Source organism: Lissotriton vulgaris, chromosome 1_1, assembly GCF_964263255.1.
Source record: "Lissotriton vulgaris chromosome 1_1, aLisVul1.2, whole genome shotgun sequence".
Taxonomy (NCBI): domain Eukaryota; kingdom Metazoa; phylum Chordata; class Amphibia; order Caudata; family Salamandridae; genus Lissotriton; species Lissotriton vulgaris.
This window is the reverse complement of record NC_141685.1, coordinates 635,290,737-635,362,825: the sequence shown is the minus strand read 5'-3', so window position 1 is coordinate 635,362,825 and position 72,089 is coordinate 635,290,737.

The following is a 72,089-nucleotide window of genomic DNA, read 5'->3' as shown; positions in this document are numbered from 1 at the left end:
CAGTAAGTTTCCAAATTACATAAAAACTAAATATACCTCTCCTCAATGCATTCATAGACCACGACAAAAAATTGGCACAGGATGTTGCTTTCATGGAGGGCATACATTCTGATGTGGGTGGGCTGCACTGGACTGTCCAGTCTTTGTTCTCCACAGTGATGGCAGCCCTTCAACTGGCACATACTCCGATCCCAGTTCCGGTCCCTTTGTCCGCCCCCCTGGCAGTGGCCACATCTGACGATAGTGACCACGCTCCACAGACCTCAAAGTCACGATACAGCACACAAAGCACACAGCAGCAGCAACCCAAGCGTTCCCAGGCACAGACACCATCCCCACAGCAGACTAAAGCCACCTCAGAGTGCAAAGACAAAATCCCGCAAGGCGACACCTGGAGCCAAAAATCAAAGAAGCAGACCTCAGGCTCACAGGCTTCAGAGGCATCCCCAGCCAAGGACTCTCCTATCCCTGAAGCATATGGCAAAGAGAAGTATACAGTTCCTGTCACCAGTGAGAAGGTGCTGCATGCCAAGGGTACACCTAAGAAGGGCTCCAAGAGAGATTCATCCACCACCTCAACTCCCATTCCAAGCCCAGTGAAGCAGGGGAAGGAGGGCACTAAAGGGGTAACACCTGGTAAACAGGGGATGAAGGGGCAACAGCGAGGCCAGGCAAAGCGTTCCACTGGATACAGCTCGTCCCCAGAAGGAGTGCCAGTGTCTGCACCTGATGCAGAGTTGGTGCTGAATGTGCCTGTTGTGTCCACACCACTTCACATTGATCCCAAAGTCAGGGAGGCCAGTTAGAATCCCCAAGAAGTGGAAAGGCACCACTCCGCAATCTCCCACCCACACTGTGTCTCACGTCAGCATGACCACCTCCACGTGCCACTACACCACCTGGTCCAAGCAGCCTTTCTGCTTGCCAAGCCACTGATAGCTCTACTTCAGCTGGGCCGTTCCCTCCCAGGTCAAGTGCTTCAACTTGTTCCGACACGCAGCCAGCTCCCAATCCGCCTGACAGCCCAGTCTGAGTGGTAGTTACCCTCACACACCTGTCTATTACACATGGGGGCCTGTACTGCCCATTGTTACCCCCATGACTGCGTTGCTGACCATGGAAGGGTACAGTTACACACATTCCCTGTGCATCTTCTCATGGACATACTCTGCACTTTGTCCTGCCCACTGGCCCTGTCATTCACTGCTTTGTGCCCCTTGCCTGTGCAGCTTCTTATGGACATACTCGCACTTTGCCCTGCCCACTAGCCTTGTCATTCACTGCTGTGTGCCCCATGCCTGTGCAGCTTCTCATGGACATACTCTGAACTTTGTTTTGGCCACTGGACTTATTGTTCTTTACTGTGTTCAACTATTCCCTGTGCAGCTTCTCATGTACTCACTCTTCACTTTGCCATGCCCACTGGCCGTGTCATTCACTGCTATGTTCCCCTTGCCTGTGCAGCTTCTCATGGACATACTCTGCACTTTGTCCTGCCCACTGGCCTTTAATTCACTGCTGTGCTCCCCTTGCCTGTGCATCTTCTCATGGAAATACTCTGCACTTTGTCCTACCCACTGGCCTTGTCATTCACTGCTGTGTGCCCCTTGCCTGTGCAGCTTCTCATGGACATATTCTGCACTTTGTCATTCCCACTGGCCTTGTCATTCACTGCTGTGTGCCCCTTGCCTGTGCAGCTTCTCATGAACATACTCTGCACTTTGTCCTGCCCACTGGCCTCATCATTCACTGTTGTGTGCCCCTTGCCCGTGCAGCTTCTCATGGACATACTCTGCACCTTGAACTGGCCACTGGTCTTGCGGTTTTGCCCTTGCCTATGCAGCTTCTCATGTACATACTCTGCACTTCGGTTTGCCTACTGGCCTTGTTGCTCTTTGCTGGTGCTCAATTATTCTCTGTGCAGCTTCTCATGTACACGCCCTGCACCTTGAACTGGCCACTGGCCTTGCTGTTTACCCATTCCCTGTGCAGGATCTCATGGACATACTCTGCACCTTGAGCTGACCACAGGCAATGCTGATTACCCATTCCCTGTGCAGGATCTCATGGACATACTCTGCACCTTGAACTGGCCACTGTCCTTGATGTTTTCTCTTTGCCTGTGAAGCTTCTCATGGAGAGACTCTCCACTTCGTTTTGGCCACTGGCCTTGTTGCTTTTTGCTGTGTTCAACTATTCCCTGTGCAGCTTCTCATGTACATACTCTGCACCTTGGACTGGCCACTGCCTTGCTGTTTTCCCCTTGCCTGTGCAGATTCTCATGGACATACTCTGCACGTTGTGCCTTGGTCTTTCTACTCTTGGTGCCCATCTGTTCAATATGTGAATAAAGACAGTTGCTCCTGTTGTCTGTTTTGTCAGTGTCCTTACTGAATAAAGTTATTTTGCTCTTTGTATATGGTTTACTGTGCCACATGCTCTGTGTGCCGCTTCAACATTGCCAATGTCTTGGCTCACTTACTTACTTGTCAATTTTAAATGGAATGTCGTTGTTATTTTCAAAAATTGTCCATGTTGGCTATATTGTACACATGTCACGGGGGGCACTGCCAGCACAGAGTGGGATTCTATCTACAGAATTGCAGGCGGGCTGGCCAGGTTCATCATGTATGTGTGTTCTTACTTTATGTGTGCCCAGTAGTGTATGTGTGAGTTCATCTCGTGATGGCCAGTCATCCTAGTCCCATGGCTTACTTTCATTATGTGCTCTTGGGTGGTCAAGAAATGTGCAGTGTGAAAGGGGTGACTTTGTCGGGAGTGTTGATGTGTGTGTGCCCCTGCATTGTCAACTACACACATGTTTCACCCAGAAGTTGAGTGCCTGTTGTTTGGATTGTTCAGGCTTGTCGATGTGGTTGTATACACATGTGTGAGTTGTATGTTGTGCACTGTGCAGTGTGTTGGTGTGTCCATGCAGTTCTGGCAGACTCATACTTGTTGTTTTTGTCATTTGTGAGTATGCAGAGTGTGTGACTGGCAAGTCAGTGTTGTGTTTTGTAGATCATCCATGTGTCTTGATACTGTTTGTGGAGATTGTGCAGACCTGCTCATCCACATTGCCACTGTGTTTGTGTTTTCTCATGCATTGCTGTTGCATGGTGCATTTATGCCTCCAGTATGGCATGTTGTGTTTGGTGTCATACCATCCCCTATCTGTGCTTCAGATGCCTACCCATTGTGAGTCTGCACTCCCTCTATTTGTGTATGGTACACTCCTGCCATGTCCACTACTAACGTGCAAAACACTTCACTTAGATGTTAGCTGTCTCCTTGGTTTACACGTTTGTGTGCCTTTCCACCACTTCCTTTGTGACACTGTGCTTTGTGGTGCAGTTCTTTGGCCAAGAGCAATGTGCCACTCAGGACATTTACCCAATTGGTTATATGTGATGTTCTTGTGCTGTTTGGCAGTCATGGTTGCTCATATGCACTTCATCTGTGTGTGCTGCCCAGTCCTCTGGTCAAGTTGTTTCCACCTTTTTGTCCCAGACATGTGCATCTGTTGGTGTTGTGTTGAATGCATGTGTGTTTGTTGTGGTACTGCTTCACTTCCTGGGCGTAATGTTGTCTTTGTGCTGTGCTGATTAGTGTTGTGTGGGTTCATGTTGTGTCACTCATATCTGTGTGGGGCTGGTTTTCTTGGTGTGCATACACTGCTTGTTGTGTATGCCCTGCTGTGGGTGTATGTTGCCTTGTCATTACCTGGTGTGCATCCACTGATGTCCTGCTGTGTTTGGTATGTGAATATTTTTCCTGTGCATCTTTTGTTTGTTTAATGTGGATGTGTTTATCTAGTTTGGTACACTTCTTATCTGTGTTGTGGTATGTTGACTCTGCATTGTTCCTGACTGACGAGGTTGTGCACTCCTGTTGTGTCTGTGCCCCCAAAGCCTTTCCACAGTTTTGCAGCACAGGACATATCTGTGCTTATTGTTGCTCTGTGGGTGTTTCTGTTTGGTTATGTGTTTGTCTAATGTTTTTTTGCAGACAATTGTTCATGCATCCCTGTGTGTGTGGGATGTTTGTGGCTACCCCCAGGGTGTGCGATCGTTTGTCTGTATATTGACTGGATATTAGTGACATCCTTTAGTGTGTTTGACACTGGTGTTATGTGCTGCAGGTGTGAGGGGGTGTTAGACTGGGGGTCTCTAGTTGGCAGAGGTAGATACCACTGTCCAAATAGGGACCCTTGCTTCTAGTCAGGGTAATGAGGAACCACTCTTTAGATAACCCCTGCTCACCCCCTTGGTAGCTTGGCACGAGCAGACAGGCTTATCAAAGGCAATGTGCTAAGTATTTGTACCAACACTCACTGTAACACAGTGAAGACACCACAAATGGACTCCACAGCAGTTTAGAACAATAGACGTATTTAATCTAAATTACACAAAACCAAAACGACAAAAATCCAACATACACAGTTCAAGATATGGTTTTTAAAGAGTTCTTAAGGGTTGCGTCAAAATAATCCACAGTTGCGTCACGTATAGCCAACAGTACCTTTAGATGCAACAAAGTTCCAAAACAGAAGCTGGTGTGGTGGAAAACAAGTGATGGGTCACTCCTAAGACCCTGGGGAGGCAAGCAGTGCGGCGATCTCACCCAACGACGACAGGCTCTGCGACGATACTCGCAGCATTGGTACTTTTCCCGCACCGGAGCGATGCGTTCCGCAAGCGAAGGATGCGTCAGTTCTTTTTTTTTTGTCCTCATACGCCAGAAGATATTCTCAGAGTATCAGGTCCATGCCACCCACCTTAAACTCTGAAGATCTTAATGGATGCGCTTTCTGCAGATACCCACAAGGTACCCAAAGGTACTAAGAGAGAGGTAGTCAATTCAGTTTGTCTATCTTTCCAGGCCCTAGAACTGATCTTGGGGTAATTCACTCTGCAAAAAGGCATAATCATTGGACAAGAACGTTTACATCCTATCCAGCCAATTAATACAAGGAATCCAGAAATGCTTCCTTCTCTTCCATACTGCCTTGTCTAAGTTCAATGTGTGTTTAATTGCATTAATCCAATCTAGGTATGAAGGTGAAATATCTTTAACCCAGAGTTTGCATATTTCTCTGCGTGCCAAAATAATTAAATATAAGGAAAATTTGTTTATATCTTGAGGAAATTCCTCATAGTTGCGAAAAATACCAAAAAATACAAGTGATATACTAACCTGTATATCAAAGTTAAACACATTTTTCATACCTTCTTCTACAGTGGCCCAAAAATTACTTAGAACTGGACAAGTTAAAAACATGTGAAGGTCCCAGATAGGAGCCATAGCTGAATAATATGGAATACTCAACGATCTCCTAACTCTGGCCTAAACATAGGCCATGTCTCTCAACATCTTTAGACGAACCTTCTTAAAAAAAACGCAGATCTCCGAACTTCAGCGTCAGTTCTTGCAGCGGCCACAGGCGCTGCGACGATCTCGATCTTCGCGGCAGCGGGAATTTCCTCGCACTGACGGGGATGCGCTCCGCAAGCGAGCGGTGCATGAAAATTTGCAGATCGTTTTAGTTTCTTGTTATCCAGCTTCCCAAACAGCAGGCCACAACTTCCAGATGCCCATCAGTCGGATTCAGCACTCAGGAAGGGCTGAACTCTCAGCAGAGTTCAGAGAAAGCTGGGGGGTGAAGTCCTTTTGTTCCTGGGACTTCTTAACAGGAGGCCAGCTCACAACAGGCCCTTAGAGAGGGTAGAAAGCAACAACAACATCCTTCTCCTCTCCTTGGCAGCAAAGCAACTGCTGGTCAGTCCAGCAAACCAACAGCAGGACAGTCTTCCAGCTTTCTCCTTGGCAGAGGTTCCTTCTTGAATCCAAGATGATCTAATTTTCTGCAGTCAGGGGTCCTGTACTTATACCCCTAAAAGTCTTTGTTCCCTTTGTGCAGGAGGGCTCTGAGCCCAGTCTGAACCATTTCTGGGTGTTTCTTGAGCACTTTGTTTTCCTGGCTTCTTCTTTCCTTTCAAAGTGAGGGGCAGGGTCGTCAGCCGCCCAGCAGGAGGTGTAGCCAGCATTGTGGGAGGCAGGCACAGCCCTATTCAGGCCCAGGTGCTATCCCCTACCACCACTCTAGATGCATATGGAGCTATTCAGCCCAGGGATGGCCCACTCAGCCTTTGGGAGCCACCCAGCCCCTGTCACTCACAAACTAGACAGTCAATTCACAAACAGGCCAAGGCACACAGAAAGGTCAGACAAGAGAACAGCCACTTTCTAAAAGTGCTGTTCTCAAACACAGGATTTAAAACAACCTTTCCAAAAAGATGTGTTATTAAATTCTGAGTTCAGGGATACCAGACTTTTATGTCCTATCTTGCTCCTATGGGAAGATATGCTGGTAGCCACTGTAGCCAGCATTCCCCATGATAGCCTATGGGGCAAGGTATCCTTACAATAGTAAAAAACGAAAATGGCTGCAATTCACTACAAGAGCATGTCACCTGCACTAGTACATGCTCTACCTTTCACATACACTGCACCCTGCCCAAGGGGGCACCTTGGGCCTTCCATAGGGGTGACCAATGTGCACAGAAAGGGAAGGGTTAGGCCTGGTCAGTGGGCACACTGACCAGGAGGACATGGCAGTTCACAGTATGTACACAGGCACTGGGGTGGCAGGCCTGAGACACCATTTTAGGGCTACTCATGTGGGTGGTACATTCAGTGCTGCAGGCCCACTAGTAGCATTTGAATCACCAGCCCTGGCATTCTCAGTGCACTTTACTAGGGACTTCTTGGTAATACAAATATGCCAATCATGGATAACCAATCGCAATAACAATTTATACAGGGGGCACTTGCACTTTGACACTGATCAGCAGTGGCAAAGTGCCCAAAGCATCTAAACCAGCAAAAACAAAATCCAGCACAGCATCAAAAATACAGGAGGTAGAGGCAAAAAGAAAGGGGAACCACACTAAGGATGCCAGGTCTAACAGGGGGTATGTGTGAAGATTCCTACTTGTGTTTGACAGTCATGGAGTGCCTCCATGTGCCCTGTGTGTTGTGCTGCTGGTGTACCCCTGTGAAGTAGTTGTATACATGTTGGTGACTGTTCACAGTTTGACTTCTGGGCCTTCTTTTCATCCTTGTGCCTGTACATGGGTTGCCTTGCTGTCTCCCTGGGTTGTTGCACTGAGCTGTCTATTATTTTGACTTCACTCACTGTGCCAGCCATGTGTGCTTTGATGGGCTGAGGGTGTTTTCTATGTTCCTTGTCTTGCATGTGATGTACACATGCTTGGTGGTTGTCTCCTTGGCCTTCCATTTGGGTGCACCTCACTTTGGCTTTCCTATTTGTTGTGCTCCATTGCTGGTGGCATGTGGGCTGTGTATGTGTCTGTGTGTCAGTGTGGGGTATGTCTGTGTGACTTGGCAGGCTGTATGTCCAGTAGGATGTTTGTTCCTTGTATGTGTGTTTGTTCATTTAGTGCTTGTACTCATTTTTCTTGCCATGGGTGTGATGTTGTTGTGGGGTGTGTGTTGCCCTGTCCCTGTGCTTCTGTGCTGTGTGTTCCTCTGCAGCCACTCCTGCTATGGCTGTATCCCTGGTTGTTTGGTGTGTGGAGCAGGGTGTGGATTCACCTGGATTTATTTGTGCATGGGTGTGCACAAGATGGGCACATGGCATGTCCCTTCATGGGGGCTAGTGTGTGGAGGGTGGAGGTGTGGCCCTGTGGTCTTTGTGCCCTGCCTATGCCTCACGCTGGATATGCCTTCTGCATTGTGGACATGTATTCCCTTGTCTTCACCACTGCGGTGACGTGACTGGGACATTGCTGCAAGAATGCGGAAAATGTGTGTCCAGGAGGAGGAGGGGTGACTTGCTGGCAGGTAGGTCATGTGTGGGTGCACTTGTGGATGCGTTCTTGTCCCCATCAGGGTGTCTGATATGGATAGAAACCCTTATCAGCCCATGAGTTGTGTGTTGTGGTTGTGTTATTGCATACCTGTGGCGGTGTCCGCGACGGTCCATGAGTTGCTGGTGATGTATCAGATACAGCACCCGAAAGACATGTAGGGCTGGGTCCATAGCGTTCTTGACCGGGTGGTGTGGACCGGGACTCTGGTTTTGCGCTCTGCTGTCGAGCTTCCGTCGTCTCTGATTGGGTGGTTTTTCCGCTGAGGTGTGACTGATTGTTTGGGACATCCTAATTGGTGGAGCGGAGCGGACGTCATTCTGCATGGCAGTGGGTCTCCATTGGCTCACACTGCCGCGGTTGCGGGAGCACTTTGATGGCGGTTCCCGTCGCAACACTGCGGATGGGAAACGGGCCATGTTCAGCCATTCTAATATGGCCGGCATGAGGTCTGCTACTCGCAGGCGGAAAAATGCATTTGTTCGCACCGCCGCAGTGGTGCTACTGCCTGCCATACTAATAGGTCCTTTAGTGTTTAACTGTTGATTCTTTTTAAACAATTCTTAACTCTTTTAACCTTTGGGTACCTTTGCACAGGTTTTTTTTTCCTATTGTTCTTAAAAGCTACCATTTGCTAGTGCTTGTGTTTTTACCTCTCTGGTCTTCTGTGGCTTGTTGTTTAAGCGGAGGAAAGCAGAACTCATCTGCCACTCGGAGTGCATTTCCGCCTTGGTTAGCAGCATAGTGCACTATCTATAAATTACAACAATGAGCTGGATGTGCAGCAGACATGCCCAGCGGGCGTGCCGCTGGTGCCCAGAAGGCGTGCCAATGGCAAGCCCATCTGCACCCATCCCCAAAGTAGCAGAGAAAACAGTCAACAGAGAACTGACACGATTCATCTTAGAGCACGCCATCCTCGATCTGTCCCAACCCGGATTCCCAACCAACCACAGCACCAAGACTGCCCTACTCGCCGCCAGAGACAACATCTGCACCCTTCTAGAACAAGGCCACTCCACAGCCCTCATCCTCTTTGACCTCTCTGCAGCCTTTGACACCGTCTCTCACTGCACACTGGTCACCAGACTACACTACGCCGGCATACAAGGAACTGCCTTTCACTGGATCCGCTAATTCCTAACCGGAAAAAGCCAGAGGATCAGACTAGCCCCTTTTCTCTCTGCCCCTATGGAAATAACCTGTAGAGTCCCACAGGGGTCATGTCTGACCTCGACCCTCTTCAATATCTACATATACATCAATATATACATATCTCCCTCGCAGACATTGTCCGACAACACAGCCTTAACATCGTATCCTATGCCGATGACACCCAGCTCATCCTCTCCCTCACCAAAGACCCCACCACCGCAAAACTCAAGTTCCAGAGCGGAATGCAAGAAGTCGCAATCTGGAAACCCCAACGCAGAGAAGACAGAAGTCCTCATCCTTTGAACCACCCCTTCAGCATGGGACAACACCTGGTGGCCCACCACCCTCGGAAGTCCCCCAACTGCCACAGACTACGCCAAAAACCTTGCCATCCTACTCAACTCATCCCTCGGCATGAATCGACAGGTCAACACCGCCACCTCCAGCTGCTTCAACACCCTCCGCATCTTCCGCAAGACTTTCAAATGGATCCCTCCCCAGTCAAGGAAAACAGTCACGCATGCGCTCATCACCAGCAGACTGGACTAGGGCAACTCACTCTATGCCGGCATCAACAAGTCCCAACTCTGCAAACTCCAAACAATACAGAACACCGCGGCCAGGGTATACACCCGTTACAACGCATCTTTTACTCCGCACTACCATTACAACGCGACTTTTACTCCGCATACCATTTCAACGCATTGCGCTGGGGGGCGCTCTAGGATAGGGAATAAGTATAATTTACTATCCAACACCTTCCCTAGGGTCCACGGGGACTGGAGTTAGAATAGTAAATTATACTTACCACTATCCAGCACCTCAAAGCGCTATGCGTTGTAATGGGATGCGTTGTAAAAGTCGCGTTGTAACGGTATGCAGAATAAAAGTATGCGGAGTAACGTCATACATCCCCGCGGCCAGACTCGTCCTCAGCATCCCCCGGCACGAACACTTCAGCCAACACCTGTGGTGACTCCACTGGCTCTCCGTGGAGAAGAGAGTCACCTTAAAAATCCTTGTGCACGCATACAAATGCCTACACAACAACTGACCCAAATACCTCAATGACAGAATAAACTTCCACGCACCCAAAAGAAACCTGCGATGTCCAACCTCACACTGGTAGAACCCCTGCGCATCCACAGAGCCAGAGCAGGCGGAAGATTGTTCTCTCACATCACAGCAAAGACATGGAAGGAGCTACCAGCAGACATCATACTCGTCCCATCCCTGAACCCCTTCAGGAAAACTCTCAAGAAACTGGGTCTTCGGCTGAATGGAGTGGCGCACCACCCCCCCCCCCCCCTACCCCCAGCACCTTGAGACTCTCACAGGTGAGTAGCACGCTCATAATGCCCTGATTGATTGATTTATTGACCGTGCCCATTGCCAGAGACCCTGGCTCTCACCTCCAAAAATATCTACAGTCCTGCATTTACACTAAAGAACATTTTCTTGCCCTGCGAGGGACTGAAAAAAAAAATAATGCACACTCCCCATGAATTTTAAATCACTCACCAAGGAAGGTAGGTTCACTTGCACTGGCTGCTACCATCAATTTACATATATTAAATCAGATTGTACTCAAGTTTTGACCCCCACCCTCTCTCAAAGCCAATGTGGGACTACCCACATAGGGTTCCTGGTTAATGCCAGATCTCCTATTAAAAATAAATCAAATTCTCCAAATTCATCTCCGAGCGAAAGCCTGATTGGGTATTTATCACAGAAACCTGGGCCAAGGAATAATCAGGACCTAAGTTGGTTGAAGGCAGTCCCACAGAATTTCAATCTTTTGAGATTAGATAGATTAGGGAAAAGTGGAGGCGGGCTAGCAATTATTTATAAGGATGCTTTTTCCTGTCATTTAAAACCCATGTCAACAGTCTCAGACATCTGTGAAGCATTATCCTTCACTATTACGATGTCCTCAACAGATTCTTTTGCAGGAATTTTGACTTATCGGCCACCTGGACTTTTGACGTATCATGGAATTCACTAACCTTATAGAACCTTATGTGGGTAAACATAAGTTTACCCTATTGGGAGATTTTAATTATCATAATGATAATGCCTCCTGCAAAGTTTTACAAACATTCAAAGAAACCATGTTAAGTTGTTGTTATTTGCAATTAGTAAACACTGCCACCCATTCTGCTAGACATATTTTGGACTGCATTTTTACCAATGATCCGCTTATAAAGAAAGGGAAATAACTCCCTCTGTTATGGTCAGACCATCTTGCAATACCTTTTCTTTGATACTTTCGATAACTAAAAAAGTTGACGCAAATGAAAACAATAAAATGCTTAAAAGAAACTTTAAAAAAACTTAATAATGAAACCTTCTCTCAGGCCCTAAATAAACAATGAACAGAATGTAGTGACTGCAAACTGGCGGCCATATATTATTCTAACTGGGTGGGTGCAGCAGTTGACTCTCTGGACCCTCTTTAAGAAAGTTATGAAGGTAGAAAAAAAACACTTCCCCCTGGCTCTCAGAAAAACTCAAACTACTCAAGCAATCCTGTCATCGCCAAGAACGCATCTGGCGTAAACTATATGATCTATAAAAAAAATAAGTATACAGTTAAGCTGGCAGAATATACATTAGTCATTGGAGCAGACTTTTATATTCAGGTGACATCGCTCAAGTCTTCTAGAGATCTCTTCAGACTGATTGATAATTTATCAATCCCCTCCACCTCGGGGTATCATGTGATTGTATGGCTAACTATTTTCACTCTAAAATTGTTAAAATGTGCTCTTCTCTCTAATGCCATGGCCCCCATGAGGACCAAAAGACTAATCCTTCAGCTATTAGCCTCCCCAGTCTTTGGTTAGGGACCACCTCTTTACAACCTTTCTTCTCCTCTCAACTGAACAGACCAACCATCTTCTAGAAGGGATTAAATCTGGCTCCCCTCTAGAGGCATGTTCCCCAAAGTTGATGAGATTAGGCAGGGAGATTGTTGTTCCCCATCTGACAGAGATTCTTAACTTAGCCATTAATTTGGGATGTTAGCCACATATTTGGAAAACAGTGGTCATTAAGCCTCTATTAATAAAAGACATCCTTGATCCTACAGACTTTAAAAATTATCGACCAATTTCTTTACTCCTGGTACCGGCTAAGATTATGGAGAAACAACCTAACTCACAACTGAGTGCATCTTGAGCAACATTATCTACTGGATCCTTCTCAGTATGGATTCAGAATCTGCCATGGGGTCGGAACTGCTTTAATAACTGCAGTAAACAATATACACATTCTGGTGGATGCTGGCAAACCATGTTGTTGATCTATTGGATTTGTCTGCAGCATTTTATACCGTCTCCCCCAATAAGCTGATCAACCGGCTGTAAGAAATAGGGGTCTCAGGATGTGCACTGAAGCTGCTTGCTTCCCTTTTAACTGGCAGATCACAAAAAGTAAAAATGGACCAATTCTATTCAGACCAAATTCTAAATTGTTATTGAGTCCGTCAGGGGTCCTCCTTGAGCCCCACATTGTTTAATATATATGTTTCTCCACTGGCAAGATTGGTCAGATCTTTTGGGCTGGAGGAAACATCCTAACATTAAATCTCAGCAAATATGATCTTTCAAGCTCTCCCCCCCACCAGTTAGCGATTTACCACTTTAGCGCCGTGATGCCTTAGGGTATATGTTCACTCTATATAAATTGTTCATTCATTCATTCATTTCATCGAAACATTGCAAAACAAAATGGTTGAAAGGTGATTCATACACAAGATTAGGGATGAAGGTTATCAGGAGTGGACAACTGAGATAGACAACAATGCCATCCACTTATGAGAAACAACCGACCCGATGCACACTCTTAGGTATATGCATTGCAAAGAATAGACCTGCCAACAAACTGATAAAGCTGTATGTGGCTTAGACTTACAAAGAAAATATAAGTTGCCTGCCTCAGAAAAAGTATTTACCTTATTCATACTAGATTAATGATTTAAAATTAATATGTCATTGTTTAATGCGCACTTTCTTTAGGTCTTTCTGTTTGGTATTGCTTCTATACAGTACTTTTCCTCTAAAGTAGATGTAACCTTTACTCAGCAGCTGATAATTTTTTCAAATGACATCTATATAAACCTGCACTCTCTTCTGCAGGATATTTTTTTTCTCTGCCCATCTCCTTTAAATCGCCTTTCTAAATAAGTCCCAACTGAAACATTTATCTTTTTAGCAGATTGTCAGTAGCCGTTTCCATTTTAATAGCATTATATTACATTTTCTACTTTATGTTGTTTTAAATGGGATTATAATGTATTCCGATATAATTCTGCCATGAAATATGCTCTGGATTGCTATGTAATGTATAATTTATGCACTAAATAATTAACAAACGAAACAAGATTTATAACTGGGTTTAAAGCTTGTACTAAAGGCAGGTTGGTTTTCCTGAAAAAAGAAAACTTCATTACACACAATTATTTCCGCATCCTATAATTTACATATATTAGATAAAGAATGTTCATTAAATGTTCTTTGAAAAATAAAGATTAATTGCCCCGTAGTTCATTAGCCAGCCCATAGGTAGTGCCAAATAATTACGAGACTGTTTCCCTTGAAACAGTTGTTTTGTTGAAATCACACTTTTTGCCAAGCACTTTCCCTCTAGAACAAGTTAGACTGCTGCTGCTGATCCTGTATTTACCCATATGAAATTAATGTTCTACATGGAATACTTCCATTTCTGCTTTCATTGGAATGCATTCCCCATCAACACAGAATAGAATTACCGATGGTAATTAGTAGCAGGCAACGTCCTAATTACTAATCCAGTGCATTGATGCAGTTGGCTTCGCTTCTGGTAATATACAAGACTACTTACTTACTCATTCAATGCAAATTAAAAAATTGGATGAAATGTCCTGTGCTTTCCCACAGTCATTAGATTACATTTTTCAAAGTATTGCTTCATGTTTGATGTTTTTTTAACTCTAGCAAAATGTGTTTGCAAGCGTTAAATACACGGTAAATAAAGTATATGTATCTAAATCGAAACATGAATATCTCATGTTCCCTCTCCAAGAGAATGTTCACAAGCATCTCTAAGCCAAATAGTTCATAAATTAAAATTAAGTAAGATGTCTCTACAATGGCTGCAACAAATTAGAAACAATAGTAAGAAATGTAAGTGTTTGTTGTAGAAACAATATGGAGTTGGTACGTGTGTTCACATCTAAGATGCTCAAGTCCCATGTGAATTAAGTCATGTGTCATTCCGCCCCCAGAGCAGAGACATGTGCCCTTCTGCCCCAGGGCAGAGACCCACAGGGAACGGGGGCCCCGTCAGGGGCCCTCAAAGTTTCTTTTCCGCTGCCTGTTCATGGCTGTGTGACAACCATGAAGAGGCAGTTGGAAAGTGTTATCCTAATCCCTATGGCAGTGACTGCACAGTTATTGCCCCATTGTAGGGATTGGGAATTGACCCTCGTCCTAACATGCACTTTGAGCCTGTCTGGGGCGGCAGTCTTTCCCCGCCTAACTTGCTCTGACCGCTCTCTTTTTTACACAACCCCCACCCACTCACAAGCTTAACATAACAAAAGTGTACACAAAAACAACTACATTAAAACCCAATGCCTTACATGCCTATAATGGCAGGGGCACTTCTCGAATCTTTACTCAGGGGAAGATTAGCCAGAGTCCCTATCCATTGAAACCGCTCCAGTCACTCGAGAAGACTATAAAATATTGGACAGGTTTGATCTCCACAAGGTGGAGCAAGCAATACATAGCATTGCCCCTGGAAAGGCAGCAGGCCAGGATGGACTTCCGGGGACCTGCTCCTGTATAATCCCATACTATGGGCCCAACTCGTCCTCCTCGTTATGACTTTGATAGCAAGAGGATTTGCTGTCCCGGACTCCTGGAAAGGAGCCGAGGTGGTTTCAATATTTAAAAAGGGGAATACAGAGGACCCTGCCAACTACCGGCCAATCAGTCTAATTGACGTGATACAGAAGGTGGTTGGCAGGGTTTTTCTCCTGAGGATTAGAACCTGGATAGAAGATGGAAATATCCTGTCACATTTCCAAGCAGGTTTCAGGTAGAAGGTGGGAACAATGGACCAGATCCTTAGATTCTTCATGATCTATTGGAAGTCAGTCCTTTTGGGGAAAGGGAGTTGTACCTGGCTTTCATAGATCTGAAGACCGCTTTTGACCTGGTCCCTCGGGACAAGCTTTGGAAGGTGGTTCAGCACTTGGGGATGCCATCCTATATTCTTGACTTTCTAAAAAGATTGCATACTGGTAATTATGCAAGAATTAGATGGGGAACCCAAGTGGAGGTGACAGAGAGGATTGTGGTGTACAGAGGGGTCCGCCAAGGATGCGTGCTGGCCCCCACCCTATTTTCACTATTCATTAATGGGGTGGTGGGCTACCTCAATGAGGAACCAACAGACGCTCCAGTGTTGGCAGGGAAGAAGACACCTACCCTCGTGTTTGCCGACGATACACTCTTAATTTCCAAGTCACCGGGTGGTCTACAGAAACTGTTGAATAGATTTGACTCATTTTGCAAGTAGCAGGGGTTAACTATTAACACCAGTAAAACCAAGTTGATGACCATCAACCCCTCCAAACGCTTTACGAATAACATCACCCTAAACGACGTCCCACTGGATGTGGTTGAGTCCTTTGATTATCTGGGGATTAGAATCTCGAAAAGCAAGAAGTGGACCCCCCATCTAGACAAGATGCTTTTAATCCATAAACGGGTGTCCGGGGCAATTGTTAGAGAGCAGCATCTTTCTGTGAGCATGCCAGTCACCCCGGCGCTTGCTATCTATGATGGGAAAGCATTACCCTCGGCCCTCTACGGGGCAGAACTTTGGGATATGGAGAATATTGGAGATTTATCCAGGTCTGAACATACATTTTTAAGAGACCTTACCTCGATCCCTACCTCCACCCCCCTGAAGCCTTTGTTCTACGATACAGGAAGGAGGCATATTCAGTATATTGCTAGGCTTCGCCCCTTGCTCTTCTGGGCCCACCTTAAGAGGTCTACTGAGCTGTCCAATTATGCTGCGGATTTCGATGAGTTGTTGTCAGTTGACACAGGGTGCAGGATAAAATGGTTGGCTGACCTTAGGTATCTTACTGGCCTTATTCGATTAAGTGAGGCTTGGGCTAGCCAGATTCCACCATCTAAGCAGGACTTAAAACGTGCCTATTGGGACTGGGGTCGAAACGTGACCTAGCCACCCAACAGACAGGGAAACTCACTGAGGGGTTCTTCGAACACAAAAACATCTGTAGACTGGAACCCTATCTCAACTTCATCCAGGTCCCTAGGGACAGGACCCTATATATGAAGATGAGATTTGGAACCCTGCAAGTTAACACTGTAACATCATTATGGAAGGGGTCAAACTAAGTTCCTGCACCTTGCCCAAGCTGTGCAAATCCTGACGCGTCTATTGCTCACTTTTTTCTAGCATGCCCGGCCTATAAAAATGCTAGAGAAAAGCGGCTTAAGCCAGTATGTAAAGCATTGGGCTTCAGGAGCCATGTCGATGCCTTACGCATCCTGAAAACTGACACCTCCTCTCTGACACTGTTTTGTGGAGTAGCCAAATATCTGGGGTGCGCTTGGTTAATACGAATAAAAGCCTTAGGCAAGAACGTAGTGGGTTTATCAACAAAAAAGTCCTAGTTCTTGTGGCAATATTTGATTATGAGTCTGTAAACAGTAACGGTGGACATTCGTCGCCCGAAGGTATCCTTTCAATGTAAGGATAATCCAAATGTTTCAGTCTATTGCCTCTTTAAAACAACAACCTCTCTGATCTATACATATAAGACAGCACAGACAAAAAATGTGAGAAAAGCGAGATGGCACCTCACGGGCGAACCACCAATGGGACCCCTGGCTGGTACTCACCAGGTTGGCCCTGTTCTCATCATTGGTGCCATCAAGCTATAACGTAAACGTGTCTCAGACCCCAAAAAAAAATAAAAAGACAGTGGATGGTGCAGTGAACACAACTTATATGTAACAAAACTAACAACATTAAACATTTAACATATAAGGCACTGCGCAACTAGGACTATCAACTTTACTTTTGTTCCTATCTTTGTTGCAAACAGTGAACACACAAACAGTAAAAAAGGGAAGGTGTGGATACTCCCTATCGATTCACACCCTACTTACAGCCGACATGTTTCATTGCCTTGGTGTCTATCAGGCAATTTCTTCAGGGCAACTCACTTTTAATGCCACTGCAAGAGACACTGATTCTCGAATGCTGTAATGTAAACAAACATATATGAGGTCACCTGGTGTTCCCCCCCATTTTATGCACATAAGGCTCTATGTATTGTCAAACAACCACGCTGTGTGGGTAGATGTCATAATTACTCTTCAAACAGTTTTGCCTCTCATACCAGAACGGAGGACTTTTAAAATCCGGAATCCAGCCCCCATAGGTGAGCGTGGTCCTATCTCCCCATAGAGAAGTTACTAAAAAGGAAGGACCAGAGAGAAATTAGAATCCTTCAGTCCCAGGTCGCCTCTTACCTTATGCAAGTATACTGACATGGAGCAAAGAGGATGAAATATTACCGGTGGGAGAGTAAGGGCCGGCGTCCTCTCAGCACTCGAACGCCGACCGAGTGCAGCCCTTTTCTTTTACCGGCAAGAGTGCCGATTTTTGGATGCTGTGATTGGTCCGCGGGGTCAGCTGACTCCCGCGGAGCCCGGCCGCTGATTGGATAGCGGGGTCAGGTGACTCCCGTGTGACTAGATGCCGGTTCCGAAGTAAAGGGAACTACAGCGGCCATTAGTGAACGGACCCCCAGCCAAATAAAAGATGCGTGTAGTCTAGCGATATTTGTACAATCCTGACGGATAACCCAGTAAAACAGCATGCCCATGTAAGAGCGGATTATCGAACAGCAAGTCCGGCAATCACACCAATTTATGGCTCTTACAACATTGGTAATCGCCTGGGCATTTTAATCCTTAACAATCTTAATATACATAGTGTCACCAATTCTGTAAACGGCTAAAGCTAATTTATTAACAGCGTGGTACTGGAGGTGTTAATAAAGTGACGACCAATTTTTAACAATGTATGGTCCTTACTCAAATACAGCGGCAGCCATGTTTGTAAAGTATGAGGCTGAAGTAGCACTCTCTTGCTCAAAATTCCAGTCCTAGACTTTAATCATCTGTGATGTTTGTAAAATGTCAGGATGATGTAGCACTGTATTACTACTAATCAAAGTCATAGACTTTTAGTCATCTGGGTTAAGGTATATGGTCCATGGGACATAGGGCTGACTTCTGCTGGGTTATTCTAGAGGTACAAAAGTCCTCACGCTCAATCTACAGAGAGTAGATGTAATTACAATCTCAATCATGTATTTAAATTTGTTACAAGTATGTCAGTTTCATAATATTGTGTGTACCTTCAATAACTTAGCAATCAGAAGAGGTACCAAGTATAAAGGGGACAGTAGTCTACTGCGCTCAGAAACAGCCACTGAAATCAATTATCGCAGCTTATTCCACTCAAGGAGTTCGTTCAGCCCTTTCTGTTCACTTTGCTCTTGATATATCCAATGTGCCTCCTTAGTGATCAAGCGTCTTTCCACAGACTGTACGTCGCCCGTCACCTTCTCTAACACTACCCACGTGAAAGTGTGTTTGTTACGGTGGCAATGTTGCACTAATTTGGTAGTCACTTTTCCAATCCTTATTGTGCTGACGTGCTCTTGGATGCGGAGTTTGATTTTCCGTGTGGTGAGTCCGATGTACTCTAAACCACATTCACATTTTAGTCTATACACCACGTTGGTGGTGTTACAATTACTGAAATGGTTCAGTGACCAAGTTTTTCCAGATCGAAGAGTCACGGATGTGGTTTTGTTTGTCAAGGGACATACTGAGCAACTCCCACATGGGAACTGTCCTTTTGGGATGGTAGTATTCTCTGCTTCTGGTCGACCGATACTTCTGGTATGAACCAGTTTATCTTTCAAGTTACTTGCTCTTCGGAAGGCAAAACGAGGGGGGAGCATCTTGAAATCAGCTGTTGAAAGTAGGGTCCAATGCTTCCTGATAGACTGGCGGATCTTTGTAGCCATTGGATCATAAGTCATGACTACAGGTAGACAGTCTGACTTCTCCTTGGTTCGTGTCTCTAACAAGACAGCTCTAGGTGTATTAAGGGCTCTCTTTTGAGCTTGTTTGACAACTGTCCGAGGGTAATCACGGGCTTCCAGTTTCGAACTCAGAACTTTTGCTTGTTCCTTGTATAGTTCAGTGGATGAGCAGTTTCGCCTGTATCTAAGAAATTGTCCCACAGGGAGATTGTCTCTTAATGCTCTTGGATGGTATGACCGATACGATAGCAGTGAATTTCTATCGGTGGGCTTTTGATGCACACTAGTTCGAAAACCCCCTCCAACTTCCTCGATGTCTAGATCAAGATAAACTGCGCTTGTGTGATGATATTTCCAAGTAAAGCGGAGGCTCATATCTTGGGTGTTTAACCAATTTAAGAATTGGACCAGGGCTGCTTCATCTCCTGTCCACAGGAGGAGCACATCATCAATATATCGCCTCCAGAGGAGCATGTGGCCTCTGAAGGGATTGTTGTCAGACTCGATGATGTGCTCCTCAAATTGGCCTACATAGATACATGCAAGGCTAGGCGCCATCGTCGCCCTCATTGATGTGCCTGTCACCTGTAAGAACAGGTCATCTTTATAGCAAAAAAAGTTTCGTGTGAGGGCAATTTCCACACATTGTAACACAAAACTTTGGGGGGCATCGTAAAACCACTCTTGTGTGGCCAATGCTCTTGATGCAGCCACCAATGCGGCATCCTGAGGAATACAGGAGTACAAGGACTCGATGTCGATAGTCACAATGTATTCCTTCACGGGGTCAAATGTCATTTGCTCAATGACATTTAAAATGTCCATAGTGTCCTTGACGTACGATCTCTGGGTAACTACCGATTTGCGAAGAAAATAGTCGGCGAACTGAGATAGAGGCTCCAAAATGGACTGAATTCCAGCGGAGGCCGGGCCGGCTTATGTATCTTCGGCAGGATGTAGAAGGCGAGGGTCCTCGGATTGGTGTTAATAAGGAACTCCGCCTCCTTCGCACTTATCCACTTCTTCTCCTTAGCGCTCCCCACAAGATCAGTTATTATCTTCATCAGTTCCGGAGTGGGGTCTTTCTTGAGGGGTTGGTAATTGGCTCTCACATTGAGTAGACGTCGTACCTCAGTCTCGTAATCACTGGTGTTTAATATGACGACGGCTCCGCCTTTATCAGCGCTTTTTATGGTTATGTTATCATTCTTCTGAAGGGAATTCACTGCCTCCCAGTCACTTCTCGTCATATTTCTGAATCCACTCGATTTGTTGTTAGTTTCTATTTTCCCAATTTCCTCTAGAACTTTGGCCTCAAATACTGCCACTTCAGGGCCAATTGCTCCCATCGGCGGACAGAGGGTAGAGGGTTTTTTTAAATTGGTATTGAAGCCTTTAATTTCCTCAGATGATGGTTGTTTCGCGAAGAATTTCTTCAATTTAATTTTTCGCATAGTCTCATGGAACTCGGTGCGACACTTGAAAGCATCATGGGTAGGGGTGGGAACAAATCCCAGCCCTTTATTGAGTACTCGTTCTTCCTCTGTTGTTAAATGGTGGTCAGATAAGTTGACCACAATACTCTTCATACTGGCTTCTTTCCCCTGCTCCGTGTCTGCCGTGGGGAGAATGTTTGCCATTGTTGCGGGAGCCGATTGCCGCGTCCTTTTCCTCTCCCTTGTTGTCCCGGGCCCTTGTTGGATGCTTGTCCCTGTTCTAAAAAATTGTGCAATAAAGCACTCAGATCGTTGTTGGAAGTTTCAGATTGGTTAAATCTTACTCTGCTGGTACTAGGTCCTGGCTCAGGCTCGTCTTCGCTGGACGTGTTATCAAATGTCCAGTTTGCAGGTGTTCGCCTTTGTTGCTGAAATCTGGCCCCTCTGCCTCTTCGCCCTCCTCCAAATTGTTGTGGCTGTTGTTGTTCTTGTGCGGGTTGATAATGTGCATTGTTGATGTAGGGGAAGGCCCACTCGTGTGTGTAGCGTTGTAAGTTACGCTGTAGGCCCCTTATTTTCGGAGTTATCATATATTGTTTGTATTCATCCAGGTCTTCTTTAATTTTCTGTAGATGTTCTTTTGCGTCAGTAAAGCTACTGTCCCTATTAATGGCCTCCTCTAGCTCTACGATTTCTTTAAGCACCTCTTCACTTAATCTCTGAGCTGTACTGATTATCAAAATTAACCAATCTCTGGTACATTTATTAGCGATAAAGCTCCAATCACGTCGGAACTGTTTATCGTCAAGGAAGATCCGCGGTTCGATCCTCACTATTAGACTTGCAGGTGAGGCTCCAGACTGGTAATATTCAGACATTAAGGCCCCATGCAGGGCAATTCTTATATGTTTCTTTTTTAAGTTACTCAGTTTCTCCCATTCTTCCCTGACTTTATTATTACCGGAAAGGGGATTGTCTTCGAACAAGGACGGGCCGGCTAAAGGGCAGCAATCAGTTCGTCCGTAAAAGCCAGACAATTTTTATCCATTCTCAGACTACAGACTTACTGGTAGTTTGACTGTGCAAAGGGTGGTGGAATAACCAGGGGTTGCTAACCTCACATATGACAATTAAAAGATCAGAGTTTAGACGTGCGGTTGTATAAAAGTACTCTCACGGCTGAGCCGCCGTGCACAAGGCACTACAACTATACAAGGACCAAGCAAAAGTTCTGAGTTCGAAACTGGAAGCCCATGATTACCCTCGGACAGTTGTCAAACAAGCTCAAAAGAGAGCCCTTAATACACCTAGAGCTGTCTTGTTTGAGACACGAACCAAGTCAGACTGTCTACCTGTAGTCATGACTTATGATCCAATGGCTACAAAGATCCGCCAGTCTATCAGGAAGCATTGGACCCTACTTTCAACAGCTGATTTCAAGATGCCCCCCCCTCGTTTTGCCTTCCGAAGAGCAAGTAACTTGAAAGATAAACTGGTTCATACCAGAAGTATCGGTCGACCAGAAGCAGAGAATACTACCATCCCAAAAGGACATTTCCCATGTGGGAGTTGCTCAGTGTGTCCTTTGACAAACAAAACCACATCCGTGACTCTTCGATCTGGAAAAACTTGGTCACTGAACCATTTCAGTAATTGTAACACCACCAACGTGGTGTATAGACTAAAATGTGAATATGGTTTAGAGTACATCGGACTCACCACACGGAAAATCAAACTCCGCATCCAAGAGCACATCAGCACAATAAGGATTGGAAAACTGACTACCAAATTAGTGCAACATTGCCACCGTAACAAACACACTTTCACGTGGGTAGTGTTAGAGAAGGTGACGGGCGACGTACAGTCTGTGGAAAGACGCTTGATCACTAAGGAGGCACGTTGGATATATCAAGAGCAAAGTGAACAGAAAGGGCTGAACGAACTCCTTGAGTGGAATAAGCTGCGATAATTGATTTCAGTGGCTGTTTCTGAGCGCAGTAGACTACTGTCCCCTTTATACTTGGTACCTCTTCTGATTGCTAAGTTATTGAAGGTACACACAATATTATGAAACTGACATACTTGTAACAAATCTAAATACATGATTGAGATTGTAATTACATCTACTCTCTGTAGATTGAGCGTGAGGACTGTTGTACCTCTAGAATAACCCAGCAGAAGTCAGCCCTATGTCCCATGGACCATATACCTTAACCCACATGACTAAAAGTCTATGACTTTGATTAGTAGTACTACAGTGCTACATCATCCTGACATTTTACAAACATCACAGATGATTAAAGTCTAGGACTGGAATTTTGAGCAAGAGAGTGCTACTTCAGCCTCATACTTTACAAACATGGCTGCCGCTGTATTTGAGTAAGGACCATACATTGTTAAAAATTGGTCGTCACTTTATTAACACCTCCAGTACCATGCTGTTAATAAATTAGCTTTAGCCGTTTACAGAATTGGTGACACTATGTATATTAAGATTGTTAAGGATTAAAATGCCCAGGCGATTACCAATGTTGTAAGAGCCGTAAATTGGTGTGATTGCCGGACTTGCTGTTCGATAATCCGCTCTTACATGGGCATGCTGTTTCACTGGCTTATCCGTCAGGATTGTACAAATATCGCTAGACTACACGCATCTTTTATTTGGCTGGGGGTCCGTTCACTAATGGCCGCTGTAGTTCCCTTTACTTCGGAACCGGCATCTAGTCACACGGGAGTCACCTGACCCCGCTATCCAATCAGCGGCCGGGCTCCGCGGGAGTCAGCTGACCCCGCGGAACAATCACAGCATCCAAAAATCGGCACTCTTGCCGGTAAAAGAAAAGGGCTGCACTCGGTCGGCGTTCGAGTGCTGAGAGGACGCCGACCCTTACTCTCCCACCGGTAATATTTCATCCTCTTTGCTCCATGTCAGTATACTTGCATAAGGTAAGAGGCGACCTGGGACTGAAGGATTCTAATTTCTCTCTGGTCCTTCCTTTTTAGTAACTTCTCTATGGGGAGATAGGACCACGCTCACCTATGGGGGCTGGATTCCGGATTATAAAAGTCCTCCGTTCTGGTATGAGAGGCAAAACTGTTTGAAGGGTAATTATGACATCTACCCACACAGCGTGGTTGTTTGACAATACATAGAGCCTTATGTGCATAAAATGGGGGGGAACACCAGGTGACCTCATATATGTTTGTTTACATTACAGCATTCGAGAATCAGTGTCTCTTGCAGTGGCATTAAAAGTGAGTTGCCCTGAAGAAATTGCCTGATAGACACCAAGGCAATGAAACATGTCGGCTGTAAGTAGGGTGTGAATCGATAGGGAGTATCCACACCTTCCCTTTTTTACTGTTTGTGTGTTCACTGTTTGCAACAAAGATAGGAACAAAAGTAAAGTTGATAGTCCTAGTTGCGCAGTGCCTTATATGTTAAATGTTTAATGTTGTTAGTTTTGTTACATATAAGTTGTGTTCACTGCACCATCCACTGTCTTTTTATTTTTTTGGGGGTCTGAGACACGTTTACGTTATAGCTTGATGGCACCAATGATGAGAACAGGGCCAACCTGGTGAGTACCAGCCAGGGGTCCCATTGGTGGTTCGCCCGTGAGGTGCCATCTCGCTTTTCTCACATTTTTTGTCTGTGCTGTCTTATATGTATAGATCAGAGAGGTTGTTGTTTTAAAGAGGCAATAGACTGAAACATTTGGATTATCCTTACATTGAAAGGATACCTTCGGGCGACGATTGTCCACCGTTACTGTTTACAGACTCATAATCAAATATTGCCACAAGAACTAGGACTTTTTTGTTGATAAGCTTACTGAGTGGAGGGCGTCCTAGTCTCTTTTGTCTTTCCCTCTTGACTCCCATTTTTTTGTAAGAACGTAGTGGGCCCTTAAATTTGAAAGATATGGGGCGATTGACCTGTTGTAAAACCTTAATGTTGGGAAAATATTCGGCTCCTGTTCCCTTCCTTTTATGCATTTGTGGTAATGGATTTATGAATTTAATCTTCATTTTTAAATAGTATATAGTGTGGTTTTTTAATGGTTTTAATCTATATGGTTACTATGGCATCTGTGTTCTTTTCTAAATGTGGCCATTTTACTCTGTGTTTTTATACATGTAATGCTTTCATGATAAATCTTTTATCGAATAAAGCTTATCTACTACTACTATTACCACATTAAAACTACTTACTTATCGAAAAGTACTCCTAGACCTACACTACGCCTATAACTATGTCCTTGTCCAAGTTGGGGTGGGATGTGCCTGGCTGCTGCCTTCCACAAAGAGGGTAGCTGTTGCGGAAGTAGTTGTTGGTACCTGTGAGGAGGGGGTAGCTTCCAAATACCAGCATACTTTGCCTTGTAAGAAGTATGACCCATGTTGTGGGAGGCATGTGCAGTTTTCCTCAGGTGGGAATAGTATGCCTGTCTCATGGCAAAGCTTTGTTCCACTTCAAGTGTTATTTTAGCTAGGGAGGAAACCGTACCTCGTATTAGGGCAAGTATAACATGTCAATATCATATTACAAAATATAACTGACATTGTTGTGCAATCATAAGTGCCTGACCACATCTACACCTATACTTGGAATATAGAAATGGCTAATATACCTTCATTACAATGACGATTCCAAGTACAATATGTTAAAGTTATCCAGGTAAGGTCAGTGTAGACGTAGAAAACATCTACTTAGGCACAATGTAGAACCAAGCATTTCACTCATACAATTGATCTTCACTTATGCTGATGTGTCAATGGGAAATAATACCCATGGGTCGAATATGTAAACTTTTGCAGTTTGTCTTGCATCAAGCAAGGGGGGGCAAGTTCAAGGCAAATACTAAGTGAGATGTGTAAAGGGATGCAATGTCAGCTTGTGTGGCTCTGCATGTGTTAAGTAATCTTGAGTTGTGTAAGGCAGCACACATTGCTGACATGCCTTACTCTGCAGTCGGGACTCATTCCATAGATGGAGAGTTGGTGTCTTACTGCATTAAAACCCCGATTTATGGCTTCACAGATTTAGCATCAGTGCTGTACCTAGAAACATGTCATGATACATCAAGTCTACAGGTGAACCTGAACAAGGAGATACAATCAGATTTCATATTTCTGTCATCTCATTCACCCTTTGCCGCATTCTGCTTTACACAAATAAATAGCAAAAAGCATCTCAGGAGCGGGTTTATGCAGCTAACGAGATGAATGTTATATGTCCACCGGCAAAACAACATTGGAGGCATTGCATTACATATAGATCAACTGCATACACTTCCAATTCTTAATTATGAACTATGATTTTCAGGTACCATGACATATTTAGGCACCCTTTCCCACATCTATATATGTTGTCAGACCATAGAATTCAGCTAGTCACCTCGAAGGGGTAATGTGACTGGAGGTGAAAGGTCAGAAATATTTAGATAATATATCAAAATCATGCCCAATGCATGCACCCATGCATGCAATGTTGCCAGAACTGCTGCCCAATGTCATCACAGTCCCCCTTACACCAGGGTACAAGGGAGCAAGCATTGGACTAAGCAGCTAAAAGCTTGCCAGCGCCAGGAAAAGACATGAATTCACCATGAATTCACCATGAATTCATCATAAATTCACCACTCCTGCCCTTTCACTTTTGCACAGCACAGAAAGGTGACTTGCTCTGCCGCAGGAAGATATGATAGCTGTGTCCCTTCGTACTTACATACTATCCTTGCCACACAAACATACCCAAAACCATATGCAGTGTGGATAGTTGCAATCCATATCCTTGGTCACTTGAAAAGTGGAAAATACCAACATTCAATGGTTTAGTACATTGTTACTCAGATAGACACACGTGACTATTTGTGTTGTGCACTCAGACAAACGCATGCATATTTCCTTAACTTTTAACAGATTTGTCTTAGTTACTCTTGACCATTGGTTTACACATGTATGTTCAACTTATACGTGTAATTGCACATACTGTTCATGGTGTGAAACATACAACACATCACCCTGCTAACTTTCATGTTTAGGCAGTAGGTTACTATGATAAGTACTTTAGAATGATGTTAACAGTCATATAAGATGTGCACTCATTTTGTGTGCAGAGTATCACATTTATGATCAGATTATCCTGCAGACATTTAGCTCTACATTAGTAGTGACTGTGCCTGCTTTTTTGACACTCAGACATACATTTGTCCTTTTATCACCTATGATGTCCTTGCTTGCCTACATGACATTTGTATTATCTTTGATTTGGTTCACTTAATTTAGCAAGGCTATTTGCTAAGTATATTTAACCAATGTTCAACCTGTGACATGCACATTTAAATTGCATTTATAAATACATCAGCTACTGCTTTTGTATGGCAAGTTGTTTTGCTGAACTTAGATTGACACATAGATATAGGAATATAGCTCGTTTTCATATGAGACAACATGGTGTAGATGTTAGTTACTTTATACTACCTACCTGTACATACAACTTTTTGTATTCACATGTATGTATGTTATTTTGTCTTGCAGGTGATTCTGTAATAATATGCCTTGAATCTGAAATCAGTCATTTAACTTGAGAGAGTTCAGATTTGGATCATGAGTAGACTATGACCTTGGTTGCATTTAAACCTTGGTTATTTCCTAGTGTATAACATCTTTCATGTCAGATTGTGTCAGTTTGACATTGATGGAAGGAGATCCAGGAAATGTAGGCAACTTGAGGCACTACATTATTAATCTATCACATTGATGAGGTACGTCAATGTGGCTTGTTATCTATGTGTATGGTTGGACCTAGAATGTTGGAATGCCTGAAAAAGAGGTGAACTTTGTACTTTTGGTATCACATATGTACCTAATGTTGACAGTTGCATAACATTTGATGCTACACTGTCAGTGCATTGCATTCATGTAATTTAGGAGTGTTTTTTCATGTGTGCTCCTGATACTTTGGTCAGCCTACAGCAGGATTTGTTCCACAACCATTATTTTAGTGGAACTGTAACTAATATTCCAGACTTGAAACATCATTGCACATACACTTATCTCATACTGAGCTAAGGTGTAGCCTTTCCGCTCATGTTGAAGTTAATTGTGGACTGCATGATTTGTGGTTTGATTTGTTCAACATTGCATAAAATGGTGTTGGGTCCACTCACTCAGTGCTTCTTTCTTCCTACTTACATTACAGGATTAGTGAGGGAATGACACAATGAGACAACATTGACTACATGTTGGTGTAAGTTCTTCCCACTATGTGCACATGACACGAGATCCAGACTCAAAGACGGAGACGGCTATTATGCCATATGTTACTTCTTGTTCAGTATTAGGTATATTTCTACTTTCCTTACCAATAAGTAGGCCATTCCCAGACCTGCCATTCCAAAACCACTCATTGTGGCGGAGGATGTACGTATCCTGTCTGCCTCATTTTCCCAGTAAATTGAGGAACATTCCCTGATGGTCCACTATCGCCTACAAATTGTTGGAGTTGGTGTGATTGTGATTTCAGTACAGATGCGATGTTCCTACTAGGCGCACAAATTGCACATGTGCAATCAATGGCACCAAGCACTTTGGGGAAACCAGCAATGGTGTAGAAGGCTTGCTTGGTATCCTGCCGTTGTTGGGTAGTTTTTGGAAAGAGAAGGTACTGGGGGTGTGAGTTTTATGATAGAATCCAACACAGAAATAATACCCATGGGTCGCATATGTAAACTTTTGCAGTTTGTCTTACATCATGCAAGGGGGGGCAAGTTCAAGGCAAATACTAAGTGAGATGTGTAAAGGGAAGCAATGTCAGCTTGTGCGGCTCTGCATGTGTTAAGTAATCCTGAGGTGTAAGGCAGCACACATTGCTGACATGCCTTACTCTGCAGCAAGGAGTGGTGTGGCTCACTGGTTAGAGGCGGCAGACCCAGGCACAGACGACGGCCCGGGACCAGGGTTCAATTCCCGACGCGGCAGGGTCGTGGACCAGGGTCAGGGGACTCGATAATTCTCACCTCGGTGCCTACTCTAACCAGGGATCACACTCTGCAACTCTGGGCATTTGCTTGCCTCATCTCCACAACGGCCCCCCACATACGCCGGGGATGCCTGGTTTCACCTTGGAGATACCCAGTAGCCAGGATGGGTTCCCTCGCGGTCTATTTGTGCCAGGATACTCCGGTAGTAATTGAGCGTGGTATAAAACAGCATATAACATAACTAGGCTGTCCTGTTTTCAGTTTCTATTTTTGGTAAATTCTGGTGGGGTTTTTTCAGTGTTTTCAATATCTTAAAAAACTGTTGTTATCAGTGGTTACACATTTTCATGCCACTAAAAACAACAGAAAAAGTGTTTTTCCGGTGTTTATGGAACGTTTTGCTTTTATCATTGCTTGCTTTCTGCACCGAAAGAACATAGTATATAGACAGTGTACATATTGTGTATATGAGGTCCAAAGAGATTTTTGCAAATTAATCTTATTGTAGTACACCATACAATACTTCTTTAGTGAGTCTTTGGTAATTTACGCTCGTGCTTTCCTTCCCATGTAAACTTCTGTGAAAAGGCCCTCTCAGCATTCATAGCCCCTTGGATTGAGAACCGCCAGCTAAGTGACACAGTCGGGATGACTCTTTCTTTGATGCTACATAAAGCACGAAATGATAAATGTTTGCGTTTTATTTTCTGGGCATAAGAAATCAGTGCACCAGAATGGACTAAAAAGTCAATAGCATCCCTCATTAACTGTGAAGATTGTAAACATGCTTTCAGCATACCATCTAACAAGTGGCAAGGATCTCCTACAGGGAATCACTTCAGCTCGGGTATCAATCTTGACAGGTCATCACACAAATGATTTATATACGTAGCTGAATCACTACAAATACAAACAATATCACTCCAATCTTTGTTGAACTTTGAAAGAACCTTTTTTGCAGAGCATAACAAGTGACACTGCGTTCCATGTTTTCCAATAGTCTGTTGTCACGTTTTTACCACTATCCCAGATGCTTGGTGATATATATACTTGTCACTATACCTTGCATTTAATGTTTAAAGCCTGAGGTGTTGGCAATTCACCTACTATCAATACTGACCCACTAGAAACTATGGTCTGATGTATTAAGGGTTTTTACCCATCCTCTGTGGGTAAATGTGATGACACATGTTAAGAAAGATTTTTATGAAACTAGCCATTTTACCTATCAGTGAAAGAATCAAATGCAGCCAAAATATCAAATGTGAGTTTGATGTGTCCTGATTCTCTACAGTTTATAAAATAATTAAACTAAACCTAAAACGTCAAACTAAACCCTGCATCTTTAGACCAAAGGACATAAAACTGAAAAAAGGAAGAAGAAACAATATTTTAGTGGCATCCCTAAAGAACAAAACTCAAGCAGAATAATGTTAGCCAGTCTTTCTTACTGTTAGCTTGTATAACATTTTATTGACCCCTTCAGTAAGAACAAAATTACTCTTTCACTTTCTTTTTCCTTTCTTTGAATGGCATTTAGTTTGTGGTTGTGCAGGTGTTTTTTCAGTGTTTATATGTTTTCACCGGAGAGGGCTATTTTTCGTTCAGTGGTGTTTTATCAGTTATTATAGGTTTAAACCTAAAACCCCACAGCCTAAACATAACATATAACAGATGGGAGTAAAGCTGAAAATATTCCAGTGAGATGCCTGCCAATCTGGCCACTGTGGTTTGGAAGGATCCTGATGCCAACATGTGTAGAACAGCCATCAATTTGACGTGTTTTGGGATGGCATTGGTCCTTCCAGTTTCAACAATTCAATGATAGTCTCCCTTTTTTCAGTCTGTAGAACTCTATGAAGAGCATGCACTGCTGGAAAATATGCTCCTTCCTCCTTCACTGCCTATGTGATTGTGTCCTAGCTAATTTCAGTTGCAGTATAACAACCTCCATGCTGTAGTAGAGAGTTTCCTGTGATAAAGAGGAATTTGTTCTACAGCACCTGCGTCGTTTATTACACCTGGGTTGCCGGTGTGCTGGAATGTTAGCGTATTTCTAGCTATGCATTGCAATTGTACACAATGCATGACGCAGTGCTACACTTAGAAATACTAATGGATTATGGTTGCATTGGATTTGGGAAGGAACTCCTACGTTGCATGTATTATTTTCTGCTTGACACAGAAGGATTCGGCACAGCTTTTGCACCGTGCAATACTTAAAAATCAATGCATTTGTGTAGATGCCTTACTAGATGCATTTCTGATTACACCAGCCTTGCATCACACTACGGGATGCAAGCTGAGTCAAACCCTGGACAAATATGCCCCTAATGGTTTACAAACAATTTTTCCCAGGTTTAGTATGATCGAAATGAAAAATAACAATAGTGTTCGGAGTTACACAAGGGGTCCACAGGCCCCTGTGTTATCTGCAACAACCCTGTTTTATATGTTTAGGAAACAACTCCAGTGTGACTTATGTAATGTTCCAGGAGTTACTCTATTAATATGGAGGCATTTCCCTTTATATTTTTGGGGAGATGAGCAATCCATTGCATCAGGCAGTGATAGTGCAATGCCAACAATGGGGTATGCTTTTCCTAAAGTCTGATAAATGGGAGAATTCTACACCAGCTCTTTTTCCTAGCATTGCATAGCCCACAATATAACATTTCAGAATCATTAAATTCGTTATTTTCAGCATCCTTCTTCTTTCACCATGATTGCTGAACTCTGACGTATGGAGTTCACTATTGTGTAGCACTAACAGTATGTTCAACTTTCTCAAAATAGTCTTTGAATGGTTGAATACTAACATTATTCTTTGCATCAAAGAGACTTGAAACTACATTGTGAGGGGGTTGAATGTTCAGCAGCATTAGCATTAGTCAGTATGTCCATATCAACACATACAACTCATTAACTGTCCTTTATGATGAAGTGCTGCAGATCTTAAGAACCAACTTGAAATCTGTATTTTTCAAGGATGATTCATAGTTTCCTGTCAAACATTTCTTTCTGAATAAGAGTAGCAGAGCACTATGTGGAGCGACCTATTGTGCAGCATAATTTTGTTAACTGAGAAGCAAGATCATCCAACTTCTCTTTCTAAATATAAGATCGTAAAGAGCTAGAATATCATTTAAACTAAATATTGACACACACCATTTTTTAACCGATCCAGTTGCCAACTTTACAACACATATCATAAAATTAATCCTAAACAACATCAATGATTCTGCTTTTGGTTTTTTAGCTTATGTGTGTTTTTCATGAATGATTCATGTTTTGTAATGTGAACGGCGAAAATGGTGATCAATCCTAGCTTCTGTAGTTGTGAAGTAACTTGTATGTTGAGTCTGTTAGATGTATGGATAGTCAATAAGAGTCTCCTACAAAAATTCCTTGGATAAGTCACTAATTTGTTGTAAACAAATAATCTATGTGGCACCTTAGTCTACAGTGTAAGACATATTGCATGGAGTGGCTGAGGGAAGGACTTCAGCCCCCACAAGGCAATAGGCAGGAGGAGGAGGCGCTCTAGCGTCCTACAGGCGCATTTCGTTTTCTGCCTTAGCTCACAGCTTGGCACATATTATATGGTGCTGCTGGGTGTAGGACTTCACAACACACAAGGCAATAGGCAGGAGGAGGAGGAAGAGGAGCTGTAGCACCATGTGGGTGCATTTAGTTAGCTCCTTAGCCAGCGGAGCCCGACACATTCCACAGAGCTGCTTGCGAAGGACGTCACCCCCTAAAAGGCAATAGGCGAGAGGAGAAGGGGCTGTAGCGCTGTGAAGGCACATTTAGTATGGCACCTTAGCCCGAGGTGCAGGATGCATTCCAAGGAGCAGGTGAGGGAAGCACTTCACTTCCACAAGGCAATAGGTAAGAGGAAGAAGAGGGGCTGTAGAGTCATGTGGGTGCATTTAGTTTGGCGCCTTAATCCACGCTGCAAGATACACGCTAGATGTGCCCAGGTGCACGAGCGAAGACCTGGCCAAGAGCCGGCCTGTATGTGCCAGTCCATGGCCAGCTGAGACCAGACCTAGCCCTCCCTCTTGACTTGGCTGTGTATTCTGCTCTTCTCCACTATGAGTGAGCATAAATTAAATACTGTACTGGGTGAAGTTGAGTGCCATCGCTATGATCCGAACATTATGATGCTCCTAACATCTGGTGTAGGGGCAATCACTGAGGAAATCAGTCCAGTGGGGGTCGAGCTCTTTCTTTTTCATCCTGTGAACAAAGACTTTTAAGGACTGAAGATGCTATCATCAAATGTTCGGACCAACTTAAGACTCTTTTTATTGATGGTGGTGCAGGGGAGGGTTACCTGTTATCCAATTGCCTGGTGATAAGTCTGCCTCTGTTGCCTCTGATAAACCTGCCCAATCTGCTGGCATGATGCTCTGATCTAATGGCACTTACCTTTCTGACCCCATTCCATACGTGGGTGGTTCACCTTTGAGTGAAGATGGTAGGAGTCCAAATACAACAGTGGAAATACATTTTTCAGAAACCTACTAATCTTATTTGTCATCTTACATGTGAGTGCTGCAGTCTGGTGCCACTGATTGCTCCTGAGTTTCTAGATGGCGATTGCGCTGTGGTTAAGTTTGCTAACCTTAATTATCCTGGCTCCTTGTAATCCAATTTAGCGCCTAGTATTAGACATTTTTCCACTTCCTCTGGGTTATTTGTACAAACCCCTCCTATTAAGCGGTTTAGGCAACATCATGGCTCAAGTTATCCCAACTGTTTAAACTGTTTCCAATACCAGGCCTTTGGTTGAATGCAGTATACCTACTTCTAATGGATTTGCACCCATGAGTAACGTGCATGACAATGATTGACTGTTTATTAGTCATGAGAACCTGTCCTCTAGCTTGGAGTTAGCCCACTGCATTTTGACTGTCATGACACCTTAATGGTTTTAAGTTGGAAGTGTGCTGGGCTTTCCAATAAAGTAGGTAATGAGGTTTTCAATGCTTTCTTGCAGAAACGTAAAAGTGTGTACTTTCAAGAAACTCCGGATGTGGCTTCAACTTTCCATTTTGATGGTTACTCTTTTCCTGTTCCTGCTACAGTCAGCCCATGGGCGATCCAGAGGCGACCTTCTTGTCTTGATTGCTTTTACCTTAGGCTGTAAAGCCAAAGTGATTAATACAAATTCTCCCAAACTGGCTGCTGTTTTGGTGACATTTTCCAATTCTTCTAGTTTATTTATAACACATTTTTACAGGGCTTTTTCTCAATCGGAAGCTCCTGGTCAAGCTCAGGTCGTCCCTAGAGTTATTTTGATAGACTGCCACTTTTTAATCATCTAATAGCTTTGTTGTTTTAGTTGGTGATTTTATTTTACACTCCTGTTCTCTGGGTGCTTTTCTTTGCATGGTCTCGTTGACTCTGCTTCATCTGAGGCCTTGCATTTTGCTCATACTCCACATAGGGAAATTATGAATTCGAAGCTATGTAATAGTAATTTATCTTCAACTTATTTTTCTCATGCCGAGGCCCTGTCTGTTCAAAATATACCCACTTGTTTAGGTAGAGGTTATTCGAGTGTGATTAAATATCTTTTTATCTTTTCAGCCATGGCTCACTCTCTATAAAATTCTGAGGAATGTGCGGGTTCCACTGAGTGATCATGACCCTTTAACAGCGCCTTTTATTTGGGCCTCTAAAAAAGCTAACCCTGTCCTACTCGCTTTGGATAATGCTAGATCTCATGCACAAGGGCGACGCCTTAAGTGGAATAAGGTCCTTCCTGATATTTTTTTATCTTGATCTTTGTCAGCTTAGTTTCGATATATTAATTCTTGTAATACTTCTATTATCAATGAATTTGCTGTTATCTGTGAAGAAATCAAATCATTGCTGACTCGTAAAAACACATCCTCATGCCTTAAATCCTATGAATGGTTTGATAATCAATGTCCCAGGCCTCACTGAGTATTGTTGGAGGCAGCCAAGGCCACTCCTAGAGATCGTGCATGGATTGCTTTCTGCAGTGCCTCCTTTAACAGATTGTAAAAAGTTTCTGCATGAGGAAGCTTGGGATCAACTTCTGTGTATTAGCAGACTCAGGGGTAGCTCCAGATTTTGGGAAATGACTAACCAACCCTTATTTAAGCCCTGCCTTATTCTTTTCTATTTTGACTGAGTTTTGGGTCAGTCATTTTAACCCCATAAATGACTTTCCCAACCTTGTGCCTGACTCATGTTATCCCCCAGCAAATGGAAGTTCATCGGTATGCATTGATTTCTCTTGTGAGAAGTTTACAATGCTAGTCCAAAAGCTCCCTCTGAAGATGGCCACTGTCCTGACGGGGTGCCCTTGCTAGATCTAATTCCAATTTACAATTTTCGCCACCCTTGATAACTTTATACATTAAAGTGGTTGTTACACAAGTCTGTACCTAAGACATGGTTTATCTCTGTGATACTGCCTGTATCAAGATATGTGCTTATCCCAGATGCTATTGTCCTAACTTATTGATTAGCTCTGTGGTTAAATTCTTCAGGTGTTTGGTTTTGAATAGGTTATTGACCTGGGCTGAAGACTGTAAATAACTCTTTGATGTCCAATGTGGCTTTCTGCCACGCCTTTCGAGGATCGATCAACGTCTTAATCTATACGTTATCATCAACAAATATACAGTAACTAAGCAAAGTGCAATACATTTGACTTGCATGGATCTGAGTCTCATCTTTGATAGGGTCAACTCGGAAAAATGATGGTATATTATGCTTTATATTTGTGTGGAGACCAATATAGTTACTTTGCTGCTGTGATTTTCATTTTCACCTGTCTGCTTCAGTCTGTTATGGAATTAATGGGAAACACACAGCGCACTTTAAATTGAATCGAGCGGCACGCCAAGGCTGTATTCCAGCACTGTTTCTATTTACCCTCCAAATCATTCAAAGAAGGTTCTCGCTCAGGGGTCAGAGGAACATACCCCAGACTGGCATGTGCCAGGGTATGAATACCCATGTAAAACTTAGCGATTCCTGTTTTGATTTGAGCATCAATTTATAGTGTATAAGTTGTAATCAAATATTAACTATGCTATGTGGGCTTCGCACAAATGGTGCTCCTGGTCCTAATGGGCTGCCTAATGCCTTTTTATGTGCCAATGCTACCATGTGGGCTGGAATTTTATATAAATTGTTCAATGAAGTATTGACATTGGAAATTGTGCCAGCATCATGGCAAGGTAGCACACCTATAGCTTATTTATTAAAGTGGTCCTGTTGACAATCCCGCTAACTACCATTTAGTTTCTTTAACTGATGTTGATGCAAAGATTTTTACCTCTAGTCTGTTGAGAAAATTGGAAAAGTGGGCTATGCAGGAAAGCATCATTCTGCTTAACCAAACTGGTTTTCAAAGGGCCAATCTACCACTACCAACCTGTTGGCACTTACTTTACTTTCGGAGCGTCTCTCTTTAAAAAACTACATTTATATATTGCTTTTATTTATCTAAAGGCAGCCTTTGATTCAGTGCCTCTAAATTTGTTATGGTAAATATGTTTTAGCTGGGGTATGCCAGGGAAACTGTTGAAGGCTAATATCCTGTGTATAGGGATGCCTGGGTTCAAGTCAGGCTGGGTGATGGTAGTTCATTATCAAGGACCATGAGAACATATAATGACCTAAAGCAAGGTTGTGTTCTTGCCCCTTGCCTTTTTAACTTATTTTTATCAGCTCTTCTTTGGCATCTCGACTCTGTTAATGCCCATGCCCCAAGGTTGGGGGGGGTGCAAATCAGCTACCTCCAATATGCTGATGATGCTATCCTTCTGAGCCACACTGTAAAGAAAATCTATAATCATGAAAACTGGACATGCAAAACAGAAGTTTAATACATGGAGGGCCAGAGCAGGGCCAATTGAAGTTGTTAAAACATATGGATATTTAGAAGTGGTGTTTGATAACAGAGTCTCTTATGAATACCATTTTAAGGACCTAAGGGCAAAAACTGTGATTTTAATTCATGCTTTTAAAACTTTGAACAAATCGCTGGATTGTCAATCATATGATCATATTCTTAAAGTCATAGTAGCCAAGTTACAGCCAACCCTTTTAAATGGCTTCACCATTACCACAAGGAAAGATGCAAAGCTCCGACATTCATTGGTATGTAAGACCTTCAAATAAACTTTTGGGATCCTCAGATCAATAGGCCAAGCATGAATATGATTAGTGTTTGGTCTCCAAAGACAGTGTTTGGTGTCAGAAAGAGCTTTTTTGAAAAGTATGTACTCTATGTTTTCTTCTGGGTCTGCTTCCATAGGGAACAATTGCTATCTAGTAATAAATGTCTGCTTATGCTGGTAAATTGAGATCTCATATTTTAACCTGCCTAAGGGATATAGGTCTGCAAATAGCGCTCCAAGAATTGAAAATGCCAAATTATAAGTTAATCTTAAAAATATTAATTAAGCTGAATCCCTTGAGTTGCATTAAAACGCACTAGCAGGGAAAAACTTTGTATGGTATCTGATTAACTCATACCATTTTTTTTGTATTCAGCCTTACTTGCCTGCTCATTTCTCGTAAAAAAACAAAAACATTTTTTATCTACAAATGGGAATAAATCCAACAAAAGAGGGCACGCAGCCTTGGATTCCACTGTGGCTGGATTCTAACTGTACACTATGCAGATGATCACAGAATCATTAGTACATATAGTATGCATGTGTCCTAAATTGATTAACATTCGGCGAAACTTCGTGAAACCCCTATTTTTGAAGCGCGAGGTAAGATCAGCTTGCCAGACACTTATTTGGTCCTTATCTGGTGAACTGATCCCATTGTGATGTCAATTAGTAACATTTTTACATACAGCCAAAAAATGTTTGGCATAATCAGTTTGAGCTGTATTATATTTATCTCCCTTGAACTTAAGTGCCTTTTGCACAGTTAGATATTTTGTAGACATTAGTGTTAATGCTGCTAGGGTAATAATTAGAAATGTAATAATTGAAGCTACTCTATTATAGTAATTTTTTATGCATTTTATTATTGTCTTTGTACAATATCATTAATAATAATTGCACATCAGCACTTTAATATGCAATATGTGCAATATCCTGTTATAGTAATTATTGATGCATTTTGAATATGTGTTTATAATGGAATTAGTATTTACTTTATGATTTAGCCCAAGTTTGATAGATTTTATCATCTCTTTTTTGTATGCACATTGTATGGTGAATTGGTCTGATTTGATCACATAATTATGAATGTATTGTTAATAATATTTGTGGTACAGTTTTTATATATAGTGTGATTGTGAAGATGTTTTGATTGCAATGATTTCTATTAATCAAGCAATAAAGATCTTATTATTATACCTCATACCCCAGACTGGTCCTTGCTGGATTCCAGTGTTGCTCATTGCTGATAAGGCTGTCCTTATTTCTATCACGGTCTGGGGTTAGACTGCTTGCTTAACTCTTTTACCACTATTTGTACAGCCTTGACCTGAGCACCAGTTTCACTAAACCTCATGTTATGGTGATTGACCCTCAGTTTACCAAAACTAGAAACTTTCAGGTTTAAGGTAATATTATCAGTCATGTTTATACTTTTCCTTATTTAAAAGTTTTTTCAATTCATTGATGACCTCCCCTTGGTCACTTGACAGGATGATTGACTATGTGTATGATGTTTCTACCAGGTTGGGGCACAAATCTTATACGGTAATGTTGGACGGTCTACAAATCCAACTATGTTTCCATTGACTACTTTCGGGCTTTGCCAACCTTTCAACTTTAAATGTTATTGAGAACAAAACCCTAAGAAGCCTTTATGTCTCCCTCAAAGTTCCTCCTCCTATACTATTCATGAGAAGCTTGGGTTACGATTTTTGACTGATATCTTACAGATGCAACCTTTGTTACTTTGCCTATCTGTATGGCTGAGACCTGAAAAAAGCCTTAATTATCTTATGCTGAAGGATTGTCTGTGCCTTGATCGAGCGTCTAGCATAGCTTGTTAAAGTGTGCTTTAGCAAATTGGTAAGGCCTGAAATTTGTAGCAATCCTGATTCTATATTTACTGGTAATGTTGCATGGGCCAAGTTGGCATTTAAGGCTTTGAAAGAAAAAAAGCAGTCCTTAATTGAAATGGATTTGCTCTACATCACAGCTTATATACTGTTACAAACCACTTTGGCAATGGAGCCATACTTAACTTTTGATATCTAAATCACTATTGATTTCTTTTGACTTATTTTAGACTTCGTTTATTTAATCACCAGTTGGCTAAACTTAGGGAGAGTTTGGTTGATTCCAAAGTTATTCCATGCAGATGTCACTGGACTTTCATCCAGGCCACCCATCACTTTGTCATGTTTTGCCCTTTTTATACAGAAATGTGAAAGACTTTTGGTTTCTCTTTGCTGGCTGTGAAGCATTTTAAACAAGTTTGACCTGCTTTGTTTTATTTTCAGTTACTGTATGACGTGCATACCTATTTTTTATTATGGCTTTTTTTTATCAGGAGCTCTTCGAGTAAGGTCATTTTTATGATGTTATTGATGTATACTGCTTTTTATTGTTGTCTTTTACAGTCAAAACTTAACAAAGAAAACATGATAATGAAGATGTTGATGAATCCTAGTTTCTGTAGGTGTGAAGTAGCATGCATTTTTCATAGTGTTGCATGTATGTTTAGCCAAGAAGAGTCCACTAGATATATTCCTTAACCAACTAACTAATTTGTTTTGTAGTTAAACTCTATGTATTATTGTACACTAGTAGTGTATTTGAGAACTCTAGGTAAATGCCTGAAGTGCGCTGTAATATATACCTGCATTTTTCTGCCATTCTTTATTAATCAGAGTTATTTTGTAATACTTTGGGCCAGATTCACAAAGGTAAAATAAGTAGAAAGTCTAACGTTACGACTTTTGGTATTCACAAAGGGTCATTTACTATTCGTAAATGCCCTCTGTGAATACAGAAAGTCGTAAAGTTCAACTTTTGGTATTCACAAAGGATATTTGCGAGTACGAAATGCCCTTTGTGAATAACAAAAGTGGTAAGTTAGACTTTCATCTCAGTTTACTTTTGTGAATCGGCCCTTATAATCCTCCACTCAAGTTACGACGAGTTACATGTTTTTGTTCAAAGATGCAAATCAATGCTATAAACCATTTGTAAAAGGAGAAATATTTGCTCTAAGTGGCCATGGAGCAGGGGACTTCAGTAATTCCATATCTCCTGACTGAAGTGTCATAACTGTATTAGGCTATTACCACTTGATTCACAGTCCAACTCTAATAGAGGACCGGTGTGCCTTGCTATATGTGATACAAAGACCTGTCCTCCAGCAGTTTAGGAGGCACAGCAACTGGTTGGGTGACTGTTTTTACAGAGAATATTGTTCACTGTATAAACATACTGAAATTATCCCCTGAATCAAAGGTGTAAAATTAATAAAAATGATCTGTTTGGATTGAGAATGATGACGAACACTTCTTTATTCAAAATTTTTGTAGAATCAGTGACATTTATTTTCATAGAGGTGTCTTTACCACATCAATCCCTCAATTTGCTGAGCATAATGTGACAATTCCAAATTATTTTCTGATTGACTTCTTTCTCAAGATACTTGATTTAAAAGTGTAGATTGTGTGCCTTTGTGATGGAATATGGTACAAGGGTGGAACAAGGGTATGGGTCCTTGCTTACCTGTGCGTAAATTGTGATACTAGGTCTGATATCTTCTAAAGCACTGAAGGTTTTGCATGTTGATGGGGGCTATGCTCGTGAACTGTGTACAATAGAGCTGTTAAAAGTTAGGCTGCAGCATCAACATTATCGGCGCCATCTTGCCCCCTTTTCGAGCCCATTCGTGCGCGTAAGCGGCAGCCATTTTGAGTACCATGGCCTCTCTGCCCATCGTCGATAGCCAGCGCGTCTCTCTCTCTCTCCTGACCTCGCAAAGCATCCCCCGCACGCTGACAGCCCCCGCTCTCACATGCCTTGGGTCATAAACCCCTCTTCCACGCAGCTCTGCCTCGGAACCCCATCCTGTTCCTAGCGCGACACCTCCCTCCATTCCTTTCATGGTCCCGGATCCTTTGATAAAACCCCTTTCCTTTGTGCCCGTTTGTTTTACTCGTTCCCAGGCCGCCACCTGGCCCTGAGGATACTGTTATTGCCCCCTTCCTCCTGTACAGTAGGAAGCCTCCCCCATCAAAGGATCCTTGAGCTGATCAAAGCCCCCACCCCATGAGATCCGATCGACCTCATACATTCCGGGAATCGGCGGAATGTCCAGCTGCGCGATAATCATCACCTGTTGTGACCGGGGTGGGGACTTCAACTGTAAATGTGTGTGGGAACGGGCCTGAAGCGGGGATTCCGAGGATGTCCTTTCATACTTCAAAGCATTGCAAGAATGTGTGACATGCAATAAAGATCATAAACCTGTGTATAAGAGGCCAGGCCTCAGAGATGCGGTTAGAGCACCTCGAGAAGATACCCTGTTGTCTGATTTGATGTGTTCTGCTCCGTCGGAAAAAAACTTCTGTTTCCTGCCTTCCAGTCTCCAACGCCTGCCTCTTTGATTGGTAACTTGAGTGGGTATAGAGGCGGTTAACGCCGGGCAACTCTGAAAAAGGTCGCAGCCCTACCTTTTTCCACAGAGCCTCATGTGATGGTAACTGCTTCTGAACAAAAGGCAGAGACATCATCTCACATATTACTTTTTTTTCTAAATGGGCATCAGTACCATGCAGAACCTCCTTTCCATGCATGTCCTAAATAGATATATATTCTGCTCTGCTCCCCAAAATGAAAGCCTGACGAGCAAATTCCTCTAAAAATGTAGGTAATTGGGATGTTTGCATTCAATATGCACCCTACTCCATTATTCAGGACCAGTATGTAGGAAGTTGTCTCTGTATATACTATACCATATACTATATACTATAGTATATAGTATATATAGCATACACTATATACTATAGTATATGGTATATATACTATATACTATACCAAAATGCGGTATAGTGTGCACAAAGTCGAGCGGAACTCCAAAAGTAGGCAGAGGTAAAAACAGATATCCCCTTACTCTCTATTTGTGGCAGTGTGTGTGAGCAGTAAGGCTTTATCAGAGGGTAGTTTTATGCATTTGTTGTACACACTCAGGCAGCAAATGATGTCACACACTCAAAGTCTGAACTCAGATCAATTTGTTTTTATACATAAAAATATTATTTAGTTGTATTTATTTTCTCGAACCAAGCAAGCCTGGTACAGGTAAGGGTAATTGGTACTTTTTAAGGCAGGTTGAACAATACAAGCAAACTGAATGAAAATGTCTTTGTTACAGCACACTCAGACAAAATACATCAGCAGAAAGTGGGGGCAATCAAGTAAAAAGAGGGCACTTTCTCACAAGGTACAGCCACCAAAGTGTTCTGTACTGGAATGTTCCATATTTCAAACACATCACGCACATGAAATGATACTTAACCCACCTTAAATGTGCTGTTAATTTGCCAAAATGTATAAGATACGGAAAGTTTGGGGTATGGAGGAATACCGTATGTGAATGGATTTCAGTAAATGCGTCACAAGCTTAGAGGCATCTTGACCTGATAGGTGATGGCTTGTAGTGCCTTAGCTCACGCACATACAATTTGCATCCGCAACTCTGTTGGAAACATGGCCGCTTGTTGATATACAGTCCCTACAACGTGCCCGCTAAATTTTCTAATAACATGCGCATTACCAGATGTGGATGCCTATAGTCCTAGTATGTCTGCAATTTCCCAGTTTTCAGTCAGCCATGTGAAGTTCATAATGACAAACCATATACTCCTAATGGCAGTACTGCACTTACAATGTATAAGAATTGGCATAGACACTGCATGGATACAGGGCGCATGCACCTGTACCCTCACCACTGATATAGTGCACCCAGCTAGAGGGGTGGCTGACCTATACCAGGGCAGTGGGTTGTAGGCATGACACACAGGGATGTGTGCCATTATGCCTCTTCACTTTTTTCTGCTCCAAAACATTCAGCCTGCAATGGCAGTGTGTGAGCGTGTGTAAAGGTACAGGGCTTCTAAGGGTGGCACAAAAAGTGCTGCAGCCCTTAGAGGCCTTCCCTGGTCTTGGTGCCCTGGGTACCTGTGGTACCATTGACAAGGGACTGACCTTTGGCCAAAGAGTGCCAATTGGGTTTCGTTTTTACTGCAGTTTAGGGACTGAACATAGGTCCTGGGTACCTGTTTGGCAGGAACACAGAGCACACTCAGACAAAATACATCAGCAGAAAGTGGGGGCAATCAAGTAAAAAGAGGGCACTTTCTTACACGGTACAGCCACCAAAGTGTTCTGTACTGGAATGTCCCATATTTCAAACACATCACGCACATGAAATGATACATAACCCACATTAAAGGTGCTGTTAATTTGCCAAAATGTGTAAGATACGGAAAGTTTGGGGTATGGAGGAATACCGTATGTGAATGCCTATAGTCCTAGTACGTTTGCGATGGATTTCAGTAAATGCGTCACAAGCTTAGAGGCATCTTGACCTGATAGGTGGCCTGTAGTGCCTTAGCTCACGCACATACAATTTGCATCCGCAACTCTGTTGGAAACATGGCAGCTTGTTGATATACAGTCCCTACAACGTGCCCGCTAAATTGTCTAATAACATGCGCATTTACCAGACGTGATAACGTAATTATCCATTTTAAAAAAGTATTTAATTCATGAGTGCGTAACAGCTACTTACGATAGCAATTTAAAAGCAAGGCTCTCATTATATTCCGCCCCACCCACCATCACCCTAGAAAGGAAAGACACCCGTCCATGCATAATAGTCCTGTTTCTTTTGAACCCGAACACATGGGGAACGAACGGACTGCCGCATTTGTAGTCATGAAATGTTTCTCTGGCCAAGAGTGATGAAGAGGTGCACGATCCATTCAGCGACAGCATGTGGAAACCATTCGAAATCAAACACCAGCGCTCCAATCAATATTAATTACGTTCTAAGCATCAGAAACAGTGCTTTTGAAACAAGGAGGAAAAGAAACACGCTGTGCTTCAGACTAAAACTTAAAAGATTGCCTGCTCCCTCTCCAATAGCACTTGGAAATTCCAGTCTTGTTCAGATTAGATTGTTTCCATATTGTAGTGTCAAATCATCTGAAATTTGAAACACTAAAGTGAGCTTGTAATGAGCATCTCCAACACGATACTAGCCTGTCATTTCACATCATCCCTTTTTCCCTTTGGATAAACACCACATCGGATGATTGCAGGTACACACGAAAGAACCTTCCACAACTAGGTTATTTTCGCTGTTTGTGTTGTTTTTTTTTCTTTTTGTCAATTATGAAACGGGCGCTTCTGCATAATGTTTTGCTTCAGAGAAAAGTACTCTCATGCCTGAAGAGTTCTCACCGTCCTAAAATGTGGCAGCCTGATACAGAACAAGGAAATGCCAGGTTTTTTTTACTTCTCAAACAATAACATCTTATAATAGACAACTCCCTACGGCTTTTGAGTTTCATATCTGAGAAATGTCCAAGAAACCCAGATGTAATTAGACATTACACCTCACACAGAAAATACCTTGACGAAATACTTTGTGTCTTATTTTCAGCCTATTTCCCTTTTCTGTAGGAAAGGACATGGGCATAGATGTGGAAAAAAAAGAAAATACTTTCGCATATTGTGCTGTCTGCTTGATTCTGTGGGGCGTATATTTCTGAGCAGATACAGAAGTCTGATTGCCCCGAAAAAGACAGCTTTCCATAACTGAAAAAAATACGGCATGCACAGATTTATTTGAGGTTAGTTGCAGTGGTTTGGCAGTGTGAGCATGTTTTTCTCTTGGATGGATTACATTACGCTTTAATGGAGGAAACACAACTTTAAAAATCTTCATCTCTTCACAAAAATGTCCAGGTTATGGATTTCCACACATTACATGTCTCTACTTAAAAGCTCTGGAGGATTTCGTTGGACTGAGCTACGAGTATTGTATTTAGTTGTTAGTGGACATGCTTGCCAACGACCCCTGGGCACTATCAGAAGAAAAGGAATGTTGCTAACCAGGGTTCCAAGTGCATATGTTTGCAGAGAGGAGCACACTTAAAGCCATCCCCCGTGTTTGAATAACATAGGAACCCCTTGAATACGAAAACCTTCTGTTTTAGCAAGAGGTTCAACTTGCAACAAAATTAGTCTTTTAATTAACATTTTTTGCATCAAGTGACACAAACAATGGCCTACCGAAAAGGAAAGAGACATCTCCGAATGTAAGAAGATATTGAAACTTTAAACCTAGGCCTGGCTGGAACTCAGGGCAAAAAGAGAATCGAGAGTGTTTAGGCATTTAACACATTTTACTGTTCAAAATGCAATATGCATTTTGATTGTATGATCACAACCTAATATTTCATAGGATGAGTCAACTGGAGGTGCAATATTGTGTTAAGTTGAGTGCCACATAACTTCTTTTTTGTTATGCAGCCGTTGGCTTCATTTCATTTCGACTACAAACTTGACTGTCTCTTGCCTGTGCCAGAGCAATCCATTGTTGCATTTCAAAGAGCAGGACTGATATGGTCACAGTGACTCTAGCCCTACAACCCCTGGGGGACAGGAGGCAGGCGCAGCTCCACCCCAGGTAAGAGGGCATGTGTGGCGGAAGGCATTATTACATAACATGGAGAGAATATCTACCGTGTGGATCACCTGGTCAGAGGCTGAGCAATACATAGGTGGAAATAGGAGTCTATTTGACTATCTATACAACATACTCAACTTTCTACATAGCTGATATAGTACACTATTGGAAGGTCTAATGTAAATAAAAAATGCATTGCGTCCACCCTCATGTTGCCAAGTTCCTTAGTGTGTCAGCAAAATGTACAATGTTATTCTTGAGAGCTGAACCCAACCAGTGTTTGACATTAGGGGATTTATCAATATGTGAGTGACAAAACAATCAATGTCTCAGGGTGGCTGAATGTTTGACCTCTATTTATAGATAGCATAAGCAGAATAGACAGCCTTCTTAGCTAGCTAACTAACTTGAAGTGAACATTTACAATTTGAAAATTGATAAAGATGTGCATTGAGTCAATCCTCTCCATCAACAAGTGTGCACTATAATTCTACAGTATCATGTTTATTTTTGCAATGTATATTTTTGCACATTTTTCATTTGGTAGCATATGAAATTATATTAGAGCTATATATGAAAGATTGGCGACGATGTATACTTCTGATACCAAAATCAGCTTATTTCTGCCACTGTGTACTTTGGAGGTTTTATCATATTATTATTCTGCTGCCACCGAATGGGTATAGAGACAAAATATCGACTCCAAAATATCGACTGGACATAATATCGAGTTTTAAATATAGACTGGACAAAATATCGACTGGACATAATATCGACTACAAAAATATCGTTTTTCAGGTAAGTGAAGTAATATCGACTGTATAAAATATAGATAGCAAAAATATCGATTTTTTAATAATATATAATATTTTATAGTGTATTTTTATGTAATAATATGTGTGAATAGTGTGTATTAATGTTATAAAATATTTTATTAAATGAATTTTGTTTTTATAATAATTGCGTAATGTAATTCTGTAGCGGGTTGTGGGTTTATAGGGGAATAGGGTGGGAAGTAATTTAATAATAATTAATTAATTAATATATGTTTGTTAATATTTTTAATTAATAATTAATTGATAATTAATTAATATTAATTAGTTAATTAATTAATATAATTTTGAACATGTTTTGTATTAGTAAATAATTGTTAATTAATTAATTGTAATTAGTTAATTACATTAATTAGAGTACATTTTTAATATATATAATTTTGTGTTATTTTTAATTAATTAATTTGGAAATAATAATATTAATTATTAAAATAATTACAGCTAATGTTCTAATATATTTACTTTATTGTTATTGTTAATTAATAATTAATTGGTAATTAAATAATATTGATACATTTTGGGTAAAGGAGCATTTTTAGGGTTCAGGGTCAGTTTTCAGTTTTTGGGTAAAGGGGCATTTTTAGGGTTCAGGGTCAGTTTTCAGTTTTAGGGTAAAGGGGTATTTTTAGGGTTCAGGGTCAGTTTTCAGTTCATGGGTAAAGGGGTATTTTTAGGGTTCAGGGTCAGTTTTCAGTTCATGGGTAAAGGGGTATTTTTAGGGTTCAGGGTCAGTTTTCAGTTCATGGGTAAAGGGGTATTTTTAGGGTTCAGGGTCAGTTTTCAGTTTTTGGGTAAAGGGGCATTTTTAGGGTTCAGGGTCAGTTTTCAGTTTTTGGGTAAAGGGGTATTTTTAGGGTTCAGGGTCAGTTTTGGGTTTTTGGGTAAAGGGGTATTTTTAGCGTTCAGGGTCAGTTTTGGGTTTTTGGGTAAAGGGGTATTTTTAGGGTTCAGGGTCAACAAATAAGATTGTAAAAAATTATTTTTATTATTTTCATTTATTATTTAATTATTATAATTTAATTTAAGTAGTTTTAAGTATATTTTAGTAATTAAAATTTAATATTAATTTAATTTAACACTGTTTTTAATAAAGTCGATATTTTTTACATCTATATTATTGTTAACGATATTTTGTACTCGATATTTTTGTACTTACCTGTTTGTAGATACAAACTCGATATTTTGACTGTCGATATTTTGTCAACGATATTTTGGCAAGTCGATATTTTGTCCCTCGATATTATTTCAGTGATCCCACAGAATGCTCTCTTGTGGCAGCAGTTACTTCTAACTAAAATAGCCTTTAATAAGAAGAGGTACAACTATAGTTATAGAACGTCCAGAATCATCACTGTAGCTGTGCCACCCAAACACTTCTTGTTTTTTTTTGCTCATACTAAGGATTTCCTAAATGTTTGCTTTCTGGCACAGTTTGTGTGGATACTAATCTCGGGGAACCTCTGACGTTACAGATATGTTTTGTTGTTAACTGATTTTTGAAAACCCTTTATTTCACTCTCCACCCTTAAGTCTCAAGGGGATACCCTTTGACCTTTACTGCACAAGCAATGGCTTTTGGCACCTTATTATACTTCGAGGAGGGGGATTCAATAGATGCACCCAGGGAAGTTGCCTACTGGCCTTCCTTTGTAAGTGAATCATACATGCATGAGAAAGACCTGCATCCCTTAGGGTTTATATTTTTGTGAGTTTGGGTTGTTTGCTTAATTAACCTTTGAAATATTGATCATCATCCTTGAAACATGGGTGCATACTAAATAGATCACAACTTTTAGTGTTGCACCTCTCACAAGGTTTAACCAGAGCTGTTTGCTGGTGACAGGTGGAAGATAAGGAGCCTACACAAGACAAATCATTCACCATGTCCTCTCCATCCTGATTCTTGGGGCTTCATTTATGACTTTTTGCCGTAGGGAAGCGCAGCAGGCCTTCCTGCTGCGCTTCCCTACGGCAAAAGAAAATGGCAGAAATGCGCCGTATCTATAAGATACGGCGCATTCCTGTCCTTTCCCCCTCCGCCGGCGCACAATGGGCTGCCTGCGCCAGCGCAGGCACCCTTGCACAATGGTGCAAGGTTGCCTGCATTGCGGGGAAGATTATTTTTGTACAGGAAGGGAAACCTTTCTGTACAAAAATAATCACAAGAGGCTTTTCCTCTTTCTATGTGTTCTGTAGAATGCAGCACACATATAAAAAGGAAATACGAGGAGAAATAAAGACATTTCTCCCTGTTGCGCCTCCCTTACGCCTCCCCTGGGGAGACGTAAGCTTTTGGCACTGCTTCAGAGTTACGATTTCTCGTAAATCTGGGGCAGTGTCAAAAGGCCATGGATGTTGCTGGGAACGCCCCCAGCAACACCCATTGCACGCCCCTTTAACGCAGTACACTGCGTTAAAGGGACTGATATTTATCAGACAGCAGTACGCCACAAAAACTGGCGTACTGCTGCCTGATAAATACCACACTGGCTTCTGCGCCACAGAACTTCATGAAAAGTGAAGTTCCGATGGCGCAAGGGGCCTCATAAATGAGGCCCTTGGTGTGCAGGGTCATCAGGAGGGAATGGACAAAGGTAGTCCTTGTAATGCAGGCCTGGGCAGCAGCTTGCTGGCTGTGGCAACAGGAATGCATTTTGGGGAAAGGATCTTCCCAAAGTCTTCCCTGGATAGGCTTTCGGGCCTAGTCTGATTTTCTGGACCTTTCATAAGTTGATTATGCTTTAACTCTTAATAACAGTGTGTCACGGTCCAAGTGCATAAACTCAGAAACATAAATTGAAGGTTTCTCTGGCTTGGTAAACATCTCATGGACAAGCACCTGCTTGCACAAGAACCTGCACATACCCTTCTGTTATGTACTTACAGAACATGGTGCAGAGAGTTGTCCATTTGCTTCTGGTGAGAAGCAAGTTTAAAATCTCCTTGCTGATGGTCTTTTAGCCTACCTTCCCACTGCTCATCCCACTGACCTCATTTGAAGCACTCAGCATGGCCAATATGTCTACAGAAGTTAGCCATAGCATCTGGAATACTTTTATATCCCACATCTGAGGCCAGTGGGGGTGTTACCAATAAATTACTGCTACAAATGAAGGTAAGCTGAATGGTGATTTTGCCTGAGTACACTCTATATTTGTTGCTTGTGCAGACTATTGCATAAAGCACCTACTAGAAATCACAATTGGTTGTTTATGCGCCATGCTTACATTTAGTGGTATTAACTGTGAAATGACAAACAGCAAAACTGTCACAGCTAAAATGGTCTTAAACATCTGGTAAGCCTATAATCATATGTAAGGCAGACTGTTGTGGCATATTTTGTTGGTACACTCAAACTAATCCATGCTTCACGCTGCACAGTCTCTTACAATTTCAGCCTTCAAGTGGCTTGTGACAAGGTATGCAAAATTAGACAACTTCATTTAATCATGGGTTGATAGCATTACAGATGGGTCTATAAGTGATAATATAGATGAAAGGACATGCTAGTTCTTTTCTACAGTATCAAGTGTGGATTTGTTCAACCCTTGGCAGAGATGGCAAAGAGTAGAGGGCTGTCGTTGGTGCCCTATTCCAACAACACCCAATTAGTCATCGCCTTCTCCAAGAACTGTAAAAACAATCTTGTCAAATTTAAGGCAGTCGCCAATTGGCTGACAACAAACTGCTTGCAGCTTAATGCCAGCAAATCAGAAATCCTTTTGTTCAGAAGAGATAGTGAGATGTGGTCAGAACACTGGTAGCCAGATCAACTAAAACCTGCACCACTGCCAAATGAGGCGGTTAAGAACCTGGGCTTTTGGTTTGACAGAGGTATTTCTTGTGATGCTCAATCCAAAGTAGTCGCAGGGACCTGCTTCGGGCTCCTGAGAGGATTCAAATCCATACTTGGTTTCTTTGAGCCCAAAGTCCGGCAGATTATAGTACATGCTACAATTCTATCGAGATTGGATTATGGTAATTCCCTTTATTTGAGTGTCAATAAATCCTGTTTTCAGTGCCTCCAGAGAATACAAAATGCAGCAGCGAAAACATTTTCTGTGTCTAGGTCACTTACAAAAGTACACTGGTTCCCAGTGGAAAAAATAATTCAGTTCATGACCTTATGCATTGCCCATAAAATCCTAACTCAACAAGCCCCTCCCCCCGGTTTTATCTGATCTGCTAACACAGTATGTCCCAAGACTCTGCCTGCGGTCAGCGGACCAAGTACTGGCATGCATCCCCAAAGTTCTGAGAACCAGAGCCGGCGAGACTCTGGAATTCCCTCCCGGCGGCTATTAGAGGCTCACAAATCATCTAGCTTTCCAGAAAGCCATAAAGACCTGGTTCTTCCCAGCATAATTCTCTACTCTCTACCAGGTTGTTACACTGTACGGGTAATGCGGAGATAGTGCTGGGACGCCCCGTTGCTGGGGCAGCTATGCGCGGGACACATTAGTTTAATAATAATAATTTGAATGTAGTATACTAGGTTTTTTTGCATGACTGTTAAATGATTTGCTCTGTGTACTGTTGGCATCTAGTTTATTGCATAATTTATTGGAATACTTCATAAAGTTCCCCTTCTACCAAAATGTCTGCAAATCTCTGGATACTGACCAGAGGGGAGGCCACCTAGGATAATAAATATTATATTTTAATCTGCCTCATCTTTACACAGATGTGATCAACTTGCTGCCTTCTTGGATGAATAAAGGATTAAAGAGATTACTTTGACATGATGACTGAAGGTCTCCAAATTATCAGATGAGGCATGGATACATTATTTGAAGAAGTTTGACATTATTTTTGCACAAGAAACTTGGTGTAGGGAGGATGTTACTCTGGACGGATAGTGTTCATTCAACGTTCAAGCCTCACCATCACCAGCAGGGAGGGCAAAGGGAGGTTTAGTGACCTTCATTAAAGTCCAATTTGAGTCACTTAAGATAGAGAACATAACAGACTCTCCCTTGTACCAGCTCATCTTGATTTCAAACCTAGCGGACGCTACACTCTTATTTATTAACTGGTACTTCAGTATTTTCGACCCACAAAACGTATTTACACCCTCAAAGAGGAAATTGATAATGTTGCGGAGAGATGCTTCCCATTGTGCATAATTTGGTTGGGTGATTTTAATTGCATACTATGTCAGCACAGTATGCACAAAGTGTGTGGAATTGTAGACACTGTAGATCAACCTTTGCCCCACCTTAAGCACACCCCACAGGGCGAAGCATTAAATACCATCATTGTAGTAAATGATTTAGGCATGCCAACACTTTGGTTAGCACTCCATCTGTCCAGTTTCCAACTTATCAGGGTGGAGGGAGAGTCAACACAATTGATTTTATGTTGATATCTAAAAAGTATGCATGTCTTGTAGATAGCTTTTTGGTTGTACCAAACCTATCAAGCGACCATAACCCCCTTACAGTTTCCATGCATGTCAGTGCACAAAAAGTCAGGGGTAATGATTACAAATTAAAACATAATCATAATCAAGGTGTGAGATTAAAGTGGAGTTCAATAAATCCCTTAAAATTTGAGGAGGATGTTATCAAAACAAATCTAAGTAAAATCATGATATGCTTAGATTTTGACTCACTGCCAGATGCCATAATACAATGTTTTGAATCATTTTGTGAAGATGTGGCCAAATATTTGACTAAATCATTGAGGAGTGGGGATACCCCAAAAATAAGGTGGCTCAATGCTGAGTGTTCCAAGGTGCAAAATGATATGAAGAAAACTCTGCATGCATTCCTCATGATAGGGTGGTAATCAAGACAGTGAGACAGATCTACAAAAAGGTTATCAAGCGTAGGAAGGAAGATCTGAAAAGACTGGCCTGGTAAGATCTTGAAAGAGCTAATGCTCTAAAGGATTCTAGGAGCTTTTGGGAAGTCATAGACCGTCCCCTTTTCTTTAGTGACTCAAGGAGTATGGACTTGACTGTAACAGGAGAAGTTTGGGAGTCTAATTTCCTGAGTATATTTAATCCAAAGGGCATCTCATCACAATAACAAAGCGAGAAGATACCAACGAACTCACAATCAGCACACCAACTTAGCTCGTCACCGTCCCTAACTGATGTCCAGGATGCCCTAGTAAAGGGTATTTCCTTAAAAGCCCCAGCACAAGATGGGGTGCCCTTGTAATTATTGAAAAGAAATCCTAAACGTTGGTGTTCCTTGTTGTTAAATGTTTATAAAGCAGCAATAGTGGGCCGTATACCCATTATCATGGAGAAATGCAGTGGTAGTCCCAATTTTTAAAAAAGATAACAGGAATGACCCCACATCTTACCGGCCGCTCTCTTTAATTGATGCTACGTGCAAGGATATGATTCAGAAAAGGGGGTGGTGATGAACAGAGTGTCTGAAATAAGCAGACCACTCTTACCCAGTCCAAAGATCAGGGCTTGATCCATCACCGTTTTTTAGCTCACTGCACCATCCCAGCTCAGAACCTGGCTATATGCAAATTAGTCTGTCCCTGGCCCAGTGCATCATGGGAACAGGGCAGACCAAACTACCAAGCCAATTCTTATACTGGGAAGGAAACAAGCTACCGGGGACCGGTTTCTGGCATTTCAGCCGTCTTCGGCCCGGCTTGCTTGAATCCTGATGGTGTAATGAGCAAGGGACTCACATCTGAGTATACCCTTCCACGCTTATGGTGGACAAAAACGATTCAGAAAAGGGGGTGGTGATGAACAGAGTGTCTGAAATAGGCAGACCACTCTTACCCAGTCCAAAGATCAGGGCTTGATCCATCACCGTTTTTTAACTCACTGCACCATCCCAGCTCAGAACCTGGCTATATGCAAATTAGTCTGTCCCTGGCCCAGTGCATCATTGGAACAGGGCAGACCAAACTACCAAGGCAATTCTTATACTGGGAAGGAAACAAGCTACCAGGGACCGGTTTCTGGCATTTCAGCCGTCTTCGGCCCGCTTGCTTGAATCCTGATGGTGCAATGAGCAAGGGACTCACATCTGAGTATACCCTTCAACGCTTATGGTGGACAAAAACGATTCAGAAAAGGGGATGGTGATGAACAGAGTGTTGTGCAAGGATATGGAGAGGGTAATCCTTGCACGTTTGAGGTCATGGGCTAATGCCTCTGGACTCATATCTAATACTCAATACAGCTTCAGAAAGGGGATGGGAACCAATGAACAGTGCCTCAACTTCTCCATGATTATGGGCAAGTACATGAGGGCCAGGGGGGGGTGAATACACCTGGCCTTCATGGACTTGTCCAGTGCCTTCGATACAGTGAGCCGGGGAAGTTGTGGACACTGATGGAAAATATGAGTTTCGAAGAACCCCTTGTTACCCTGTTGTGTAGGTTACATGCACCTACCACTGTAGCTATACATTTTGGTCCTGGGGAGAGAAGACAAGGCCCATTGCTTCTACTGATAGGGTAGGCCAGGGTTGTATCCTGGCCCCTTTTTCTATTTCTACTATGTACAAATGGACTGGAATCATTCTTGTTAAAACAGAAATTGGACTTCCCAAGCATAGAATGCAAACAGGTTCCAATACTGTCCTATACAGACGACAAGGTCTTGATGACCTTAACGGCCAATAGCCTCCTAAAATGTCTGAATGCGTTTACTGAATATATGTTGGCATTGGACCTAAAGGTACATTTTAGCAAATCATTTATTTTGGTATGCGGCCCCAACCAAACAACAAGGAAATTTGTCGTAAGGGAAAAAGATATTGAAAAGATGTCACACTTAACCTACTTGGGGAATGTTTTTAATAATAAATTAAAATGGGAACACCTAATTGTGGCTAGGATTCAACAAACCAGCAGAACAATAGAGGGGCTTTTTCGCTTTGCTTCTATGCTTGGACACAAGCCTGTAGCTGAAATTATAACTCTATATAAATTAAAATGTCTATCGGTAGCCACAATTTGGCAGGAGTATGGGGTTACCACAAAAGTTCCCAGATTCAGATTCTAGAGAACACATTTTTAAAAAGACTATTGATGAATCCCCTCAGTTCTCCAACACGGTTTTTGCCACTCTGAAGTAAGTTTGGATTTTGTCAACAATAGGATAAATATTGCCCGATTGATTTTATGGGGTAGAATCTGGATTTCAACTGACCTATTATTCTCAAGGAGTATCCTCAGAGACTGTATGAATCTTGATAACGCAATGTCACTCCCTTGGCTTCGTTATGTGAAGATACGTTTTATAAAATAAAATTATTAGGATAATCCCGATATTATCCAATCAAACATGAAACAGGTTATAAAAAAAGCACTTTGAACTGAACTATGTATGTCTAATCAGGATAATGGAACACCAGATGGTGAGGCTCAATGTCAACAGCAATTTTACTTGTCTTTGACCATGCATGTCTACTCGCGTTTACTTATAACCTGACTCCGTCTTTGCACATTGCATTTCTTGTGGCTTTTCCTAAACGGGCGGGTTGGTTTGAGAGCCTAACCCCCTGTCCTTGCAAATATTTAGCCCATCGGGGTACAATGCACTTTATTATGACTTGCACACTTTATAAAGACCAAAGGGCACGTTTGATCAAGCCCAATTTAAAGGAAATTCGTTCCTGCACTTACCAGGGTTTTGTTTATTTGCTGTCATTATCTGCTGCTGCTATTTGCAACATTGTGCTTAACTTCATCAAAATTGCTTTTTTAATCAGGAAACACTATGAATCCTAAAATAAATTTAAGTTTTTAGAGATCTTAGGGGTTTTTATTATTTGGTATCTTGTATAACTGTGTTGCAGAATGTTAGGAGCTTATTTTCCCTTTGCACAAAATTTTCCTAAGCATTTTTTATTTTATTATTTAATGTATGTATGTAAACTTTTTTGATTTGATTGAATCGAATAAAGTTACTTGAAATGAAACAGAACTGACTGATGGTTGTTTAAAAATGTACTGTCATCTACGTGGGTGTTATGTCAAATTGCAGAAATCGTGCATTGGATAATTGTAACTTTTTAATATTGTAAATAATACACTTTGAAGGGCTCTTCGTATGGATCAAATATTTGAATATCATTTGGACTTTATTGCAACTTATAAAAAGATCACTCAAGTTCAGGGCACATGCACATCCATAGGCTGCATCCTATGACTGTTGGTGAAAATCTGCTTTGTTACCACTTCATAAAAATGGAGTTGGAGACCATGTGTGGTTTTTGACAAACCTTGATGGTGTGTCATCAACGTGAACTGGCTGATTCTTAAGGTATATTTGTTGCTCAGTTTGATGGTTTATGCGATGTTATCTGCTTCAGTGTCTTACATCTGTAATAACAGGCAGGATAAGGTATGTTTATGTCAACAGGTTGTTTAGAACACCAAATGAGTTATCTGAGTCTTGTTGCAGGTGTCCTAAGGCAATTACCTTTATAAGGCAGGAGATGTTACTCTCTGTGTGATTTTGCAGGCAGCATGGGCCTCTTTCAAATTGTATCTCCAGTTACCACTTTTAGAGCACATAATTAAGACTTATATTACAGGTTTCTTTTCTACAAGCAGTCATACAGCTGTGCGGGTTGAATCTGACATTCCTCTTTTCAATGTCTCACATTTCAAATTTTACACAGGGGTGTCTTCAATGTATAGGAGATATCACTGTTGTTGTTAATTTTGGGTTGCTAAAATACGTCTGTTTCTCCTTCCTTTTCTGCATGCCTATTCAATCTTTACACCTGTTGCCAGGTTCTGAGCTGGGATGGTGCAGAGAGCTAATAAACGGTGTTGGATCTAGCCCTGATCTCTTGACTGGGTGAGAGTATTCTGCTTAATTCAGAAACTCTGTCCATCACCACCCCTTGTTGTTAAATATTTTGTCCACCCTAAGCGTGGAAGGGTATACTCAGATGTGAGTCCCTTGCTCATTGCACCATCAGGATTCAAGCAAGCCGGGCCGACGACGGCTGAAATGCCAGAAACCGGTCCCCGGAAGCTTGTTTCCTTCCCAGTGTAAGAATTGGCTTGGTAGTTTGGTTTGCCCTGTTCCCATCATGCACTGGGACAGGCACAGCCTAAATTTGCATATAGCCAGGTTCTGAGCTGGGATGGTGCAGTGAGCTAAAAAATGGTGTTGGATCTAGCCCTGATCTCTTGACTGGGTGAGAGTATTCTGCTTAATTCAGAAACTCTGTCCATCACCACCCCTTGTTGTTAAATATTTTGTCCACCCTAAGCGTGGAAGGGTATACTCAGATGTGAGTCCCTTGCTCATTGCACGATCAGGATTCAAGCAAGCCGGGCCGACGACGGCTGAAATGCCAGAAACCGGTCCACGGAAGCTTGTTTCCTTCCAAGTGTAAGAATTGGCTTGGTAGTTTGGTTTGCCCTGTTCCCATCATGCACTGGGACAGGAACAGACTAATTTGCATATAGCCAGGTTCTGAGCTGGGATGGTGCAGTGAGCTAAAAAACGGTGTTGGATCTAGCCCTGATCTCTTGACTGGGTGAGAGTATTCTGCTTAATTCAGAAACTCTGTCCATCACACCCCTTGTTGTTAAATATTTTGTCCACCCTAAGCGTGGAAGGGTATACTCAGATGTGAGTCCCTTGCTCATTGCACCATCAGGATTCAAGCAAGCCGGGCCGATGACGGCTGAAATGCCAGAAACCGGTCCCCGGAAGCTTGTTTCCTTCCCAGTGTAAGAATTGGCTTGGTAGTTTGGTTTGCCCTGTTCCCATCATGCACTGGGACAGGCACAGCCTAAATTTGCATATAGCCAGGTTCTGAGCTGGGATGGTGCAGTGAGCTAAAAAACGGTGTTGGATCTAGCCCTGATCTCTTGACTGGGTGAGAGTATTCTGCTTAATTCAGAAACTCTGTCCATCACCACCCCTTGTTGTTAAATATTTTGTCCACCCCAAGCGTGGAAGGGTATACTCAGATGTGAGTCGCTTGCTCATTGCACCATCAGGATTCAAGCAAGCCGGGCCGACGACGGCTGAAATGCCAGAAACCGGTCCACGGAAGCTTGTTTCCTTACAAGTGTAAGAATTGGCTTGGTAGTTTGGTTTGCCCTGTTCCCATCATGCACTGGGACAGGAACAGACTAATTTGCATATAGCCAGGTTCTGAGCTGGGATGGTGCAGTGAGCTAAAAAACGGTGTTGGATCTAGCCCTGATCTCTTGACTGGGTGAGAGTATTCTGCTTAATTCAGAAACTCTGTCCATCACACCCCTTGTTGTTAAATATTTTGTCCACCCTAAGCGTGGAAGGGTATACTCAGATGTGAGTCCCTTGCTCATTGCACCATCAGGATTCAAGCAAGCCGGGCCGATGACGGCTGAAATGCCAGAAACCGGTCCCCAGAAGCTTGTTTCCTTCCCAGTGTAAGAATTGGATTGGTAGTTTGGTTTGCCCTGCTCCCATCATGCACTGGGACAGGAACAGACTAATTTGCATATAGCCAGGTTCTGAGCTGGGATGGTGCAGTGAGCTAAAAAACGGTGTTGGATCTAGCCCTGATCTCTTGACTGGGTGAGAGTATTCTGCTTAATTCAGAAACTCTGTCCATCACCACCCCTTGTTGTTAAATATGTTGTCCACCCTAAGCGTGGAAGGGTATACTCAGATGTGAGTCCCTTGCTCATTGCACCATCAGGATTCAAGCAAGCCGGGCCGACGACGGCTTAAATGCCAGAAACCGGTCCTCGGAAGCTTGTTCCCTTCCCAGTGTAAGAATTGGCTTGGTAGTTTGGTTTGCCCTGTTCCCATCATGCACTGGGACAGGCACAGCCTAAATTTGCATATAGCCAGGTTCTGAGCTGGGATGGTGCAGTGAGCTAAAAAACGGTTTTGGATCTAGCCCTGATCTCTTGACTGGGTGAGAGTATTCTGCTTAATTCAGAAACTCTGTCCATCACCACCCCTTGTTGTTAAATATTTTGTCCACCCTAAGCGTGGAACGGTATACTCAGATGTGAGTCCCTTGCTCATTGCACGATCAGGATTCAAGCAAGCCGGGCCGACGACGGCTGAAATGCCAGAAACCGGTCCACGGAAGCCTGTTTCCTTCCCAGTGTAAGAATTGGCTTGGTAGTTTGGTTTGCCCTGTTCCCATCATGCACTGGGACAGGAACAGACTAATTTGCATATAGCCAGGTTCTGAGCTGGGATGGTGCAGTGAGCTAAAAAAGGGTGTTGGATCTAGCCCTGATCTCTTGACTGGGTGAGAGTATTCTGCTTAATTCAGAAACTCTGTCCATCACACCCCTTGTTGTTAAATATTTTGTCCACCCTAAGCGTGGAAGGGTATACTCAGATGTGAGTCCCTTGCTCATTGCACCATCAGGATTCAAGCAAGCCGGGCCGATGACGGCTGAAATGCCAGAAACCGGTCCCCAGAAGCTTGTTTCCTTCCCAGTGTAAGAATTGGATTGGTAGTTTGGTTTGCCCTGCTCCCATCGTGCACTGGGACAGGAACAGACTAATTTGCATATAGCCAGGTTCTGAGCTGGGATGGTGCAGTGAGATAAAAAACGGTGTTGGATCTAGCCCTGATCTCTTGACTGGGTGAGAGTATTCTGCTTAATTCAGAAACTCTGTCCATCACCACCCATTGTTGTTAAATATTTTGTCCACCCTAAGCGTAGAAGGGTATACTCAGATGTGAGTCCCTTGCTCATTGCACCATCAGGATTCAAGCAAGCCAGGCCGACGACGGCTGAAATGCCAGAAACCGGTCCACGGAAGCTTGTTTCCTTCCCAGTGTAAGAATTGTTTGGTAGTTTGGTTTGCCCTGCTCCCATCATGCACTGGGACAGGAACAGACTAATTTGCATATAGCCAGGTTCTGAGCTGGGATGGTGCAGTGAGCTAAAAAACGGTGTTGGATCTAGCCACGATCTCTTGACTGGGTGAGAGTATTCTGCTTAATTCAGAAACTCTGTCCATCACCACCCCTTGTTGTTAAATATTTTGTCCACCCTAAGCGTGGAAGGGTATACTCAGATGTGAGTCGCTTGCTCATTGCACGATCAGGATTCAAGCAAGCCGGGCCGACGACGGCTGAAATGCCAGAAACCGGTCCACGGAAGCTTGTTTCCTTACAAGTGTAAGAATTGGCTTGGTAGTTTGGTTTGCCCTGTTCCCATCATGCACTGGGACAGGAACAGACTAATTTGCATATAGCCAGGTTCTGAGCTGGGATGGTGCAGTGAGCTAAAAAACGGTGTTGGATCTAGCCCTGATCTCTTGACTGGGTGAGAGTATTCTGCTTAATTCAGAAACTCTGTCCATCACACCCCTTGTTGTTAAATATTTTGTCCACCCTAAGCGTGGAAGGGTATACTCAGATGTGAGTCCCTTGCTCATTGCACCATCAGGATTCAAGCAAGCCGGGCCGATGACGGCTGAAATGCCAGAAACCGGTCCCCAGAAGCTTGTTTCCTTCCCAGTGTAAGAATTGGATTGGTAGTTTGGTTTGCCCTGCTCCCATCATGCACTGGGACAGGAACAGACTAATTTGCATATAGCCAGGTTCTGAGCTGGGATGGTGCAGTGAGCTAAAAAACGGTGTTGGATCTAGCCCTGATCTCTTGACTGGGTGAGAGTATTCTGCTTAATTCAGAAACTCTGTCCATCACCACCCCTTGTTGTTAAATATTTTGTCCACCCTAAGCGTGGAAGGGTATACTCAGATGTGAGTCCCTTGCTCATTGCACCATCAGGATTCAAGCAAGCCGGGCCGACGACGGCTTAAATGCCAGAAACCGGTCCTCGGAAGCTTGTTCCCTTCCCAGTGTAAGAATTGGCTTGGTAGTTTGGTTTGCCCTGTTCCCATCATGCACTGGGACAGGCACAGCCTAAATTTGCATATAGCCAGGTTCTGAGCTGGGATGGTGCAGTGAGCTAAAAAACGGTTTTGGATCTAGCCCTGATCTCTTGACTGGGTGAGAGTATTCTGCTTAATTCAGAAACTCTGTCCATCACCACCCCTTGTTGTTAAATATTTTGTCCACCCTAAGCGTGGAAGGGTATACTCAGATGTGAGTCCCTTGCTCATTGCACGATTAGGATTCAAGCAAGCCGGGCCGACGACGGCTGAAATGCCAGAAACCGGTCCACGGAAGCCTGTTTCCTTCCCAGTGTAAGAATTGGCTTGGTAGTTTGGTTTGCCCTGTTCCCATCATGCACTGGGACAGGAACAGACTAATTTGCATATAGCCAGGTTCTGAGCTGGGATGGTGCAGTGAGCTAAAAAAGGGTGTTGGATCTAGCCCTGATCTCTTGACTGGGTGAGAGTATTCTGCTTAATTCAGAAACTCTATCCATCACACCCCTTGTTGTTAAATATTTTGTCCACCCTAAGCGTGGAAGGGTATACTCAGATGTGAGTCCCTTGCTCATTGCACCATCAGGATTCAAGCAAGCCGGGCCGATGACGGCTGAAATGCCAGAAACCGGTCCCCAGAAGCTTGTTTCCTTCCCAGTGTAAGAATTGGATTGGTAGTTTGGTTTGCCCTGCTCCCATCATGCACTGGGACAGGAACAGACTAATTTGCATATAGCCAGGTTCTGAGCTGGGATGGTGCAGTGAGATAAAAAACGGTGTTGGATCTAGCCCTGATCTCTTGACTGGGTGAGAGTATTCTGCTTAATTCAGAAACTCTGTCCATCACCACCCATTGTTGTTAAATATTTTGTCCACCCTAAGCGTGGAAGGGTATACTCAGATGTGAGTCCCTTGCTCATTGCACCATCAGGATTCAAGCAAGCCAGGCCGACGACGGCTGAAATGCCAGAAACCGGTCCACGGAAGCTTGTTTCCTTCCCAGTGTAAGAATTGTTTGGTAGTTTGGTTTGCCCTGCTCCCATCATGCACTGGGACAGGAACAGACTAATTTGCATATAGCCAGGTTCTGAGCTGGGATGGTGCAGTGAGCTAAAAAACGGTGTTGGATCTAGCCACGATCTCTTGACTGGGTGAGAGTATTCTGCTTAATTCAGAAACTCTGTCCATCACCACCCCTTGTTGTTAAATATTTTGTCCACCCTAAGCGTGGAAGGGTATACTCAGATGTGAGTCCCTTGCTCATTGCACCATCAGGATTCAAGCAAGCCGGGCCGATGACGGCTGAAATGCCAGAAACCGGTCCCCGGAAGCTTGTTTCCTTCCTAGTTTAAGAAATGGATTGGTAGTTTGGTTTGCCCTGCTCCCATCATGCACTGGGACAGGAACAGACTAATTTGCATATAGCCAGGTTCTGAGCTGGGATGGTGCAGTGAGCTAAAAAACGGTGTTGGATCTAGCCCTGATCTCTTGACTGGGTGAGAGTATTCTGCTTAATTCAGAAACTCTGTCCATCACCACCCCTTGTTGTTAAATATTTTGTCCACCCTAAGCGTAGAAGGGTATAGTCAGATGTGAGTCCCTTGCTCATTGCACCATCAGGATTCAAGCAAGCCGGGCCGACGATGGCTGAAATGCCAGAAACCGGTCTCCGGAAGCTTGTTTCCTTCCCAGTGTAAGAATTGGCTTGGTAGTTTGGTTTGCCCTGTTCCCATCATGCACTGGGACCGGAACAGACTAATTTGCATATAGCCAGGTTCTGAGCTGGGATGGTGCAGTGAGCTAAAAACGGTGTTGGATCTAGCCCTGATCTCTTGACTGTGTGAGAGTATTCTGCTTAATTCAGAAACTCTGTCCATCACCACCCCTTGTTGTTAAATATTTTGTCCACCCTAAGCGTGGAAGGGTATACTCCGATGTGAGTCCCTTGCTCATAGCACCATCAGGATTCAAGCAAGCCGGGCCGACGACGGCTGAAATGCCAGAAACCGGTCCCCGGAAGCTTGTTTCCTTCCCAGTGTGAGAATTGGCTTGGTAGTTTGGTTTGCCCTGTTCCCATCATGCACTGGGACAGGAACAGACTCATTTGCATATAGCCAGGTTCTGAGCTGGGATGGTGCAGTGAGCTAAAAATGGTGTTGTATCTAGCCCTGATCTCTTGACTGGGTGAGAGTATTCTGCTTAATTCAGAAACTCTGTCCATCACCACCCCTTGTTGTTAAATATTTTGTCCACCCTAAGCGTGGAAGGGTATACTCAGATGTGAGTCCCTTGCTCATTGCACCATCAGGATTCAAGCAAGCCGGGCCGACGATGGCTGAAATGCCAGAAACCGGTCCCCGGAAGCTTGTTTCCTTCCCAGTGTAAGAATTGGCTTGGTAATTTGGTTTGCCCTGTTCCCATCATGCACTGGGACAGGAACAGACTAATTTGCATATAGCCAGGTTCTGAGCTGGGATGGTGCAGTGAGCTAAAAAACAGTGTTGGATCTAGCCCTGATCTCTTGACTGGGTGAGAGTATTCTACTTAATTCAGAAACTCTGTCCATCACCACCCCTTGTTGTTAAATATTTTGTCCACCCTAAGCGTGGAAGGGTATACTCAGATGTGAGTCCCTTGCTCATTGCACCATAAGGATTCAAGCAAGCCGGGCGGACGACGGCTGACATGCCAGAACCGGTCCACGGAAGCTTGTTTCCTTCCCAGTGTAAGAATTGGCTTGGTAGTTTGGTTTGCCCTGTTCCCATCATGCACTGGGACAGGAACAGACTAATTTGCATATAGCCAGGTTCTGAGCTGGGATGGTGCAGTGAGCTAAAAACGGTGTCGGATCTAGCCCTGATCTCTTGACTGGGTGAGAGTATTCTGCCTAATTCAGAAACTCTGTCCATCACCACCCCTTGTTGTTAAATATTTTGTCCACCCTAAGCGTGGAAGGGTATACTCAGATGTGAGTCCCTTGCTCATTGCACCATCAGGATTCAAGCAAGCCGGGCCGACGATGGCTGAAATGCCAGAAACCGGTCCCCGGAAGCTTGTTTCCTTCCCAGTGTAAGAATTGGCTTGGTAGTTTGGTTTGCCCTGTTCCCATCATGCACTGGGACAGGAACAGACTAATTTGCATATAGCCAGGTTCTGATCTGGGATGGTGCAGTGAGCTAAAAAACGGTGTTGGATCTAGCCCTGATCTCTTGACTGGGTGAGAGTATTCTGCTTAATTCAGAAACTCTGTCCATCACCGCCCCTTGTTGTTAAATATTTTGTCCACCCTAAGCGTGGAAGGGTATACTCAGATGTGAGTCCCTTGCTCATTGCACATCAGGATTCAAGCAAGCCGGGCCGATGATGGCTGAAATGCCAGAAACCGGTCCCCGGAAGCTTGTTTCCTTCCCAGTGTAAGAATTGGCTTGGTAGTTTGGTTTGCCCTGTTCCCATCATGCACTGGGACAGGAACAGACTAATTTGCATACAGCCAGGTTCTGAGCTGGGATGGTGCAGTGAGCTAAAAAACGGTGTTGGATCTAGCCCTGATCTCTTAACTGGGTGAGAGTATTTTGCTTAATTCAGAAACTCTGTCCATCACCACCCCTTGTTGTTAAATATTTTGTCCACCCTAAGCGTGGAAGGGTATACTCCGATGTGAGTCCCTTGCTCATTGCACCATCAGGATTCAAGCAAGCCGGGCCGACGACGGCTGAAATGCCAGAAACCGGTCCCCGGAAGCTTGTTTCCTTCCCAGTGTAAGAATTGGCTTGGTTGTTTGGTTTGCCCTGTTCCCATCATGCACTGGGACAGGAACAGACTAATTTGCATATAGCCAGGTTCTGAGCTGGGATGGTGCAGTGAGCTAAAAACGGTGTTGGATCTAGCCCTGTTCTCTTGACTGGGTGAGTGTATTCTGCTTAATTCAGAAACTCTGTCCATCACCCCCCCTTGGTGTTAAATATTTTGTCCACCCTAAGCCTGGAAAGGTATACTCAGATGTGAGTCCCTTGCTCATTGCACCATCAGGATTCAAGCAAGCCGGGCCGACGACGGCTGAAATGCCAGAAACCGGTCCCCGGAAGCTTGTTTCCTCCCCAGTGTAAGAATTGGCTTGGTAGTTTAGTCTGCCCTGTTCCCATGATGCACTGGGCCAGGGACAGACTGATTTGCATATAGCCAGGTTCTGAGCTGGGATGGGGCAGTGAGATAAATAACGGTGATGGATCAAGCCCTGATCTTTGGACTGGGTAAGAGTGGTCTGCTCAATTCGGACACTCTGTTCATCACCACCCCCTTTTCTGAATCGATTTTGGCCACTATAGGTGTGGCAGGGTATACTCAGACATGAGTCCCTTTCTCACTGCTCCATCAGGATTCAAGCAAGCCGGGCCGAAGACGGCTGAAATGCCAGAAACCGGTCCCCGGTAGCTTGTTTCCTTTCTGGTGAAGAATTGGCTTGGTAGTTTAGTCTGTCCTGTTCCCATGATGCACTGGGCCAGGGACAGACTGATTTGCATATAGCCAGGTTCTGAGCTGGGATGGGGCAGTGAGATAAATAACGGTGATGGATCAAGCCCTGATCTTTGGACTGGGTAAGAGTGGTCTGCTCAATTCGGACACTCTGTTCATCACCACCCCCTTTTCTGAATCGATTTTGGCCACTATAGGTGTGGCAGGGTATACTCAGACATGAGTCCCTTTCTCACTGCTCCATCAGGATTCAAGCAAGCCGGGCCGTAGACGGCTGAAATACCAGAAACCGGTCCCCGGTAGCTTGTTTCCTTTCTGGTGAAGAATTGGCTTGGTAGTTTAGTCTGCCCTGTTCCCATGATGCACAGGGCCAGGGACAGACTGATTTGCATATAGCCAGGTTCTGAGCTGGGATGGGGCAGTGAGATAAATAATGGTGATGGATCAAGCCCTGATCTTTGGACTGGGTAAGAGTGGTCTGCTCAATTCGGACACTCTGTTCATCACCACCCCCTTTTCTGAATTAATTTGCATATAGCCAGGTTCTGAGCTGGGATGGTGCAGTGAGCTAAAAACAGTGTTGGATCTAGCCCTGATCTCTTGACTGGGTGAGAGTATTCTGCTTAATTCAGAAACTCTGTCCATCACCACCCCTTGTTGTTAAATATTTTGTCCACCCTAAGCGTGGAAGTGTATACTCAGATGTGAGTCCCTTGCTCATTGCACCATCAGGATTCAAGCAAGCCGGGCCGACGACGGCTGAAATGCCAGAAACCGGTCCCCGGAAGCTTGTTTCCTTCCCAGTGTAAGAATTGGCTTGGTAGTTTGGTTTGGCCTGTTCCCATCATGCACTGGGACATGAACAGACTAATTTGCATATAGCCAGGTTCTGAGCTGGGATGGTGCAGTGAGCTAAACAACGGTGTTGGATCTAGCCCTGATCTCTTGACTGGGTGAGAGTATTCTGCTTAATTCAGAAACTCTGTCCATCACCACCCCTTGTTGTTAAATATTTTGTCCACCCTAAGCATGGAAGGGTATACTCAGATGTGAGTCCCTTGCTCATTGCACCATCAGGATTCAAGCAAGCCGGGCCGTCGATGGCTGGAATGCCAGAAACCGGTCCCCGGAAGCTTGTTTCCTTCCCAGTGTAAGAATTGGCTTGGTAGTTTGGTTTGCCCTGTTTTCATCATGCACTGGGATAGGAACAGACTAACTTGCATATAGCAAGGTTCTGAGCTGGGATGGTGCAGTGAGCTAAAAAACGGTGTTGGATCTAGCCCTGATCTCTTAACTGAGTGAGAGTATACTGCTTAATTCAGAAACTCTGTCCATCACCACCCCTTGTTGTTAAATATTTTGTCAACCCTAAGCGTGGAAGGGTATACTCAGATGTGAGTCTCTTGCTCATTGCACCATCAGGATTCAAGCAAGCCGGGCCGACGACGGCTGAAATGCCAGAAACCGGTCCCCAGAAGCTTGTTTCCTTCCCAGTGTAAGAATTGGCTTGTTAGTTTGGTTTGCCCTGTTCCCATCATGCACTGGGACAGGAACAGACTAATTTGCATAAAGCCAGGTTCTGAGCTGGGGTGGTGCAGTGAGCTAAAAAACGGTGTTGGATCCAGCCCTGATCTCTTGACTGGGTGAGAGTATTCTGCTTAATTCAGAAACTCTGTCCATCACCACCCCTTGTTGTTAAATATTTTGTCCACCCTAAGCGTGGAAGGGTATACTCAGATGTGAGTCTCTTGCTCATTGCACCATCAGGATTCAAGCAAGCCGGGCCGACGACGGCTGAAATGCCAGAAACCGGTCCCCGGAAGCTTGTTTCCTTCCCAGTGTAAGAATTGGCTTGGTAGTTTGGTTTGCCCTGTTCCCATCATGCACTGGGACTGAAACAGACTAATTTGCATATAGCCAGGTTCTGAGCTGGGATGGTGCAGTGAGCTAAAAAACGGTGTTGGATCTAGCCCTGATCTCTTGACTGGGTGAGAGTATTCTGCTTAATTAAGAAACTCTGTCCATCACCACCCCTTGTTGTTACATAGGAATCAATGGGCATTACCGAATCGGTATTTACAGAATCAGTAAATACTGAATCTTAACGATTCGGTATTTACCGATTCTGTAATACCTACATCCCCTCCCTCTATTTTACCACTTCTTAAATACCGAATCGGTAAAATTCGGTATTTAAAAATTGGTAAAATAAAATTAACTACATCTAGCCCCTAATTTTATTGGAGTGCTTTTGTTATTAAAAAAACAATGACGGAAACAAATGTATTACATAGCTTGTGCAAACTAGAAAATAATTATTTTGTGATTAAAAAAGAAGCACTTGCCATCTATTGGGCTTTTAACAAATTTAGAAAATTAACATGGGGCATGAAGTTCAAGGTTTGTACAGGTTATATAAGCCATTAATAGAGGTGTTCATGAGGCAGGGTTTGGATGTTCTTTGTTGCAGGACAAGAAGATTCAAGATCTGGTAGATAATTAGGAATTCGTTTTCTGTGACCAAAGGAACAGTATTTACAGGTTCTGGGTTAGTACCCATAGAAGCAAAAAGGAAAAGTCTTTTAGAATTTGGTCTATAAAGGACATCTTGGAATACTGAAAACAAAAGGGAGATTAAGAGCAAGTCTGTGTTTGCCGGCATTGGATACCAAAGCTGAATGGGTTTTTAGAGTTTATATAAAATGCAATAACTCTGATAAAAATGTTTTAGGTAAGGCAAATGATAATTTATGCAGAAAACTGCCAAACTATCCCTGGGAGGAAGTGGCAATTGATATGTTGCCCTATACTAGGCGATCATGCAACTCCTTATCTTATGGTATTACTTGAGTTTTCTTCTAAATTAATAGAAGTATATTGCGTAGAAGACAATCAGGGAGAGGATGTACCCTTATGGCTAGAGCGATCGACCTTGAAGCTGGGGAACCGGGTTCTAGCCTTGGCAATGACGCCCAACATCCTCTGATTCTTGGCAAATCACTTAATCTCCCTGTGCCTAGCAAAAGATGAATGTGTCCTTGTGTAATGTAACTGGTACTTTAAATATAAAGCCCTCTGTTATTTTCTGGTATAGTTCACGCTATATAAAAAACCTCTTAAAAAAAAAAACATCTTCAAATGTCACCATTAAATTAGATATATTCAAACATGAAAATTATCCTTTCTCAATGGCAAGGCTTTGGTTTTAAATAACAATTTCCTTTTGGGGGTATGGTGGGCTACTTGCCTGTAATAATGGTCTAGATTTACTAACACTTTGCTCTGGGTTTGCATCACAAACGTGACACAAACCTAGTGTAAAGTGTTGTGGTTGGATTTATTTTCCAATCGAAATCATGATTTGCATTGGAAAGGAGTCTAAAATAAGGCTAAATAGTACTATATGCTAATTTGCATCTAGGAAACGCACCATGGGTGCTACATGGGGGTTCCCATGAAACCACCCAGAGGTTTAAATGCAATTCTTGGCCTACTAATATATGTAGGCAGGAATTTGCACCAAACAAATTTACTTCCTCGAAGCTGGTGTACCAGCTCCGCATGTTTTCATACTCTGCACATTTTTTAACCTTGCATGTGTGTGCACTCTACAGAACACATACAAAGTAGAAAAAGTATTGAACCATACCTATTGTACTGTAGGTCTCCCCCTCCAGTGTAAAATATATGCTTGACAGAAGGTACACACCCTTGCTGTTTGTTTATTAGTATATTTTACTCAAATTTCTCCTAGTCTGATATTCAAATTTCGCTTACAAAATTTGCACTAAACCTTTATGCAAAAGCCGACAGTTTTTGTACTTACCTGCGTTTGAATCTTCTCAACCACCGTCAGTCAATTTTGTCCATTACCCACAGTTGTTAGCAAGTGAAACAGCATCTGTATAAAGGCACCAATTTAGCAGCAGTTATACGCATTGTCGAATGCATTTTTTATAGAAAAGATAATAGTTTTACTTCTCTGGTGGACTAATTTGAAACTCGAGTAGTATTTTTTAGCCCGACAACTAATGCTGAATACAGGTGGTATGAATTGACATTAGAATTCTCTCAATGTGCAGCCCTTCGATTGTTGACAGTTTGCAAAAATACAAACAAAACCAAAATGTTGGAAAGGGCATTGAAAGTGATTCGACACAAGCTCCATTACACAACGTGCCAAGTAAAACTGATATATAAGCAGTTTTTCATAACATATTTTCTACGATGAAAATGTCACCTTGCCTCAGCTAACCTCGCTCAAGTAAGTTACTGTGACAATATTCTCAGCTGAGGTGTGATCGTTCACTCTTGGGAAAATGGCTTCTCTTCCTAGGGGATATTATTTTTAACCGAGAAAATATTGAAATAGTACTTTTAAATCTTCTCAGCAAAATCATTTTTATTAGATGGGAAATATCAAAGAGAACATGTTTGAGCGTTATAATATTACAAATTAAAGCCAAATCGGGTCTAAAATGTAATACCTTCTATACATGTCATTCTGTTTATTTTATGAGTTACTAAATATAGGCGATGTTGCTTATTGTGGCATTGTAATGCTTATATTCGCTGGTGGCTTGTGTTAAAGTTCATTATATTTCACAAGATTGTTACTATACTGTTGTGTGTCTTACTAAGATGCACTGCCAAGCAGTAGATTAAGTTGAAACTGATTTTATTATAAACCGGTGGACAGTGGCTTGCTACCTAGAACTCTACTTGCAAAAGCAATGCCCAGAACAATGTGTTAAAAAACACGTGCACACACATGCTGTGTGGCATGAGGCTTATTAGTTTCATCTTGGTAAATTTTTATCATAAGGCTATTTTGGAAGATCTTAGGACTGTGGTCAAGAACTTGAGTGGGGACTTGAATTCCATCTGTAAATCGGGCTCTAAGGAAGGTTTAAATATTGTGCTGGGGGATTACAAGTGTGCGACCTGTAATCTCCCTAATATCAGAATATGTGGCCTTCCCCATGAGGAATGGGGAGCAAATTCCCCACTTCTGCCATTAAGGGGGCGGGAGGGGGGGTGGAGCTTTTTAATGAACTCCTACATCTGTATTATTAGGGCTCTGCAAATGATCATTTAACTACCCCCGAACCTATGCCCCATACAATTAATGGCCGAGATCTCGCATCCACCATTGATTTTTTGTTAGTTTTTCGGATTTACGCATCCAGGGTGCTTACCTTCAAGGTGGGGGAGATTTCTTTGAGCGACCACTTCCCACTTTGTTTAACGATTGCCAAGCCCAAGCTTTGTCCTAATAAACTTAAAAACAGAAACCCAACTATAGGCCATTTAGACCTGAAAAAAACCAATGACTACTCACTTCGGTGGTCAAACGTGGATCCCGACTGGCTGATGAAGCAGTTAATTACTAAAAGCAAACCTGCCATTGACATTTGTTCGAATGAGCTTTTCCCCAGCTAAAGCATTGAACAATCCTTTATCGAATTATCAAAGCAGGTAAGGAACTTACTTCGGGTGCAATCCTGCAACAAACAAAAAGATAAATGGTGGTTTGACAAAAAATGTACACAAGCGCATTCAAACTTAAAAGTTGAGCTACATAGGCAGCCCAGATCTCCCCTCAAGGTCAGATTGGCAAGAGTGCAATATAAGAGGGCTATCGATGAGAGAAACTGCTGTCTGAGAGATGAGGCATGGGAAACAATGCAAACAGCGGCCTGCTCGAAAAATAACAGGGCATTTTGGAGTGTAGTTACATCTTCGTTTCTTTCTTCGGGAGAGAGACCATCAATCGAGATTGCAATCTCAGAAGGTGCATGGGTCAACTTTTTCTCTAATGTGTATAAAGGCCAAGATGACTCGGGTTTGTGCCCGACTACTATCGTCCCAAATTCTCAGGCAAAGAAGGTCTTGCAAGTCACCGTGGATGAAGTCAACAGGGCCCTCTCTCGGAGCCAGAGGGGTAAAGCCCCAGGCCTTGATAAAGTCCCAGTTGACCTGTTTGAATCTAACATCCAAATTTGGGGTCCTTTAGTAACGCAGGTAATTAAAGCCAGTACTAGAAGGCTATTACCAAAGACCTGGGCAAAATCCACAATAAACCCTATTTTCAAGGAGGGGGATTGTCAAAATCCAGAGTGTTATAGACCAATTTCCCTGTTAGATTCAATGGTCACAGTGTTGGGATGGGTTGTCCTGGAACGTCTACAAGGCTGGGCGGAAGACACCAAGGTCTTTTCTGACCTACACTATGGTTTCCGGGAAGGATTAGGGACTATAGAGCAGAGTATAAACTTAGCAAATATAATTGGGAAATACACTAGAGCGAAGAAGGGAAGATTATATCTGGCTTTGTGACCTCAAAGTGGCCTTTGACTCGGTGAGACATGGTAAGCTGTGGGAGGTCCTTGTAGCCATGGGGGTTTACCTCAACATTGTAGCCTTCCTGCAGCAACTGTATAGTGGTGCCTCTGCCAGGGTCCGTTATGGTGTGAATGGGGAGTGCACTAAAACGTTTCCTATTAGGAGGGGGGTCAGGCAGGGTTGTCTCCTGGCCCCTTTCCTTTTTAATTTATATATAAATGGACTGGGAGACGAGCTGCTTAAGACGGGTCAAGATTTTCCACAAGTTCGCAGTCGCTCTATACCTACATTACTGTATGCGGACGACAAAGTCTTAATGGCCCGCACACAAAATAGGCTTAAAAGCGTATTAGACAGTATTAATGATTTTATGATGGACGTGGGCCTAAGTATCAACATTTCTAAAATTTATGAGCTGTGGCCAGGGAGTTTAGAGGGGTAGGGTAAGTGAGATATTCCTGATGGGTAGTAAGATAGCCCAAACAAAAATCTTCACATATTTAGGCATCTTATTTATTTGTAATGATACATGGATCAAAACTATAGCTACTAAAAAGCTTGCATTTATAAGAACAACTAGTGCCCTTGCCACCTTCACAAAGAAGTTGGGTAGAAAGCTGCCAGGAGAGCTCCTGCAAATTTATAAGGCAAAATGTACATCTGTGGCAATGTACGGGGCAGGGGTGTGGGGTTTTGCTAAGACCCTTTCTTCCACAACTTGTGCAACTTGTTTATGCGTTATATTTGTTCTGTCCCCCAAAGAACACCCTCCTTTGCCTGCCATGAGGAGCTGGGTCTTCTTCACTTATCGGACCTCATTAGAACTTGAACCAACATTTCTCTGGCATAGGATATGGCCGAAGGTGCAGACTCAGTTAAATAGAGAGATCATATTAGACACCCTCGAAGGGGCTTTGCAGATTCCTTGGGTCAAGTATGTGCAGAGCTTCATGATGGATCTAGGTCATCCGGAATACTTTACAAACCCAAGTCCCATGTTATTGACATCTAGAATCCAATGGTCTCTTATTATTGGGAGAGATAAGAGCAGCAGATAAAACATCTAAACGCTGCGTGATGAAACACCAGTTAATACTTACTTGCTATGGGATGGAGCCATACCTGACTTCTGTACCCAGTTGCTCTGACAGAATGCTTTTAACTAGATTCAGATTAGACACTGTCCACAGATTATTGTCTATCCCTAAATTGAATGATTGGTCACAAATTTTGTTGCCCTGCCCCTGTGACTCGCAAGCTACCAGTCCACAATTCATGTAATTTTTTTTGTAAATTGTATGTTTTACTAA